Consider the following 72,089-nt stretch of genomic DNA (forward strand, 5'->3'; position numbering starts at 1 on the left):
GCTTTAAAATCGAGCTCTGGCACCTCTACAAATCCCTGCTTCCCTCTACGAAGGGTCTATCTATTTACTTTTATGTTGAGTCATCACCCTCTTATTAAAAAGCACCAGCTGGAGAGCACCGCTGTCATTTGCATCCATTACTATTAATTTATATTGGGTATGACTATGATTGGATCTCTTTTACCATGAATTGCAATGTTTAGTCAGTCCTTGATCTTTAAAGGTGCTCTGCATTTATGTTTTGCGGTCTCAGAAAGGACTAGCGAGATACCATCTTGTTATATCATATCATGATTGTTTTGAGAAAGTGTTGTCATCTGAGATTTATTATTATTGCTCGCTAGTTGTATGTCATTGACATGAGTAAACATGAGACCTAAGTGTTATTGTGAATATGGTTAGTTAATAATCTTTGCTAAAAACTTGAATGCTGGCTTTACATATTTACAACAACAAGAGCAAACAGAGTTTGTAAAAGTTTTTCTTTATCACTTTCAGTTTATCAACTGAATTGCTTGAGGACCAAGCAAAGGTTTAAGCTTGGGGGAGTTGATACGTCTCCGTCGTATCTACTTTTCCAAACACTTTTGCCCTTGTTTTGAACTCTAACTTGCATGATTTGAATGGAACTAACCCGGACTGACGCTGTTTTCAGCAGAATTGCCATGGTGTTATTTTTGTGCAGAAATACAAGTTCTCGGAATGACCTAAAAATCAACGAAGAATTATTTCAGAATTAATAAAAAATATTGGCGAAAGAATGAAGGCCAGGGGGCCCACACCCTGTCCACGAGGGTGGGGGCGCGCCTACCCCCCCCCCCCCCACGGCGCGCCCTGCCTCGTGGGCCCCCTAGAGCTCCACCGACCTCAACTCCAACTCTATATATTCGTGTTCGGGGAGAAAAAAATCAGAGAGAAGGATTCATCGCGTTTTACGATACGGAGCCGCCGCCAAGCCCTAATCTCTCTCGGGAGGGCTGATCTGGAGTCCGTTCGGGGCTCCGGAGAGGGGAATCCGTCGCCGTCGTCATCATCAACCTTCTCCATCACCAATTTCATGATGCTCACTGCCGTGCGTGAGTAATTCCACCGTAGGCTTGCTGGACGGTGATGAGTTGGATGAGATTTATCATGTAATCGAGTTAGTTTTGTTAGGGTTTGATCCCTAGTATCCACTATGTTCTGAGATTGATGTTGTTATGACTTTGCTATGCTTAATGCTTGTCACTAGGGCCCGAGTGCCATGATTTCAGATTTGAACCTATTATGTTTTCATGAATATATGTGAGTTCTTGATCCTATCTTGCAAGTCTATAGTCACCTACTATGTGTTATGATCCGGCAACCCCGAAGTGACAATAATCGGGACCACTCCCGGTGATGACCGTAGTTTGAGGAGTTCATGTATTCACTATGTGTTAATGCTTTGGTCCGGTACTCTATTAAAAGGAGGCCTTAATATCCCCTAGTTTCCAATAGGACCCCGCTGCCACGGGAGGGTAGGACAAAAGATGTCATGCAAGTTCTTTTCCATAAGCATGTATGACTATATTCGGAATACATGCCTACATTACATTGATGAATTGGAGCTAGTTCTGTGTCACCCTATGTTATAACTGTTGCATGAATAATCGCATCCGGCATAACTCTCCATCACCGATCCAATGCCTACGAGCTTTTCACATATTGTTCTTCGCTTATTTACTTTTCTGTTGCTACTGTTACAATCACTACAAAACTATCACTGTTACTTTTGCCACCGTTACCGTTACTTCCATACTACTTTGCTACTAAATATTTTGCTGCAGATGTTAAGTTATCCAGGTGTGGTTGAATTGACAACTCAACTGCTAATACTTGAGAATATTCTTTGGCTACTCTTGTGTCGAATCAATAAATTTGGGTTGAATACTCTACCCTCGAAAACTGTTGCGATCCCTGATCACGTGGGAATGAGTTGTTCGGATCTATCTCTAAAATCGGAACGTTCGGAAGTTAGCGTTGTCCTTTTCTGAAAACTTCAATCAAGTTAAAAACATAATCAATTCCAAATTGCCCAACATATACCTCCACCCAGATTTGGGCCGAAAGCTTTGGGTTTATCCCACAAAACAAAAACCGATGCTCGAAGGTGGTGGTGAGTACAATACAACGTGAATAGTGCATCAAATTCCCCTCAAAAGAAAGAATAGTGCATCAAATAGGGTGTCAAAAGGATATGACAGGAACACGCTCAGGTACTGCTCCACGTACAGAGGCCACGACACGCCATGCCACGGGCACGGGCTCTTCAGCATCGAATTCCATCGGTATGTGAGTATGTCACGAAGCAGCATGTGTACAATGTCATCAAACGCCTCCGAGTCAGTGTTGACGACAACCTTGTCCACACGGCAGGCACAGAGTGAGCAGAAGCAGTGTGGCCATGGACGTTAAGTACCCATACGTCGGCACTGCGAGCTCGCGGGCCGCGTCCATCATGGTGGTAGCAAAGAAGTCTATGATGAGCGCGACGGAGATCCGCCATGCCGGCCCTGATGTGGTTTGTTTTCATAGATGTGCAACGCCCCTTCTTTCCTACAGTTGTTGAGAATTTCCCTCATAAAAATCAGAGTTTGTTTTCACTTAATAGCAGGAAAGGAAGATGAGCCTTTGGATCTGCTTGGACGGTACGAACCACTGCAGAGGAGCCGAACTCCAGAAGGGGTGGCAGCAATGACAAATTAGTGGCAGAACTGAGACCACGAAAAAAATTATGGTTAAAACTTATTTCGACGGGCAGAATATATTGTGCATTTTGAAACGGAGGAAGATAAGAGATGATAGAATAGCACTGGTGGATCTCTATTACTCTCGGATAATCTCTCGCGGTAGTTTGATTTGGTAGCGATTACAGAAGACCTACAAGAATGGGGAAGAACAGGGGGAATCTTGGGAGAGGGGAAAGTAGTTGGTAGCGGCCGGGTTCGCGGTTGATCCACTAGATGTCGTCTCGATGCCGCCTTCGCTGCTCAAGTACTTGGTTCAGCTAGCTGGTTGCTCAACCACTCGGCCCGTAGTAACATTTGAATACCGCCGGTGCTCGTTGTGGACGTGCCGCGGTTCCTTGAAGCTGCCGAGTAGGCCCTCCATGTCAGGGGTGCTGACAAGAGAACACAAGGAAAAACAGTACACGATTACAGCTTCATCAATGTCTTGCTCGCCTAAATTGGACATAACTGGACTTGCACCACAAAATCTGCTTGATTGCATTACAGAAGACGAAACCTTTTTTCTTTTGCGGGGTATAGAAGACGAAATTGATCGAATCAAAAATCTTAAAAAGTTATTATTATTTTATTTTCATAAAATAATCGTTTGAACCAAAGCCTTTGCGAGACTCCGGCTCCGAGACAAACATTGATTTTATTTATTTTTGACGGGGCCGTGGGGTCATATAAGGAGTTTGAGAATTTATAGAGAAACAAATTCCTTACAAAATTTGGCGTCCCAAACTGACGAGTTTTGTTCACCCTGCCCGCCGCGAAAGGCCACAGAATCGTCCCCTCCCTCTAGGGGTCCAGCCCGCTTGCCGCGCCGACTCCGGCTCCGAGTTCCCCTCACGTCCAAATCCCTAGTCCGGCTCGCCGCCTCTTTTTGACCCAACGCGGGGAGACGAGGTAAGGCCGTGAGGGATCCGCCCGCCATCCGCTCGGCACAGGGGCAGGGCAGTCTGCGCATTGGTCATGGGAGATCCTCCGATTCGCCGTCCCTATCGAATCGCGCCACCGCGAGGTTCTTCCCATCCCACCCTGCCTTTGTTCATTGTGTACATTAGCTACATCCAGACTTTATCCGGGGCTCTCAGAAAACTAGGTTAGAGTAGAGTGCTCTAGCGAATTGGTTGAGGGTCTGTTCTGTCCGATTCAGTCTGTAGCATCCGCTAATTTCCAGCGCTCAGGTTGAACTTTCATGCTTAATTCAATTTGAACTGCCAAAAGCGCCTTATATTTAGGAACAGAGGGAGTACTTCGAACTGGACGAGGATCCCCTGACATACGGCAGGGTGCCACTCGACCACTGACATGTGGGCCCACATGTCAGTGGCCCAATGGCACGTGCCGTACGAAGGAGCTGGATCCTGTAGAACAAGCAAGGTGGCCCATGCATTTGCGTGGCTAGACTTATAGCTTAATTAATTAAATGTCTATCTTTATAAAACATGATTAAATTTTGATACAAATCTATGTTTCTGTGTAAAGTTGTTGGTATCAATCCTGATGTGTGGGAACAAAAGTTCTAGAGAACAATGGTCTCTGGTTTCCCCTGTTCCACTCCTTGTGATCCCTCCACATTTACGTTTGCACCAATATATTTTTAGGAATTTTCACAGAGAAAACTGTAAAAAAAATTGATGACTTGTACCGAAACATTTTGATCGGTTCCACATCCACCTCATTACCGGGCTTGTATCGCAATTATGTTTCCTTATTAGTACATGTTATGTTTCTCTGTAAAGTTGAACGGAAGACTGAAAGAACCATGTCTCTAGCTTCACCTATTCCACTCCTTCTGACCCCTCTACATTTATCTTTGCACAGTATAATTTTAGGATTTTCACGAGAAATTCTAAAAATTGATGACTATACATCCAAACCTTTGGATCCCATCATCCACCTAATCACTGGGTGTATTGGAATTATTTTATCTTATTAGTACATGTTATATATACATGATTGCACGTCTTGTTGTCGTAATGTGATTTCCTATATAGCTTTCGGATCTGAACCAACATATCATTGTTGATGATGTTTCAATACTAAATCGAGTTATTATGTAACTGACATGAATGGATGCTTCAGACGTTTTTTCTTAAACACTATCTGTATGTGTACTTCACCTGTGTCTTATATTTCTAATCTGTATTATTTTCTTTGCAAGCGAAGGTGGAGCTACGCTGGGGCGAAAGCCCAGCAGAAAATAGGTAAGGAAGACAGAAAAACTAGGCCTATAGACCAAGCATTATGTGTAATTTCTGAGCCTGGCCCGCCCAAAAATCAGCCGTAGCTCCGCCACTGTTTGCAACTATTTGCCCTTACTGGTAAAATGATGTTTTCAGTTTTGCCTTCATATTAGCATTGATATGGCATTTTAACTATTGGAGAAGTTAGTAGCCAAAATGTGCATCTCAAAGGAACACCATCGGAATTTGGTGAAAATTATGTGTTTAATGCAAAGCCATATAATTCCATGCAATCTTGATATTTCTCCTCTTGACCAGTCTCTATTTTCCGCGGTGGAAACATGTTTTCCAGCTGCCACATTATGATTGATATATTATTTAAAATAAAACAAAAGACTGCAGTGAAACGTGTGTCTTGGAAACATGATCAAACTCTATAAAAAGTTATATTAAAGTTATCATTATTGTAGAAGACATCCGAGTGGGAACAACAGGTCACTATTGGGCACCGAGTCTAGTATCCCTACCATGCAAAACCATATAATTTTGAACTAATCTCCATATTTTCCTCTTTTACTACTTTTCATCCATTGTTGTTTGTGTTTCCACTTATAACTTCTGAGAAACTTTCCAGCAAGGATTAAATCTAAGCATTGATATCTCATACATAAATTTTATGTCTCTCTTTTGCCCGCCTCAATCACTATGAGTGTTTGAATTGTGTTTTCCTGATGAGAAAAATTCACTACAGGTCCATTTACTTGCACTGGCGTTAGCTTTAATCCCTGTAGTTACAAATACCCACAATACGATCGCCAAACTTGCTCTAAGGGGTCATCTACGGTCCATTATACGATTTTGTATACGTACACGCTGAGCTGGCCTTGGTCAACGGCTGCCAACTGTGCGCTGACTGCCACATGGGCTTGCTCGCTTGAATACGCAGGGAACTAGGGGGGTTTTAGCAAAACTGGCAGTTATTAAACTGAATAGCACCTCCCCTCCCGCACCTCGTACCCGTAGTCGTGGCTCTCCACCACCATGTCCCGCTTCGCGCTCGCGCGCCACCGGCGGCTCGATCCGCAGCGCCTCGTACACGGCCGACTTCACCAGCGGCATCTCGGCCAGCGCATGGATCGTCACCTCGCCGCTGTTGGCGCGCACGGCGGCGCGCACCTCCATCGCGAGGCGGCCGGGTGCGCGCGGCCCGGCCACTTCACCAGCGACGGGAACAGGATCCTCATGCCGCCGAAGGAGTTGAAGCACATGGCGAAGAGGATGTTGTGCACCGCCTCCTCCCGCGCGATGCCCAGCCGCTCGCCCTCGTCGATCACCGCCTTGCCGGCGTCGCGGAAGAAGTCGGCGAGGCGGCCGTAGTTGGGCAGGCCGAGGCTGAGCAGGCGGGCTGCTGGAACAGAACCCACTTGGCGATCAGCTTGGGAGTTGGGCCCTTCGTCGCGGAGCGGCGAGTCGACGGGGTCGCGGCAAAGGAGCGCCTGGCAAAGGAAGCCGAAGGCGGCGGCGGCGTTGTAGTTGCCGAAGTCGGAGCCTGGCGGAAAGCTGACAATGATAGCAATGACACCCCGCCCGTCTTGAAAAACCGTTTGTCGAGTCAATTTCAATAACAGCCACAATGCAATCCCTCCAGTGTCCCAAGGTGTTAACAGCTGGTAGATGCTCCAGTGAGACCCAAACAACTCGATAGCACAAAAGAGAAGATAATCTGAATGGATCTCATAGGACTGATATCCAGCTTGATACACATCCACCGTACTGGGCTCGACGCTTGTTCCCCTGCACCAATGAGTATCCGGATTCAAATGTGCAAGGACAGAGAAAGTTTCCAAGTAATCCACCCAAGTAAGTAGTAGGACGTTCTGAAAAGAACAAATGTTGTTGCTATGTCTGAAGGAAGCAATGACAGTAACAACTGAATTATTTGAACTGTGTTTCTCCTTCTTCCACAACAGTGCAAACTTCTCCAAATAAATTTCACAGTGGGCAAGCCATGGGTAAAATATTCATCACGTTCTAGTTGCTGCACCATATAGGATATGTAACACTGTATGCTCTTGTAGTTCACATGCACCCCATGTATTGCTTCTGAACCATCAAAGTGTTGTTGATAAGATTCAGATAGGCCATATAACCTGCATGTGTATGCAGTGTGGCGATATAAGATGTTTCCCGAGTCACTGCCCGGCTGCCACAACAGCAAGCTCCCATCAGATAAGTAACATGAGTCGGTTGCCATGGATGAAAAATCATCAGTAAATTTTGGTCCTGAGGAAAGCGTCGGTCAGTGATGCACTCCCAAATACTTGCTGGTGGACGCTTGAAATGGATAAGCAACTCCCAATCCCAATTGTTTCTATGCGTGAACATGTAAATAACAGCGCCGTCGACTACCTTCAGTTTCAGATATGCTTGAGTAGAGCCAACCTCAAAGTAGCATCTCGGCTGTACACACTGAATCCTTGGTGTTTGCAGCATTGTTGAACCACTTTCTTTATGAACCATGCGACATTTGAGACATCCCTTGTCCATGAATAGATTACAAGCCCCGGTTGGTATAAGATGCTCACAATCACGTCTTTTTAAAGCCTGAAATTTGGCGAATGAGGATTCAGGAATATATGTGTTGCATACACTGAGAATAACATCATGAAACAATCGCCATGATGGTCAGAATTGCATCATCGAGTGAAATGGATACTTCCATTAAATTCCTCTTGGCTCAAATATTTTTGGTGCACTGACAAGCTTATAAGCTGAATATTCCTTTGCAATTTGTCGCTCATAGGAACACTACATACAGTAGCATGATCCAGAATGCGATGCTCGGACAAGTTCCAAATTTTATCACAGGGCTCATTTTTGAGTAGTTCGGACCACACACGTATTGCTCGACAATCGCAGGCAAAATATAGTAGCTTCGGTTGAACATTTTGTGGACTGAATCTGAACATTTGTTCTGCATTTTGAGCATGAAGTTGACAAGAGAACTGCACAAAACAGATAGCTGACTGCCCTTCCACATCACTCAGGTACAGATTGCCCATAAATTGCATTATCGGGTGACTCAGGGTAGGAATATCTCCTGTTAGTACAGTATGAGGCAACAGCAAGCAAACATCTCAGATAAAATTCAGTGGAAGCATAAAGCTGGGCACACCATTCGGCAACTTCCTGTGATTGCACTCTACAACATGGGTAGAACACTGTTTGGCTGTGACCTCCTGAGTCCGCTGGGGCATGTTGAGGCGCACCACCGTGGAGCAGTGCGCGCGGACGCTGGCCCGTGTAAGTACTCGAGCCGGTCCTTGAGCGCGCCCAGCAACGGCGGGCCGTGCTCGCCCGGCACCTTCCGCAGCGGCAGCCGACGCTTCGGCGACAGCACCTCGTGCCGGTCCGTCGCGGACGCGGACGCCCGCGTCTGCCGCACGCGCTCGGCGCGGAGAAGGAGAGCTGGTGGACCGCCGTCGGCATTTGCGTTGATCCGAGCGAGAGCTGCTACAGAGGGAAGTGCTACGGCGCGAGTACTTGAGCCAAGTCCACACGGCGGCTGCTGCTGCTTGTGGTGTGCCGTGTGCTGGAGCGTGGGAGCGAGAGGGGCGTCACGCGGGCCCCTCCCAAACGGCGCAGTCGGCGTCCGACGACGAGCTCATGGCGGCGGTCGCGACACTCGCCCACGCCAGCGACCTCCTCGGCAGCGACGACGAACAGGGAGAAGCAGAGAGGAGGGAGGGAGGCGGGTGGCTTGGTCCGACCAGGTGGGGGAAGCTCTTTTAATAACTGGCAATTTTGCAAAAAAAAAAACCTGCATAGCTGACTATTCAAGCGAGCAAGCGCATGTGGCAGTCAGCACACAGTTGGCAGCCGTTGACCAAGGCCAGCTCAGCGCGTACGTATAGAAAATCGTATAATGGACCAGACCGTAGATGACCCCTAGAACAAGTTTGGTGACCGTAATGCGGGTATTTGTAACCATAGGAACTAAAGCTAACGCCAGTGCAAGTTTGATGACTTGTAGTGATTTTTTCTCTTTCCTGATTGTATAATCATGCCCCATGGTCTACACTGCGCTTTCGCGGCACGGCTTGTTGTCGTGTCATATGTACTTTGAGCTAGAATTTCCATTGCACTAATCGATTGTTACTCACCCACAGAGATCTGGTAAGAAATTGGGTTTCATCATGGAGCAGGATACCCTGCTGGCTTCTTCCCAGCAAGCGAAGCTACCCTTGGCTCTGTTTACTTTTGAAAGCAACAAGAAGAAGCAGCTCCTGTTTGACCCCTCCACCAAGAAGATCCGTCGCATAATCAGCGCAGCGTTCGCAGATGCCACCTGCGTGTTTGAGAATGGCGGGTGGCTGCTCATGCTCCAGCACAAGCAACATGGTTTCCAGGAGCAGCAAGAGCAGACCATCTTCCTTGTGCATGCCAACACCGGCAGGCGGCTGGAGCTGCCGGCGTGCCCTTCTGTCATTGACGGGCTCTTCGTTTTCTACGTCGGCTCCAGTGAGGTGCCTCTGGTCGTCGTGTGCATTGAGACCATCTCCGGGGTTCCGACCGTCCATGTTGCCTGCCCTGGGGACATATACTGGAGCGTCTACAAGAACACTGAGGATGGCTCCCACCTACGGCTGGATCCACACAGACGCATCAAGTGCACGCTTATTATTGATGTCGTCTTGCTCGGGAAGCAGGCCGTCTGCGTCGACTACCATGGGAAGATCCTGATCTTCGATGTCACGGAGATGAGCTGGAGGAGGACCGCTCTTTCTAAGGGGTGAAACGAAAGGGATGCCCACTTCCTGGTGGCATCCGGTGAAAAAGTTGTGCTCATCTCGTGTCGTCGCTTTCGTGGACGCTTCTGTGATTTCAAGTTCTTCAAGCTGGATGTTGAAGCACTGGAGTGGTCACCTCTAGACAGCGGCGAATCCAAGGGGCAGGCTTGGATGGGCTCAAGCCTGCCCTCCAAAATCGAACAATTTTTTTTATTACTACTCATCAGTGCAGCCCAGCCCAGCCCAAAAAACACAGGCCCATATCTCGTCCTGGTCATCAGCTCTCGCCCACCAATTCCAGCGTGCGTGCAACACATCTCGACGCCTCACCCATCCCAGCCGCATCGCAACCCTAGCCGCCGCCGGAGCAGGCCGCGACGCCGCCCACGGGGAGCAGGACGACACGCCGCGACGCCGCCCACGGACGCCGCCGGAGCCAGCTAGGGCGGACTGCCGGAGCCCTGCGTCAGGGGCTCGGCTGCTCGGGGCGTCCAGAAGGCAGAGGAGGCTGGGAGCGCGCCGGCTCATCAGGTCCCCAACCCCAACGCATTTGACTAACGGAGCCCGGAGGTTGTTTTTCCTCTTAAGTCTTAACCAATGCCAGCTCCTACTATTGGCTTTTTTTGCAGAATTCCAGTAGCATATTTAGCTTGCTCAGTTTAGTTCTAGACTCTATTTACAATCATTGAATTTTTTTTTATGTTTGTTTGTAGAAATGAAAAGGAAGGCTTTGCACAGTTGGTTTGCAAGTAGTTCGAACACCCCCCATGTTGTTGTTCCTGAACCTGAAGCAACCCAAATTCCAAACTTGGACCCCCTTATTCGAACAAATCTGAGCAATAATCCCCCAATCGATGAGAATAATACACCCCCCCCCCCTTCAAACGAGAGCAGCAACCCCCCAATTGATGAGAGCATAAACCAACCACAAACAACAAGGCTTCTTATCCAAGAATTTCACCCAAGTCAAATTTTTGGTGATCCGGCAGATCGAATACCAATAGAAGATTATGCCCCTGATATTCAAAGTGAAGTTAGAAGAGCTTATTTGTTGAAAGGAAGAAACAAAGCTCAAGGGCATAATTTTGAAATCACATTGGATGGTACAATCCGGAGATCTTTTCAACAACAATTGCTGATTTCTTCAATTATCTCCCCTTGATAGAGACCCAGGTGGGTTCTTCTTGCAAGAGAAAAGATGCATTACTTGCAAAGCATCATGATGATTTGATGAAATTGATGGAGCATGGTAAGATCTTAGCTGGAACTGGGTTACACTAGTAGAAAACTGGGCTTTGGTTACAGGGCAATATTCACATTAGTCCCGGTTCAGTCACGAACCGGGACTAATGTGAGCATTGGTCCCGGTTCGTGCGGCCAGGGGCCTGCCGGGCCTTGTGGGGGCATTGGTCCCGGTTCGTCCGGCCCCTTTGGTCCCGGTTGGTGGGACAAACCGGGACCAATGGGCCACGCTCCTGGCCCACCACCCTTTAGTCCCGGTTCATACCACAAACCGGGACTAAAGGCTGGTCCTAGTTGCGGCCAGTGTTTAGTCCCACCTCGCCAACCGAAGGGCGCTCACACCAGTTTATAAGCCCGTCCCTCTCTGCCTTGTTGAGCTTCTCTTAAAGTGAAAATAGATGCCCTTATACAGGGAATTTGACCTAAATTCACAGTAAATTTCATAGAAATTTATTATGAATTTAGGTTTAATTTTCTCTATAAGCGCATCTATGTTCATTTTTTTTATATTCATAAAATAAATAAACCTTAATAAAATAAATAAAACTAAATAAACCTTAATAAATAAAATAAAATAAACTATAGTAACTACAATAAATAAACCTTAATAAATTAAGTAAAAATAGCAGCAGTAAAATAAATAAAAATAGCAGCAGTAAAATAAATAAAAATAAAATAATTAAAGTAAAATACATAAGTAATTAGAAATAAAATAAATAAGTTTTTTGTTGTAAGTAGAAACAAAACAAAACAAATAAATCAAAAGAGGAAAAAACAGAGGAAAAAAATTATGCCACCTACTAAGCCACCACGGCCTGAATACGACTAGAAACCCATCCATGGGCCAGGATTCAGGCCCGCAAAAGGCCCAGTAGGCCCCACAGGCAGAGAGAATAGTTAGGCCCGAAAACCTGCAGTTGAGAGGAGTTCGAGAGGGTGGGCGCAGCAGCGCTTATAAACCACTCTCGAGCTCTCTCAACTAGCGAGGTGGGACTAAACTTTTGACGCGGGGCAGCACAAGGCCTTTGGTCCCGGTTGGTACCACCAACCGGGACTAAAGGGGGCATTGGTCCCGGTTCGTGGCACCAACCGGGACCAAAGGCCTTTAGTCCCGGTTGGTGCCACGAACCTGGACCACTGAGTTTCCTATATATACCCCATCGCCACAGCAGAGCACTCCATAGTGCTCTGTTTTTTCTGGCCGGCGAGGGGAGGGCATTTGGGTGCTCTAGCTCAACTCCTATGCACATGAGGTGTTCGATGAAATGTCTGAGCCACACTAGTTAATCTTTGTCCTCTCGAAACTCGACCTCCGAGCTCCATTTTCCCCGAGATTTGTCTAGGTTTAGCGGTCCGTCACGTCCCGTCCACGTCTTCACCGCCGTTGATCGCCCGCGCCGATCTCGTCGCCAGCACCACCGTGGTGAGCCTCTTGTTCTTATCTTCTTTCTGAAAGGAAAAATTCTTACTTTAGATAGTTACTTGTCTAATTTTGTTACTTTTATTATTCCTTCTTATTACATAGTGCGATGGTTTTGGTATCCGCCCCCGTCGGCCCTCGTCCTGTCTATGATTCGGATGTGGTATATATTATCTTTTTATAACTATTTGGTTCATTTATTGTTTATGACAAATATACCGACCAACGTGACATAGATTTTATTTATCTATGAGGTGGTTGAACCGGAAATTCTAACCGACCCTATTGTCGAGAGGTTAAATTTAGTTGAAGAAGAAAACAATTATTTGAAGGAAAAAATAAAACAAATTGAGGAGGAGAAGATGATATTGGAGTTGCATGTTGCGGATGCCGTCGATGATCACAAGATCAAGATGGATGCAATGCGCTTGAAGATTAGAAAGATTAGAAAATATGCCATTCATACCGAGGCTTGGTATCATTATGCCGTTGGACAATTGTTACCTTGGTTGCGATTATGATCGCATTTGTTTTCGCATTGAAATGTTTTACATAGTTTCAATGTATGGTTTAATTAATTAGATGCTCTGGAGAGCTATATATATGTTGTTAGATGAGAACTATGTATGTACTTTGGTTTTAATGTGATGATGAACTTCTATTAATTTGGTCACTTAATTATCTATTCATGATGTTCTGTAATGGTTTTTGACACACTTAATTATATATAATGCACGCAGATGAACCGGCAATGGATGTACGGTGACAGACACACCTCCGAGTACATTAAGGGCGTGCATGATTATCTCGAAGTGGCTGAGGCAAACAAGCAGAATGGTTTTATGTGTTGTCCATGCCCTATATGTGGGAATACGAAGTCTTACTCTGACCGGAAAATCCTTCACACCCACCTGCTTTACAAGGGTTTCATGCCACACTATAATGTTTGGACGAGGCACGGAGAAATAGGGCTTATGATGGAAGACGGCGAAGAAGAAGAGGACGATGACAACTATGTGCCCCCTGAATACGGTGATGCTGCAACGGGGGAAGCTGCTGAAGATCAAGAGGAACCAGACGATGTGCCCAATGATGCTGCAAGGGGGGAAGCTGCTGAAGATCAAGAGGAACCAGTGCCCGATGATGATGATCTCCGCCGGGTCATAGTCGATGCAAGGACGCAATGCGAAAGTCAAAAGGAGAAGCTGAAGTTCGATCGCATGTTAGAGGATCACAAAAAGGGTTGTACCCCAATTGCGAAGATGGCAACACAAAGCTCGGTACCGTACTGGAATTGCTGCAGTGGAAGGCAGAGAATGCTGTGCCTGACAAAGGATTTGAGAAGCTATTGAAAATATTGAAGAAGAAGCTTCCAAAGGATAACGAATTGCCCGACAGTACATACGCAGCAAAGAAGGTCGTATGCCCTCTAGGATTGGAGGTGCAGAAGATACATGCATGCCCTAATGACTGCATCCTCTACCGCGGTGCGTACAAGGATCTGAACGCATGCCCGGTATGCGGTGCATTGCGGTATAAGATCAGACGAGATGACCCTGGTGATGTTGACGGCGAGCCCCCTAGGAAGAGGGTTCCTGCGAAGGTGATGTGGTATGCTCCTATAATACCACGGTTGAAACGTCTGTTCAGAAACGAAGAGCATGCCAAGTTGATGCGATGGCACAGTGAGGACCGTAAGAAAGACGGGAAGTTGAGAGCACCCGCTGACAGGTCGCAGTGGAGAAAAATCGAGAGAAAGTACTGGGCTGAGTTTGCAGCTGACCCAAGGAACGTATGGTTTGGTTTAAGCGCGGATGGCATTAATCCTTTCGGGGAGCAGAGCAGCAATCACAGCACCTGGCCCGTGACTCTATGTATGTATAACCTTCCTCCTTGGATGTGCATGAAGCGGAAGTTCATTATGATGCCAGTTCTCATCCAAGGCCCTAAGCAACCCGGCAACGACATTGATGTGTACCTAAGGCCATTAGTTGAAGAACTTTTACAGCTGTGGAATGGAAACGGTGTACGTACGTGGGATGAGCACAAACAGGAGGAATTTAACCTGCACGTGTTGCTGTTTGTAACCATCAATGATTGGCCCGCTCTCAGTAACCTTTCAGGACAGACAAACAAGGGATACCACGCATGCACGCACTGTTTAGATGACACTGAAAGTATATACCTGGACAAAAGCAGGAAGAATGTGTACCTGGGCCATCGTCGATTTCTTCCGACCAACCATCAATGTCGAAAGAAAGGCAAGCATTTCAAAGGCGAGGCAGATCACCGGAAGAAGCCCGCCATGCGTACCGGTGATCACGTACTTGCTATGGTCAATGATTTACACGTAATCTTTGGAAAGGGTCCCGGCGGACTAGCTGTTCCGAATGACGCTGAGGGACACGCACCCATGTGGAAGAAGAAATCTATATTTTGGGACCTACCCTACTGGAAAGAGCTAGAGGTCCGCTCTTCAATCGACGTGATGCACGTGACGAAGAACCTTTGCGTGAACCTACTAGGCTTCTTGGGCGTGTATGGGAAGACAAAAGATACACCTGATGCACGGGAGGACCTGCAACGTTTGCACGAAAAAGACGGCATGCCTCCGAAGCAGTATGAAGGTCCTGCCAGCTACGCTCTTACGAAAGAAGAGAAAGAAATCTTCTTTGAATGCCTGCTCAGTATGAAGGTCCCGACTGGCTTCTCGTCGAATATAAAGAGAATAATAAATATGCCAGAGAAAAAGTTCCAGAACCTAAAGTCTCATGACTGCCACGTGATTATGACGCAACTGCTTTCGGTTGCATTGAGGGGACTTCTACCGAAAAACGTCTGATTAGCCATTGTGAAGCTATGTGCATTCCTCAATGCAATCTCTCAGAAGGTGATCGATCCAGAAATCATACCAAGGCTAAGGAGTGATGTGGCGCAATGTCTTGTCAGTTTCGAGCTGGTGTTCCCACCATCCTTCTTCAATATCATGACGCACGTCCTAGTTCATCTAGTCGACGAGATTGTCATTCTGGGGCCCGTATTTCTACACAATATGTTCCCCTTTGAGAGGTTCATGGGAGTCCTAAAGAAATATGTCCGTAACTGCGCTAGGCCAGAAGGAAGCATCTCCATGGGCCATCAAACAGAGGATGTCATTGGGTTTTGTGTTGACTTCATTCCTGGCCTTAAGAAGATAGGTCTCCCTAAATCGCGGTATGAGGGGAGACTAACTGGAAAAGGCACGCTTGGAGGGGACTCAATAATATGCAGGGACGGATATTCTTGGTCTCAAGCACACTACACAGTTCTACAGAACTCTACCTTGGTGACCCCGTATGTCAATGAACACAAGAACAGTCTGCGCTCCAAACACCTGGAGCAGTGTGACGACTGGATTACATGTGAACACATCAGGACTTTCAGCAGTTGGTTGGAAACGCGTCTCAGAGGTGACACCACTGTTTGTGATGAGTTGTACTCGTTGTCCAGGGGACCATCTTCGACTGTATGACTTACAAAGGATACGAGATAAATGGGAATACATTTTACACGATCGCCCAAGATCAAAAGAGCACCAACCAAAACAGCGGTGTCCTCTTTGATGCAGCAACCGAGAGGGGAAAGGACACATATTATGGTTACATAATGGACATATGGGAACTTGACTACGGACATGATTTTAAGGTCCCTTTGTTTAAGTGCAAATGGGTCAATCTGTCAGGAGGCGGGGTACAGGTAGACCCACAGTACGGAATGACAACAGTGGATCTGAACAATCTTGGGTACACTGACGAACCGTTCGTCCTAGCCAATGATGTGGCACAGGTTATCTATGCGAAGGACATGTCTACCAGACCGAGGAAAAGATAAGGAAGCGAATACATCATACGATGAGCCAAAGCGCCACATAGTTGTTTCAGGAAAAAGGGACATTGTGGGAGTGGAGGGCAAGACAGACATGTCTGAAGATTATGAAAAGTTTCATGAAATTCCTCCCTTCAAAGTCAAGGCTGACCCAAGCATCCTGATAAACGATGAAGATTATCCATGGTTACGGCGCAATAAGCAAATAACACAAGCGAAGAAAAAGTGAAGACTTTCTCCCGCAACTATTATGATGATACCATGCCAACTTTGTAATAGACGAGTATGATACCATTGTCTGTTTTGTACAAGAAGTGCATCTAGTTTTTGCCGTAACCCTCTCAACTTTCTTGCACATGCTATGTGGACGAAATGATGATACCATGCCAACTTTCAACCTTTTCAGAGTTCATTTGAAATGCTTTTCAAATTTAGGGGCTTATAGCTCAAAATAATTAGTAAATGCATGAAAAATAACAGGCCAAAAATTAAAAATTATGCCACCTACTGGGCCACCACGGCCTGAATACGATTAGAAACCCATCCATGGGCCAGGATTCAGGCCCGCAGAAGGCCCAGTAGGCCCACAGGCATGTACAGAGAGGTTAGGCCCGTAAGCCTGCTTTAGAGAGGAGCTCGACAGCTCAGGCGCACCGCATCTTATAAACAGGTGCGGCTCTCTCTTAGCTAGCGAGGTGGGACTAAACTCACCACCACGCCGTTGTGCAATGCCATTGGTCCCGGTTGGTGGCACGAACCGGGACCAATTCCACCCTTTGGTCCCTGTTGGTGTCACGAACCGGTACTAATGAGGCTGTGGCCCCACGAGCACCTTTAGTACCTGTTCGTGGCACGAACCGGTACTAGAGTTTCTTACTAAGCAGTTTTTTAGTCCCACCTCGCTAGCTGAGAGGCACTAGGAGCGGTTTATAAGCCCTGAGTGCAGAGACGATGAAGAAGAGGCGCAATGCTCACGTTGCTTAGCTTCAAGCCTTGAGGAATAAGGTAGACTGCATCGAGCTATGTGCAGTGCAGTCTACACTATTCCGAAAGGCTTGAAGCAAATCAACGAGCATTGCGCCTCTTTTTTATTTTTAATAACTTATTACAACTCCGGACTTCTTGTGTTCCGGCAAAATAAAATAAACTTTAATAAAATTTATGAAACTAAAATTAACAAAGTATTTTCTGTTCAAAACATTATAAGAAACCTCTATTACTATTGAAACTAAAATCATATAAAATTGATGCAACTAAAATTATCGAAGTATTTTCTGTTCAAAATCATTAAAAGCAAAAAGAATTTTCATAAAGAACTTTTTTTGATAGAAACTTTAATAGCAAAAAGAATTATCATAAAGTAAAATAAATAAGTAATTAGAAACAAAATAAAATAAAATAAATAAGTTTTTTGTTGTAAGTAGAAACAAAACAAAATAAATATAGCAAAAAAGAAAACAAAAAAACTAAATACAGCAAAAAGAATTTTCATAAAGAACTAATGGCACTAATAGAAAGTTTATATTTTTTCTAAAACTAATGGCACTAACAGACAGTTTATAATTTTGCTGACCTAAAAGCAAAAAGATTTAAAAAATAAAGCAAAAAACAAAAGAAAATAAATAATGCAAAAAACAAAACAAAAAAACTGAGGAAAAAAACTATTTTTATAGTAAAGTTAATCACAAACTTGTGATTCACACAAATTTCATAGAATTCAAATTTTAACTATTTAAATTTGAAAACTAATGGCACTAACAGAAAGTTTATAAATTTTCTGACCTAAAAGCACAAAGAATTAAAAAATAAAGCAAAAAACAAAAGAAAATAAATAATGCAAAAAACAGAACCAAAAAACTGGAAAAAAAATTAAAAAAAACTGCCACCTATTGGGCCACCACGGCCTGAATACGACTAGAAACCCAACCTGGGCCAGGATTCAGGCCCACAGAAGGCCCAATAGGCCCACAGACAGCACAGTGTGACATTAGGCCCGTAAGCCTGCATTTGAGAGGAGCTCGAGAGGGCAGCCGCAGTGGGGCTTATAAACCACTCCGAGCCCCTCTCAACTAGCGAGGTGGGACTAAACTTTTGGCCGCGGGCAGCGCAAGGCCTTTGGTCCCGGTTGGTGGCACCAACTGGGACTAAAGGGGGCATTGGTACCGGTTCGTGGCACCAACCGGGACCAATGCCCCCCCTTTAGTCCCGGTTGGTGCCACCAACCAGGACCAAAGGCCGCCGCTTCCCGCCCTTTGCGCTGCTGAAAAGGGACCTTTGGTCCCGGTTGGTGGCACCAACCGGGACTAAAGGGTGGCATTGGTCCCGGTTGGTGCCACGAACCGGGACCAATGCCCTTGCTATATAACCAGGACTTGTGAAAATTTCACATCTCCCTCGCCTCCCTCGCCAGTTGCCCCCGCCGCCAGGCTGCCCAAATCGCTCGCGCGCTCCTCGTCGACGTCGCCGCCGCCGGCCGCCATCCCCGTCTCCCCGTGCCCCTGCCCCGCGCCCGAGCACGCACGGCCGCGCCCCTGCGCCCCGGCCCGCCCCACCATTGTCGTCGTCGCCGGTGCCCGCCTCCACTGCCGCCCCTGCCTCGACGCAGCCCCTCCTCCCCGTTCGGTCCGGCTCCGGCGACCCCCTTTCCTCCCTGTCCCCTCGATCCTCTTAATATAATTTTTTCATATAATTTTTTTCATATGCATATGTTGATTATATGGATGGATGGATGATGTATATGTTCATTATATGGATGGATGGATGATGTATGCTTTTTTTTCATATAATTTTTTTAGGCAGATTTTTAGAATTTTTTGTGTATGTATGTTATGTTTATATGTATGTATGTATGTTTATATTCAAAGCATATGCAAAGAAAATGTATGAATGGTCATATGCAAAGAAAAATGTATGTATGGTCATATGCAAAGAAAATGTATGTATGTATGTTCATATGAAAGAAAAATGTATGTATGTATGTTCATATGCATATGCAAAGAAAATGTATGTTCATATATATGATGATATGTTCATATAAAAAGGAAAATAAGAAGAGGAAGAAAGGAGAAGAAGAGGAGAGGAAGAAGAGGAGAAATAAATAAGAAGAGGAAAAAAGAAGAAAAAGAAGAGGAGAAGAAGAAAGGAATAGAAGACAAGAAGAAAAATAGAAAAAATTCTATTTTTTCTTCTTCTCTCCTCTATTCCTTTCTTCTTCTCCTCTTTTTTTCTTCTTTTTTTTTCTTCGATCTTCTCCTCTATTCCTTTTCTTCTTCTCCTCTTTTTATTTCTTCTTCGTTTTCTTATGTTTTATCGGGTCTATCGTCGTCGATATACCCCTCTCCCGATAACTTCAACACGAGGGGGGGTCGATATACCCCCTCCCCGCCGATAATATTATTTTCCCATGTACGTATGTCGTCGTTGTCGATATAACCCCCTCCCGATAACTTCAACACGTGGGGGGGGTCGATATACCCCCTCCCCGATAGCATTATTTTCCCATGTATGTATGTCGTCGTTGTCGATATATATAACTCCCTCCCAGATAACTTCGACATGATGGACGGTCGATATTTATACCCCCTATCGACCGTGATAACTTATACCACGGGAGCACCCCCCCGGCCCTCTCGCTCGACCAAAACTCTCGAGGACACCCAAACCCTAGAAAAAAACGATGTCGGTATCCTACCCCCTCCCGCCGCGCCCCTACCCTTGAAGCGTTGCCTAGGCCACCCCAAACCCGGAATAAGCTAGGTCTACGTTTGCACTAATATATCCACCTGCTGTCATGTTTGTGTAATAATTGCCATGTTGTAATATTTGCAGAAACAATGGAGCACGGACGAGATGAGCAAGCAGAAGATGTGTTGGGGGACATAATCTTAGCCGGAGGTGATATCTTGTCGTATCTTAACGACAATGATGGTCTGGAAGAACAGGGTGAAGAAGCAGACTACGGTGATTGAAGGGTGGAGGAGGAAAGACATGATTATGATGGCTCCGGTGACCCAATGCTGGTGCAAGAACGAGCCCGTGGTGACGGCTCCGGTGACGAACAGAGTCCGGCCAGGTAAATATATTAGTTAAGCCTGTGCTGACTAGCTAATTGATGCATTCATTGTTTTGGTGTGTACACATATTAATTAACACTCGTCTTTCTTCTTTTTTCTAGCCCTCCGGATCGAGCACAACTGCGGTAAAGAGACGAGGCCCGAAGAGAAAGTTGCGCTCGGATGAAAGGTTTGAGATCACAGCAATCGCGCGCGACGGCCAACCGATTGAACCCATCCGGACAAAGGATGCATTTGCTGCTCAGTGCGGGGTTCTAGTTAGGGACAAGATCGCGATCAGCATCCACCAATGGTATAAGCCTAAGAAGGAAGACCCTGAGGTGTCTTATGTCAATGATATGCAGAAAGATGATCTTTGGACTGAGCTGAAGGCAAATTTCACCCTACCGCCAGAGGAGGATCCGGAGAAGCCAGTTATAGAGCAATTAATCAAGTCTCATGCTCTTAAGAAGATGGCAGACCTATTCAGGAGGTGGAAGAATGAGCTGAAAACGTTTGTCGACAAAGAAGAGACACCAGAATTCATCGGCCGGTATGAGAAGATCAGAGATCACTGGCCCGCATTTGTGGCCCACAAGACATCGGAAAAGAGTAAGAAGATGTCAGCGACAAACAAGAAGAATGCTGCGAAGAAGAAGCTTCACCATCGCACGGGGTCAGGTGGTTACCTCAAAGCCCGACCTAAGTGGTCCAAGGCTGAGAATGATCTGCTTGAAAAAGGGATCGAACCACAGACAATGAACTGGACAGACCGTTGCCGGACTTGGTTCTTCGGGGCTGGCGGAACCTTGGACCCTGTATCAGGGAGGTGCGTTTGGACGAACGAGCTTTTGAGAATACCAGTCAAGAAGATTCAGCAATATATCGATGCAGTGCAGGAAGGGACGTTCGATCCAGACAGAGAGAACGACGAGCTCACAATGGCCCTCGGGAATCCTGAGCACCCTGGACGGACACGAGGCACGCCAGGCTCCGTTCCGTGGAAGGCTGGTTTTTCGGACGCGGGCGGTTACAAAAGCCAGGAGAGGAGGGAAAAAGTGGAGCAGATCCAAATTCAGAAGCTGCACGAAAGGGTTCAAGCGCTAGAGGAACGAGACGGCAATCGACATGCCGAAACTGCCCCCGAAGCTACACCGCCATCTCAGCGGAGAAGCAGTGTGGCTTCCACCGAGCTGCTTCAACTGGAGCATGTGGCTCCTGCTAGCTACCCCATGGATGCTATCACGGAGTCTCAACATTGCCACCTTATGGCGGAATGGCAGAACATCAAAGTCAAGGCGGCTTTTGGCTCTGTTTTACCTCCTGAACCCGGCGCAACCTACCACTGCCGGTCGATTCCAGAAGGATATGCTAGGGTGATGGTGGATGAAATAACGGAGGGATTTGAGGAGCTCCAGCTTGACCACCCTACCGGTGAAGGGGAGACTCGGCTGGGTTCTGCTCTGAAGACTCCATGCCTATGGCGGAAGGAGCTCATCAAGCTTCCGAACTGGACGGCTCCGGCGAGTAAGGGCACTCCGCCTCCTCCTCCGCCTCCTCCTCCGGCGAGTGATCAGGGCACTCAGCCTCCTTCTCCGGCGCGTGACGGCACTCCGCCTCCTTCTCCGCCAGCGCCGGCGCGCCAGAGCAGCCAGCCTCCTCCTTCTCCGCCTCGTCAGCAAGGGCGGAAGAGACCCGCCGCCGCTACGATTGCTCCGGCGCGTCGTAGTCCTTCTCCTCCGCCTCGTAAGCAAGGAAAGAAGATAGCCGCAGCCGCTCCGTCTGCTCTGCCGGCGTCTAGCAGTACAGCTGCCAGAGGCGGGAGGCAATACAGATTCTGTCCTTCTCTGAAGACTCCAGAGAAGTTACCATACGAGAGGACCGAGGAGGAAACCAGGAAGATCGTGCGAGCCGAAGTGACAAACTTCTTTGAAGGGGTGAAAGCAAAGAAACATCCACCTCCGGAGGAGAAGGTAGATCCGGTGAAAGCAAAGCGCTCTCTGGCTGCCCTGTCAAAACCACCAAAGTCTCCGCCGAGAGGCAACTATGAGCGCATTTTTGCAAAGACATATGCCGAAGCGGAGCGGTCGGGAAGTACTGTCAGTGATAAAAGGTTAAAAGAACGACGAGCTGGGAAAAAATTGCCCAGCTCGGCGAACAAGCGAACCAATCGTGCCCCCCGCTCAAGGTGTCAAAAGACATCGTCGCTAATGATCCGAGTATGGTGCCCGGTTATAGCAATCTTGGAGATTACCTGCCTGACGATGTACATTATGAAATCATGGAGGTGGACGAACACAAATACCATTACGGGAAGCCTCTCGTCAAAGATGAAAGATCTCTAACAACGATGATGCGAAGACTACATGATTGGTACATGAAAACCTGCAGAGAGTCTGATGGGATGGATACTTTGACGCTGAGAGTTAAACCGGAGCATGACCTCATTGGAATTGATCTGCTGAATGTTCCATTTGAGGATTTCTTCCAGTTTTACAATCAAAAGGCCCTCGATAAAACAACGATCACTTGCTACTGTCTGTAAGTAGTACTACTTCTGTCATTAAGTCTCTCTATATAGGTCAGCTCTTTCATTGCATGTATTTATACTTATCCTCACTATATTATGCAGATTGAAGATCGCCGAATTGAAGAAAAGACAAATCGGTCATATTGGGTTCATTAACACAAATCTCATAGATGCATATACGGTTGAAAAACATCCCAAAGAAGCCGAGGCCAACTTGCTACAATCGTTGGTATTAAATCAAAACAAAGATATAATACTCTTTCCTTACAACTTCAAGTGAGTGTTACTGTCTTGTGCATATTCGGTTTCCCTTATTAGTCCAGGTTATGGTAATGTAATTGATGACTTATGCATGCATGCGCAGCTTCCACTATATTCTCCTAGAGATTAAGCTTGAGCAGGGAGTAGTAACCGTCTTAGACTCGAGACGAAAAGATCCCCAGGACTATGCGAACATGACTCAAATGCTCGAGAAGTAAGTTAAATCGATCATTATCCACCATATCAGCAACTTTGTTCATTTCCTGATATCAAGTAATTGTTTTCTTTGTCTGGCAGGGTTTGGAGAAAATTCACCTCAAAAGCTCCGGGACTGCCGAAGAAGCTGCAATTTAATCACCCGAAAGTAAGTACTATAGTAGCATGTTCCGCGCATCTCCTAGTGATTCAAGCGCTAGTTTCATCAATACCATTTAGAATGCTTGCTTATCAGTTTGATTGACCTTTATTTCTTGTAAAGTGGTTGTGGCAGGAACCCGGGAATAATTACTGTGGATACTACGTTTGCGAGTCCATCCGCTACACGACCTGTGAGCGGGGCTACACTGAAGAACAATATGAAGTGCGTAAGCAATAATATTCACAATTTTATTTTATTACCATCATTTGTGTTCAGTTTCATTTATTCATATATATATGTATTGACCCCCTTCTTCAAATTAGATGTTTCGGAAGCGGGATGAACTCCTAGCACCAGATCGTATGCGAGGAATTCAAGAGGAATTGGCGCCATTCTTCCTTGACCACGTGATCGCTGAAAACGGAGAATACTATGTGGACCCTGTGTTCCTACAATTTAATTAGGAGATTGTATTGTAAGAGATAATTATTGTATATATGTAGCCGGTAGTGTCGGATAGATATACGAGAACTTGTTGTTCGACCAATATCTCGGAGAAGGAGAGGTGGTCGATATGACTTCTCTCTGTATGCATATGTTCATGACGATCTTTTGTTTCCTTCATTTGATTACTAGCTAGCGTGTCTACTCCCCTCCATACGTATATAGTACGTAGCGTCGACCAAGCACGGAGATAAGAGAGGACACTTCTCTCTATTAATTAGCTAGCTAACACAATACATGAAACACCTAAATTAACCCCCCAAAACCCCTAAACCACCCCCTTTAAAAAAAACAAAAACCTCAGCTCCTGCCAGCTGCTGACGCGTGGATGCCTATTGGTCCCGGTTAGTGACACCAACCGGGACAAAAGACCCTGCCTATTGGTCCCGGTTGGTGGCACCAACTGGGACCAAAGGCCCCCTGCCTGGGTTGGCAGCAGCGGCCACATGGAGGACCTTCTGTCCCGGTTTATGTAAGAACCGGGACTAAAAGGGGGAGCCATTAGTAACGACCCTTTAGTCCCGGTTCTCGAACCGGGACAAAAGGCCCTTACAAACCGGGGTAAAAGCCCCTTTTCCTACTAGTGTTACATCATGAAACTAACCTATGTAGACCAGGAGCTACTCGTTGGGGCTCACATCTTAGAACCTTGCTTCGTATTCACGCAATGTGGAATGCAGTAGTCGATGTGCTAGCGGATTAGGATAAAATTGCCTTTTTTTCTTCTTCTAAAAGGCATGGTAAAGTTTGAGCTTATTCGCACAAACGGATTAGGATAAAATTGCCTTTTTTTTTCTTCTAAAAGGCATTTAATTTACTCGTCTTTAACTTTGAGCCTCCCCTCCATTTTCTTTCTGGATTCGCCGCTGCCTCTAGATGACACAGAGCTTGATGGTTCCAGCTGGTTTCTGTACAGAGGCCGGTCCATCCTTGCGAGGGAGGAAGGCAAGAGGAGAGTCTACACCTTCTATCCAAGCCAGTGGGGTGGCTCGATGCCGATCGGCGCTGACAACTCGAGGAAGAGGAAGGTAGCCCATATGAAGTCATTGCCTTCCAGAGAGAAGTCGGTTACGAATATATTCATGCATGATTTAGAAGACGGCGTCGTCAGGACGTTTCTCCCGGCTTCAATTGTGACAGAGGAACGGCATTGGCTTCGGTCTAGTGTCTTTGGTGGACCATTTCAGTAATCGTATGTAACAAAATATGTTGTCTCAAGTTACATTACGAAACTTGAGTGCCAACACAAACGTGCAAATAGGAAGATTTTATTGTTTTGCTTTGGAAAAGCAGGTTCAACAACATTGATTGATGTACAATTACTCTTGTCACAAGTTCACAAAGTCTTGCAAGCTGCAAAATTAAGCAAGGCTGAGACAACCAACACAACCAAAGATTACATGTGGCACGCATGCTTCACTAATCATGTTGCTAGACCAACCACCATCAAATCCTGTATATCATCTCAAGTGGATGCACCCAAAGGCCAGAGACTCCCCTTTCTCTACACGCTGAAGTGAAGAACCTTGTAGATAACCTACAAAAAAGTTGAAAACTTCAATCATGTTTAAAACAAAAATCATCACTACGGCACTTCCAAATTGGATGCAAATGCCGGAAATGAAATCAAACCTTCTGATAAAAACTGTCATTCTATTGACTATCTTTGTATGCGATTTTCAAAGGTAAAGCGAGAAGGGAGAATACATGAACATCAGCAGAAGGAAAGATGGTCCGGACCTCCACCGGGAATCTTGAAAGTCAACACTGATGGTGCCTTCCGATCCTGAAGGAATCAAATTCTGAAGTTTGGGGCTTTGTTATCAGGAACAATTTTAGTGTGGTAATAGCAGCTGGAGCAGGAAATTTGGAACAAGTCTCATACGCCCTTCATTCGGAGGCGTTGGCAATGTTGCATGCCGTTAACACAGCCATCCAGATGGGTTGCCACTGAGTGATTGTGAAAACTAACTTTGTGCAACTGAAGACAGCGGTGATCAATGAAGACTATGATCTTTCTGCATTAGGGGCTATCTTCAAAGATATTAAGTTTCAACTAAGAGTGGATTTCAATGATGTAATTGTTGTATCTTATCCTCGGACTTGTAATTTAGTTGCACATTGTTTAGCTGCGTATGATGCTAAACTAGGAGCTGGCAAATGCGAGATTTGGCTCGGCCAGTATCCAGACCTTGTAAATGACGCTGTTGTTGGCGACTTGTCCAGCCCTTGTACTTAATGGAATGCATCGTGTTCCCTTAAAAAAATGGATGCACATATAGCGCACACATCCACCCGGATTTGCCCTAATCTTTCGGTTTAGCCTAGCTAACTAATTACTGATGAACATCCTTTATAACACTAAACTCCCTAATTTTAAAGAGCCCACAATCAATTGAGATTACCAATTAGAATTGGTTCACCCGATTTTGACCGAGCCACCAATTTCTCAAAGCTCCGTCATTCAATTTCTTTATACTATACAGTGTGCTTCCTAATTTTTAAGGCCTCGCAATTAATGAGTTATTCAATTTAGAATTGGATCATCCGATTTGACCGGGTCAACAATTTATCAAGCTCTTCCATTCAAATCTATTTAGTCACTATGGTCCCAAAATTTGAAGCTCTATCATTCAATTGAGACATTCAATTTTGATTTGGTTTATGATTTTGACTGGGCCAACGATTTTTCAAATCAATAAGCAACAACCGACTTATAAAAACATATCAATCCCACGCACCCTTGCATCACCTAGAAAAAAAAGTGTCACCGTATGATATTATAGTATCAATATAGTACATGCAACCACCAATACAGAAAATTCCCCACATAAATATAGGTTAGTTAGCGGATAACAAAGAATCACATCACGGAAGACACACCTAATCACCTCATTATATAAATAAAAATAAAACACACTCTATCATCTTCCAAACCCGCCAAACTAAATATTCCATTAGTTATAAAATATAAGTGGTATTAGCTTTTTAGAAAATCAAATTTCTTTAACTTTGATCAAGTTCAGAGCAAAAATATCGACATCCACAATATTAAACAAAAATGGTATGGAAATTCATTTTGTGATGAATCAAAAAAATCGATTTGATATTATGGATTTTGATATATTTGTCTACAAAGTTGATCAAACTTAAATGTTTTACTTTTAAAAAAAGTAATAGACCTTATGTTTTGAAAGAGAGTGGTTAGTATTTTAAGAAACCCAACAACACGAACGGCGCAGCAACGCGCGCACAACCCTTCTAGTATTTGTGATGCTCGAAGTTGGCCGTGAGTTAAACGCAACATGAGTAGTGCGCCAAATTAGCAAGACGACATGACCGGAACAAGTGGTGTATTGTTTCATCTTTGTCACAACACTTGTTGCCCGGCCATCTCTGCGTGGTCATGTTGTTTTTCGTTAACACAACTTCCATACACATATACCACACCAAATTTATTTTTTTGGCATCAAACCACTTCGTACGTCTGTCTCCCGGGTCGCCGCCGCACACCAAAGACCTCGTCAATGCAGTCAATCCCCTCGCCACCATCAGAGGAGGCCGTCCAGCCGCAGATGGCGGCCGTGGGGCGTCCTTTTCCTCTTCTCATGCATCTTCTTCCCCACCTCCAACCCCAGTCTTAAATCACCGTCATGGCCGCCGCCTCCCCCTTGCCTTCCCGATCCACAACGTTGTCGGGGCCTCAATGTTGCCTCAGGTGCGGCGCCATCACGGCCAAGGGCAGCGGGCCTAAGCGAGGTTCATGGGAACCTTCAACCGCACAATACAACGACACAATTGGCTACGTCCGGTAAGCGATTACTAGGGTGCCATGGTTGATGTTCTTGGCGGTTGTGGTTGAAGAGATCGACAAGGCTAGGAGGAGAAAGAACCCCAACGGATGGGGAGAAGGTGATGCTTCACTGCTAGTTCCGCGAACGCGGTTTCATTTGCATATATCTATGTCAAAATTACTCAAAAGCGTGCGCGTGGCGACCATAAGCTAGACAATCGGTGTATTGCAGCAGCGTTCTTGGCAAGTGGGGACAGCAACACACGGAGATTTTGTTTTTCGTGGTGTTCTTTTAGGTACCAAGTCTCGATTTCTGAAGTGAAAACTCGGGTTTGACTTTCAATGGTTGTACCTGGCAATGGCTGATCTCTATTGGTTTCCTCGCTCAAGTCATTGTTTGAAGATTAATCGGACTTTCTCTAGGGTGAAAACCCATTATCTGAACTTGATGGTTGATCGGGCGACGACGGCTAAGGTTCCTCAAACCGGTCTTTGATTCCCTCCACACCTTAATAATTGAAGAGCCAGCGATAATGGATAGGAATGATGAGGTGAGTGTTCCAGCTTCTGAACCAAATAGTTCTTATATTGGTCCTCGACTACTTTACCTGTCTGAAGTAGAAAATTTCACTCTTATGAAAGTCGATCTTTAGGCCAAACTCAAGTATGGCGCGGCGACGGCAGCTCTCCCGACGAAATCGGAACGAGCCGTCGGACGCCCCCGGCGTCCCCCCGCCTCTCTTACCCTAAACGCGTGACGATGGACGACTCGCCCAAAATAAACGATGCACCCCTGTGTGTGCATTGTGTCCGTCGTGCATGAGAAAATAACAAACTTATAGAAAAATGTAAGTGGCCTTGGGAAAAGACCCGAATGCCAACAGATCTCGGGTTGGCACACAGCGGCTCGCGTCGGAGCAGCCAGGCCCGCCTGCCAACATATTCGTACCTGGCCGAGCGGTTCGGCCACACCAACCGGGTATGCCCTCCGTGGGCCCTGTTCAACTCATCGGGCGCGCGGTCGGTGCGTCATCACGGGGCCAACGAAGCAACCCAAAAATACATAGCATAGTGCAAATGGTACTGACAGCCGAGTACCACATGTGAGACAGCTCCGCGGGAGTAACACAAACCCGGCTGGCACGAGCCACCGCCCTCCCGTGCCCGGGTGGGGCCAAGAAAGCAGCCCAAGACAAAACCGCACGAGGCGACGGTGCTGACAGCTAGCCCCACGCGCGCGTGAACCGGTGTTGCACATGCCATGCAGGCACTCGGTTAGCGCGCCTGTCGCGACCGACCCAGCCCAGGGCGAGGACGTCGCCAGGTGAGTCCGGCTGGCCCGTCGCGCGCAAGGTAGCTCACGGGCGCACCCAACGTCGCCCAATGGTGGTGGCCTTGGCACGCATCCGTAGTCCACCCATGATGGACTACAGAGCGGGCCGCTCGGGCGCGCGCTGTCCAGGCAGATCGGATGTCATGTAGAGTCCTGAGGACCTCGCGGCACACTACCACGGAACGGACGACATGGAGGCTCATCGCCCTCGAAGAGCCGTAGGAGGCAGGGTAGTCTAGCATCCTTTATAGGAGTAACAGGCAAGACATAAGAATGCAACTTTAAAACGTCCATCATAAAGAGAGGTGATTTAGTAGCACGGAGATGTCTATAACCACAAAATATAGTCTTTTGGCCTCCTAAGGGCATCCCTAGCAGATCCCTTACAAGTTATGTATGAGGAGAAAAAGAGTTAGGGTTTAAGGGGTATCTAGCAAATCCCTTATATGCATTTTCCCCTAAAAATGATTTGCTTCCACCAAACCTCTTCCCACTTGCTCATTTTTAGTTCAGTTGCGGACCTTTATTCCATCTTCATGGTGCCGTCGCTGTCTCGCCTTCCTGAGCAGAACACAAACCCTAACAAAAATCAAAGAAACGACAAACAACAGAGCACTCCCGCCGGCCCTTGCCAGGATCCACCGCGCCCCCATGGCCCTAAGGCCACAGGAGTCGAGGCGGACCTGCGGCAGCGTCGGCGAGAGGCACGAGCCCTAGCTTGTTTTAGGAGGAGTAGGCGGCGGCGGCTGCGTTATATACCCAGACTCTGACTTCAATGGTGGGAACAACCTCAGCACTCTTGCGTGAACACCAACAATCATTCTATGCAAAATTTCATGTATGATAGTGGTCGATCCCTCGGGAGTGACATACGTTACTTTGGATTTTGTTCACGCGGTGATCTTCTCTCTCTCCAAAAGTATAAACCACCATTAATACTTTTTTTAGATTGTATGCTTTAAAAATCTCTATCATGATATTTAATGATATTAATATATGTCCACACGCATGCAAATATATATTTAAGCACTATATATAGTTAACGAATTTAAAAAAAATGAAAGAGAAATTTTGTTATATCATGATTTAAATTTTGAAGAAACAAAATTTTATTGACATACATTAAAACTACATAACAAACCGAGAAAACTATAAATATTATTTGGCAAGATTCTTATGTTGTTAACTAGTATGATAGCTAAGTAATAGAAAAAAACTAATTTAAACTATAGTATTATATAACTAGTTTAAATAAGTATAAAAGTTTATTATAATAATATATTGCAGATAATTCTTTTATCAAACATTATACACACATTCGATGTGGTTAAGCATATCCTATTTAATAGGGAGTCAAGTAAATCAAGTCGACGTACCATGCACAAGAACGGCAGCGGCGGAATGAACCCCATTCCCAATCCCATGTGCGAGGGGTCCGGAGCTTACCGCGCGGTGGAGACAGAGCCGGAGAAGTGCTCCCCATGTAGCAGCGTTGAAGCTTCCTGAAGGCGGAGACGACAGCGGCGGCCGAGGGCTTCCTGCGCAGTGGACGCGGAAGCAGGGGAGAACACACCGCGCCGTGAGATTTCCTCAACACGGACGCCGAGACAGCGATGGCAATGGCGGGGCCTAGCGCGGTGGATGCCGCGGAAGCAGAGTGCGCGGCGAAGAGGCGCCTGATCCATCGAGGTGGAGAGGGCGGGCCTGAAGAGTGCGCCGTGCGGAGAGCCGCCTGCGCGATGGATGCGAAAGCAGGGGAGCGTGCCACGCGCTGTGGAGACAGAGGCGAGGAAGGGAAATGGGGTCCGAGGAAGTCGAGCAACTCCGGCGTGGCGCAGGCGGGGGAGAGCGACTCGGTCCCTCGAGGCGCAGACGGCGGCGGTGAAGCCTGTGCCGCGTGGCGGAGGCGGAGGCAGTGAAGGAGGGCATCCCGAAGGTCGGAGACGGAGGACGAGGCGGGGAGAGCGCGCGGCGCCGAGCAGATCTGGGCGAGGGAGAAACCTCGTCCCGGCGCAGTCGAGGCTCATGGTGCCGGAGGAGGAGGCTAGCCTCCTGCGCGGCGGCGGCTGAGCCACACGCGGACGCCGGGCGGCCCATCATTCCCCCGCGGGTGAGTTCGATCAGAAGAAAAGAGAGGGAAGCCGGAAATCATCCTTCAAACCTCAAATGAGTTGTTGCTGCGGGCGGGTGGACCCCTAACCACATTCCCCCACCCCCCTCCCTGTGGGACTCACCCCCGCAACGGACACCAGATTGTTCGACCCTGCTTATGCAATACCACGAAACACAAACTGTATTTTTCGGAGAAAAAAATTGTGAGTTGCACAGTTTTAGATTGTTCAACCCTGCTTATGCAATACCACGAAACACAAACTGTATTTTGCAGGGAAATTTTTTGTAAATTGCACAGTTTTACTTTTATTCTTTGAGAGCTAGAAACTTAGTTGCCCGTTTTTGTCATGGGTGATGTTTAAAATTGTTGGATTTTGATTCAACGGTAAATCCATCTTTTTATTTTGTGCTTTCTCTCACCATCATAGCTTAGTTTGCCTCCGCCGCACACGGCATCTGCCTCATCATCCAGTCAAATCTTTCCGAAGCAAAAGCAAGAAGCCAAGAAGAGTGATGATATAGGGAAAGCGTATGCGGCGGCTTAACATGTGGTTTACAGTCTCATGGTTTTTGTTGCCACCGTCGATTAGTGGCATCTGATGTCGTGTGTCGAGGTGTTTTCGATGGGCGTAACTTTTGCGATGGTCTGATCTATGTGTCAGGAATTTGAAGTTGTAGTGTGTTGGGAGAGTTTGGTGGTTTGTGTACACGGGATGGAGAGTCATACTCCGTGAGTAGTCCGCATGTGGTCAAATTTGCATTGTTTCTCATCAACTTTCTCTCTTAGTTAATCGATGAAGCAAATCTTTTGCCTCTTATTTGAAAACAGAGGCACTGGTACCCGCGAACACGATATTTTGATATTGCTCCATTTTCTTGGTCATCACATCCTCTCCCATGACCCTGAACTTCTCCTGCTCAATGGCAACCTTGCGCTCCTCAAGCTCCATCCATCCAGGTGCCCTTTCTTGTTTTCTCTTAGCCTCCATTTCCTTGTTGTGATCATCTTCATCTTCTCCTTTCTTTTAGTCTCCTCTTCTCTTGCTTCTTGCCCGGAGGCCTCATCTGCATTCGCGCCGCCGATATTGGAGTGGAGAAATGCCTTAGGGGATGAGAAATGACTTGACTCCCAAGTTAAGATAACAAAGGGATCACATAATTAGGGCCTGCTCCAACATTACTCAGTCAAGGCACACCTAGTCCCACCATACCATACCATACCATAGGAGCATACATATATATGCAGTACAAGCAACACGTCCTAACAAGTCTCAAACCAGCTACCGAACCTATATCTGGGGGATACTACGGCCTAAGCCATTGCCTTGGGCATCATATTCACAACACCAAAACTCGATGCTTCGGGCATCCGATCCGATCTGATCAACCACGTCCATCGTGACTCCTCGATTCGACGTTCGCCGAGGACAAAATGAAACCAAACCCACAGGAAGACCCGGAGGAAGCCGCCGCCTCCGGGCTCACAGCAGCACGTGCTCGACGTCGCTGGGGAACCGCTGAGGCTGGCCGCGGCGTGGCCAGCTGGGTGGAGACGGTGGACGGATCGACGCCGAAGCTTGCTGCATGGTTCTCTTCTTGGGCTCTTCAGACGACGCCGCTCTCTTCTTGCGCCCGTTCCATGACGGCACTGCTTGATTCAGATTTCTCCTGTTGGTGTGCACAGGTGCTGCTTCAAACACCTCAGGCTCGTTGTCGAGGTCGACGGGGTTCGAAGCTGAAGCCCCCATCTGAAGCAGCTCTCTGCGAGTAGGAGGTGCTGCCCAGCACAGTGGATTCACTGAAACAAAGAATAGCCACACATACAGAATTATGTCAGGAAACAGCAAGCATGATTGGGAAAAGAATATGTATGCATCACATTGCCAAGTCAGCAACAAACATTATAGATGGTACGAAGACCAAGAATGACGTATGTAGAACAAAATAAGTGCAACTCATGCACTCGTTCATTGCTCCATGCTCATTTAACAATTTTCCTTGGAAGACGCATATTAGTAACACACATGTTTCCAAAAGGCATTTGTCACGGTTACCATTTCCACAATCATACTTGATTTGAAGTATGCACTATCTGGCAGCTGAAGGGACTGGTAAGAAAATATTACTGAAAATGTATAGCAGAAAGGACTAACAGTACAGCAAATCTTAGACTGAATTCACACACCTTCAACTGGCTCAAGAATGTCCGGTAATTCACGAGTTGTTGCTGAATATTTACGCTTCCTGACATAATCTTCTTGCAGAGGCTTTGGGGTAGCAAACGAGAACTGGCCTAAATAAACCCCTTGTCGAACATAGAATGGATTCTCTGCCAAGTACCTGAAACATCAAAACGGTGATTGTGTCGCTTCTGGGAAGAACTTTCCATAATTTGGGTATGTCGTGCTAGATCCATTGGGTGCCGTAAGTAACAAACGGTAGGTAAAACAGAATATGAATTCATCAGCTAACCTCTCAATTTCAACCATTGACCTCAACGTTGTCCCAGCCGGAGAAGTGTAATACCTGAGAGAAGCAAAATAACTCAAATATTGCTATGATAAAGTATGTTGCGTGTTGGAATACCACAAGCAAACAACTTTGGAGAACAGATTTCATGATTACTAGAGATTTAAATTGGCATCACCAAAACTAATAAAACATATAAATGGTTGCTCAACAGCAGCCAGGGTTATCCTCCTTTTCGGGGAAACAATGGCTGTCAAACTGACATATTATAAGAGGCAAATGTTTTATGCTATTAAGAAGCATGAAGTATTCCTTGAAACGAGGCGTGGAGTACAGTAGCTGTGTAGTTTCATGAACCAAGTTAACAGGAATAAACCACAAAAGGGCATGCTAGTCTTTACCAGTTGTAGCTAAGCTAAGAGACTAATCAAGAACCAGATAAAACATTCCATGAACGATACGGTGCAAAAGCTATCAAGTACAGTAGAAGGACTAGTTTCTCAAAAAACAAAATACAAAAAAAAACAGTGGAAGGACTGAACATGGAAATGACCAAAAGACTTATTAATAACAAATCACAGGTATTAGTGCAAATGCAGGAAAAGGAACAGTGGCATACACATCTGCAAACTTGCTGCAACCCTCCCCCCTGATTCTGACCTCCCTATTCCAGCCAACAGGAGTTTGGGCAATGTTTGGCTTGTCAATTGCCCACACCCTACTTCCATCTTGTGACATATCTTCTGGGTCATCACATGATAAAACACGGTTCCATTCACGAGCCCTTGCACACACAAAAAGTTCCTCGGAAATAGTCTCACGCAGCTCTTCATATTTCTCCTTTGTTGGAACGACCCTCCATTTGAAGCACTGAGCGCACTGTACAGTATAGTGCCCAATAGATGGTAAAACTCTGGAGTGTCCACCATACTTTGTCTTCGGGGGTATTTGCTGCAGTGGAGTAGAGTCATATATGGGCTCATCTAACTGGAATTCCCTCTGCTGGCGACGTGTGGTCTGCGGATCATAAAGGACAAGCTGCTTTGATGTGTCTTCTTCAATTGAGTAATCCTTGTCAGTATAGTCATCATCATCATCACTGTCACTGGTAATAAGCCTCTTTCTTGAACGCTTGCGAGGATGAACCATCCCTTTCTCAGGGTTATGACCTCAAAAATTCCTCATGGGATAACTCTCTTTTCCTGTAACAATGGCCAAAAGGTTCAATAAACAAAAACATGGTTTGAGTACAGTTATCACACATTGTTCCAGGTAAAAAAAAACATGCAGCACAATCAATTATATCATATCGTAGTTGCAAGAAATCAGTACATTTCACAACTCCACTATTTACCGCCGTCAAAAACATAAGACAGAAACGCGACCAATTCTATCATATTAAATATACCTGTAAGGCTGTACTAACTACAACTACAAGTATGCCTTTGGTAGGACTACATTACCTCATAATCATCGCTGCACTCAATAAGTGAATTCAACAAAATTAGAATGACTATTATCCAAAGACTATCTGTAAGATGCAGTTATGCAGTGGCATGCAAGATATTGCACATTTATATTGACGGAGAACACCACATTACACTAAAAAAATTCTGAGGCACAGTATCAGGCGAAGCAAATGTAGTATCAAAACACAATGAGTTCCCTGGATGCTTTTCATAGGTTAGCATCACACAACCTAACCGTTTGGACGGCTCGGTAATAATGCCATATTATGTGTAAATCAAGCAAGTAAACAATGGTGCTGACATATCACAAATATATTTCTGCAGGAGGTAAGAAACCAAACTCACAGAAATAACGGCAGCAGTCAATTAATTGATACCCCATCATCCATATAAGGCAAATTACAAGCGTTAGATATTGACTAGCGAAGGCATGTACACTGCATGTTTATCAATAAATGCCCATACCATACGTCCATGTTCCAAAGCACATAATTTCCCACACAGTGATGTGAACAAGCAGAATCAAGGGAAATACTAAAGAGAAGTGGTTACACTAATACGTAAGTGTTTCAAGACCCAAGCTGCATCGGTAAAGTACTGAAGTCCAACCAACCTAAAGCCTTGCCTTTTCTGAATAAACTAGTGCTGCCAATTTTAAGCACACCAAGTTTAATCATATGAGGCACAAAATAGTGCTGCCCCTAAATCGCTAACGTGGGCAACAAAATGGCCAAAAATAAGCCACCACATGTCACCCAATCAGGCTCCCTGAATCCCAAGCCATGCATCAGGTACGGTGGACCTCCGACTAGCACGCGCGGTCACGGACGGAGAGAGAGAGAGGAAGGAGGGAGGGAGGGAGGGAGGGGGAGGCGCCGACGTACGCTGGGCCGGCGGGGGAATGCGGCGGGCGGCCGGAGAATCCGAGGCGGAGGGAGCGAGGAGGCGGGTTGCCGGCCCGCGAGGAGTGGGAGGAGTGGGTGCGCGTTCTTTCTGTTGCGCTCCTCTCTCTCTCCACTGCCACTCTGCAGGCAGGGAGGAAGGAAGGAAGGAAGGCAGCAACAGCAAGCGAACTCCCTCTCCACGCGATGAAAAAGGCAGGTAGGTGGGCGAGGCCTCTTCAATGCGGACCGGGCTGCAGAGTGTTCATCAATGCGCTACAGTGCGGCCGTCAAGGAGTGTGCGTGCCGCCGTGTGGGGCGTGTGGGTGAACCGAAGGTGGGGAAACGTGCCGCATGGCCTGTGCTGCTGTGCGGTGCGCCGGGCGCCACTCACCCCACCCGCGCCTTTTTTTTTACGTAAATAACTTTATTTCTCAAATGATAGCGAGGTGGTTTACAACAAGTTGAGAAATAAAGTCCGGGATTGAGCTATCCCAAAACTCCGAGAGTCTACTTGAGAGGGAGTATTTAGCTATACAATCAGCTACTTCATTTGCTTCCCGTAGGCAAGCAATGATTTCATAATGAGCAACATCTAATCCCAACTCTTTTCCTTCAAATACAGTAGCTGAATCTTGTCCCAAGTATTCTTCTATACTAAACGCTTGGACCGCATTATAGCAATCAGATTCTATCTGGAAAGTATTGCAACCGATCTTAGAGGCAAGATAGAAGCCATTACGGATGGCCATTATCTCCGCAGATTCTGCTGTTGTCACATGCGGTATAAACCAGCTAGCTGCAGCAATGAACTCACCGCGCTCATCCCGCGCAATAGCCCCCGTTCCTCCATTCATATTCTCATAACAAAAGGACGCATCCACGTTTATCTTCACTACTCCCCTTCCCGGTTTCTGCCACATGTGATCACGCTTTCTTATGGGCTGATTCACTGCGAGTGAACGGTAAAAGTTCGTGGCCAGGACTCGGATTGAAACAGCTGTCCGATCTGGTGGTGGGATGTGTATCTCCTTTACTTTCTGTCTCCTCTGCCACCATATGTACCAGCTAGCCACTGCCATTAGCTCTGCCATCGGTACGCCCTCTGTGCTTTCATCTTTATACATTAGAGTGCTCATCGTGAATGAACCCGATCTGTCCTGTAGAGCTGCGTTTTGAATCTCAGTTTTTAAGCCGAGTTTCTCCCAGATCTCCAAGGCTCGAGGACATTGGAATAAACAATGTTGCGTGTCTTCATAACCAATCCGGCAGACCAGACACCGCCCGGATACTGGTATATGACGCCCTGCAAGGGTTCCAAAACATGGTAGCACTCCTCGGATAACTTTCCACACAAAGTGCTTGATCTTCCCAGGTACTCGAAGAGCCCAAACATGCTTCCATATATCCTGTTCTCCGTTGTGGATAAGACAGATCCATCTGACGCCCAAATTGATGTTTAAATTCTGTGTGATAAGCCGATCTAACTGTGAAGTTTCCATTCCGGTTATAATGCCATGAAACAAATTCATCCATGATATGCACTCTCAGTGGGATTTGTAGGATTCTGTACACATCGACCGGCCAAAAGACATCGCGAACCAACACCTCATCCCACTGACCTGTATGTGGATCAATTAACTCTTCCATTGTTGTCAACATAGTGGATCCCCGCGGTGTTATTATTTTCCGGGACTCACTTGTTGGAACCCAAGGATCTTGCGAAATGTTTATATGTGATCCCGTACCCACTCTCCAAATACATCCTTGTTTGAACGTTTGAATCCCAGCAACGATACTCTGCCACGTAAAGGAGGATCCCTTCTTCGGCCCTGCATTCAATATGTTTCCATCTGGATAGTATTTAGCACTGAGAACTCGAGCACACAAAGATTCTGGATTCTGGATCAGACGCCAACACTGTTTTGCTAATAAAGCAAGATTAAAACTGTGAAGGTCTCTAAACCCCAGTCCTCCTTTCCTCTTTGGCATGCACAATTTCCACCATGCAAACCAATGCATCCGTTTCTTCTCCTCACTATCTCCCCACCAAAACCCTGCCATTTCATCTGTTATTGCCTTACAAATTCCTTTTGGCAATTTAAAAACTGACATAGCATATGAGGGGATTGATTGGGCCACTGCTTTCAACAAAATTTCCTTTCCTTGTGCAGAAAGTATTTTCTCCTTCCACCCTTTAATTCTGTGACAAATCCGGTCAATCAAGTGCTGAAAACAATCACTTCTGTCCACACCTACAATTGTAGGAAGACCAAGGTATTTGTCAGATAGTGCTTCTGTTAAAATGTCAAGGGTCCTGCATACATCTTCCCTGATGGCAACATTTGTATTGGGGCTGGAAAAAAACACTTGATTTTGCCATACTGACAAGCTGTCCAGAGCTTGCACAATATACATCTAAAACCCTCCTCAAAGCATTTGCATTCTGTGTATTGGCCTTCATAAGAATGAGAGAATCGTCTGTGAAAAGCAAGTGGGAGATGGATGGTGCATTACGACATACTTTGATACCTTCCAAGCCACCCACCTCTTCCTCATGGGCCAACATGCTCGATAATCCTTCAGAACAAAGCAGAAATAAATAAGGGGACAAGGGGTCGCCTTGCCTTAATCCTCTAGTAGGTATTATCTCATCCGTTTCTGCACCATTAAACCTTATCTTATAGCTTACTGAGGAAACACACTCCATTATCATCTCAATCCAACCCGGATCAAAGCCGAGTTTTAACATCATTTGCTCCAAGAAACTCCACTCCACAAGATCATATGCTTTCATCATGTCTAACTTGACTGCACAATACCCATTAGAGCCATGAGTTTTTTTCTTTATTGCATGAAAGCATTCATACGCAATAAGCACATTATCTGTTATGAGTCTACCAGGCACAAACGCACTCTGTGTGGGGGATATGATCTCGGGAAGAACTTTCTTTAACCTGTTCGCATGCATTTTAGAGATGATTTTATATACCACATTGCATAAACTGATTGGCCTGAACTGTGTTATTACCTCTGGGCTATCTACCTTTGGTATTAACACAATATTTGTGTGATTCCACCCTACTGGTACTTTCCTCATCTGTACTGCTTCGAGAACCTCATCAGTGAGCTCCTCCCCCAAAATGTGCCAAAACCTCTTGTAAAAGACTGCATGTAAACTGTCCGGCCCCGGTGCCTTCATGTCTCCAATTTGAAATAGTGCTTTTTTGACCTCATCTCGGGTGTATGGAGCTGTTAACATGCTGTTCATCTCAGGCGTTACACGTGTTTTAACAGTCTGCATCAATTGTTGATCACAAACCACACCATCAGAATGAAAGAGACCATCAAAATAATCACGAATCAGTGGACTGAGGTTATCATTCCCCTCGGTCCACCCATTATTATTATTACAGAGTTTTTTTTATCATATTCCTTCTCCTCCTTGCTGAAGCAAATTGGTTAAAATAATTTGTATTACGATTGCCTTTCCAAAGTCATCGAACCCTACCACGCTGGGCCCAGAAGATTTCTTCCTGGTCCAGTAGATTTTCAATGAGGACCGAGAGTTCTTTCTGCTTCGCCCTACCCTCCTCCGTATATGGTGCCTGCATGAGTGCCTCCAACTCCTTCTGAGCTTTGTTAAGTCGGGCTCTAGGCCCTTTCAAAGTCTTTCTATCCCAATCATGCAAGTCACAATGGACTGAGTCAATTTTTCCTTTCACAGATGGGTGCAAGCCTTGCTGCACAGCCTTTTGCCAAGCTGTCCTTACAACTTCTTCGACAGTTTCCTCTTCTAGCCATCTGGCCTCAAACTGGTGCTTGAACTTGGGCCTGTTCTCCACGACTCCAGAGAGATATTCAGTGTCTAGCAAGATGGGTCTATGGTCAGATTTCCCCATCTCCAAGTTACACAAACCTGCATACTGATGCATACCCATCCATTCAACGTTTGTAACAACCCTGTCCAAGCGTTCCTTCAGTCCACCCCTAAACCAAGTGAACTTATCTCCAACATACCCCATGTCCTCCAAGGAGCAGTCGCAAAGAGCATCTTGGAATGCAACTAGTCGGGAGTGGTGTCATGGTACCCCTCCCTCCTTTTCAGAAGACAGTAAAATTTCATTAGTCACCAATGGTAACCCATGGGAGCCTTGAGTGTGTGTGTAGGTCTCGTATGTACCTATAGGTACGATCCTTGTGCTCCCAGCTAGGTTCTCCATAAATTCCTATTAGCCCCCATATGTTCCCATTTGTCTCATGGACATTCACATCAATTCCTGTAAGAGTGTGGTTTGGGAGTAGATCCTAACCTCCTTCTTCCAAACCATCAAGAGCCCACCCCTTCTTCCATCCGGACTTGGTACAACTATTTTTTTGTCCATACCAAGCCTCCTCCTTAACGCTTCTGCCTTTTCATCATCCAAGTGTGTTTCAGATAGAAAAAACACATCGGGTTTATGCCGCCTGTGGATATCCAGAAGCGACAGAACTGTCGGGGCGCCTAATATGCCCCGACAGTTCCAGCTAATGATCCTCATTGCTCCCGGCGATCACCCACAAGGGGTGTCGCCGATGCATCAACCTGCGGGTTAGCAGCGCTTGAGTTCGCCCTCAGTCTCTTTGGATCATGGATCTTCTCTGGTGTACTCATCTGACTCTTGTCCACCCTGTCACTTCTTCCAGATTCCAGCAGACCAACTCTCTCGTTTACAAAGCCTGGCGGTGGAGTTAAAACCTCCCTCCCTCCATTACTTGTCACTGAACCATCATCTCCAATAAGTCTCTTTTTTGCCATCGGAACAACAGCCCCCTGGTTATTCATCCTCCTGTCTAGCTCCATGTCATTCTGGCCTTTGGGATTTGGGTCCTCCGGATCAACTTGTTCTCTGTCGAGCCCCCCATCTCTTCCCCTAGGCCTTCCCATGTTCGTCCTTCCCCTACCACTTCCAGATCCACCAGAGGGATCATCATAATTCACCAGGAGCCAGTCCCCCCACTGGCAGTCCTTTGGGTGGTGGAGACCATCCCCACACTCAGTAACCAGGTGTCCAATCAGACCACAAAAGTCGCAGAAGTCAGGAAGCTTTTCATATTCAACAGGATACCTTTTGCTTTCCTTCAATGTCAACGGAACAAACCGAACAATGGGGGTATCCAGCATTATATGGACTCGAGCCCTCAAATACTTTGCTGGGTTTATACGCCCCTCATTGACTATGACTTTGATCGGGGGGATTCCCACTTTTTTAGCTATTTTCTCAGCAATCTCCGTTTTCTTCATGAGACCATCCGGTATGCCAATAATGCGTGCCCACACAGCGGTACGATCGAATTTATACTCCTCGACGTTTGACAGTCCATCATATTCTTCCAACACCACAGCGGCGTTTCGAAACAACCATGGGCCACCATTCATGACGCGATTCCAGTCACCTATGCAAAGGAATTGGGCGAGGAAGATGTTTGGTTTCTTATCCTTGAAGATCACTCCCTGCGCCGGCGCCCAGGCGTTCCGCATCACCTTATACAAAGCAACATGACTAAAGGGTTTGGTTGTATGAACCCTAAAAATGGCGATCCAATGAGTTTCTTCTATTAATCCTTCAATCTCTCCCTACAGGTCCAACTCCTCTTCCTCCTCCCCATGGAGGTTCAGCCCTGAAAACCTGTCTTCCAGATTTGCTTCTGATCCGGTCGTACCTCGCCCACCCCCACTTCCCGACGCGACGTCCTCCGGCGCCTTTCCACTCCTCCTCTCCGCCATGCAAGCCGTCAATAGCAGTCAAGAACTATCTGGGATCGCGCACAGGTCAACACAATCAACCCTACGCGAGATTTTTTCGGTGTAGATGTGATATATGCGGAACCATAGCGGCGCGCCGCAAGGGGATATGTGGAACCCTAGTCACCTAGGGGAAGTTATCCGCACCCCACCCGCTCCTGTTATCTCGCCCACGATGACACGATCTAGACTGTTGGGGGGTTTCCCAGGCCAACTCCACCGCACGACCCCAAATCGTCCGGGGCTGTCCGTTTGAGATAAAATGGACATATGAGACGTCCCAACGCACGACCCCATCCTAAAAAAAGTCTGTTTCTTGTCCGCCTCGACCCATTCTCGGAGCAAAGTTGGTCTGGGTTTGGGTATGAAACGGACACGCCCGGACGTTTTCTGCGTGGTCCTCGTCCGCCCCTGTCCCTTTGCATGTGACACCCGGCCCACCTGTCATTGGAACCAGATGGGCCCGGCTGCCCACCCACCTCGTCCTTTTCTCTCTCCTTTTTCTCTCTCTCCCTCTCTCTTCTTTTGCAGCCGGCGGCCACCTCCACGCGGCCACGGCGGGGCGGCGGGGCGCGGCTGCGAGCGTGGTGGTGGGCGATGGGCGGCGGGGCGAGGTGGGCACGGGCTTGGTGGTGCGAGGCGTGGCCGGCGGCGAGGAGGGGTTTGGCGCGGGCAGCTGGCGGCGAGCTGGGCGCGCGCGAGCCGTGCGCGGGCGGCGGCGGGGCATGGCACGGGTGGGTGGCAGTGCAAGGCGGTGCATGCGTGGGCGCGTGGGCAGAGCGCGCAGGCGCGGCCGAGTTCGCGGCTGGGCGCGAGCGGGGCCACAGGGCGCGAGCGCGGCGTGGTGGAGGGTGCGGGCGGGGGCGCGGCGCGCGGGCGCAGCCAGCAGGCGAGGCGGGGCGGGGCACGGCGCGCGGGCGTGTTGCGCGAGCGCGGCCAGCAGGCGCGGCGCGGCACGCGGGCGTGCGCGCGGGGAGCGAGTCGGGCGGGGCAGGACGGGTGCGCTGCGGGCGGGCTCGCGCGCGGGCGTGCACGGGGTGAGGCGGCGCGGTCGCGGACGAGGCGGCGAGCGACGCGGCGGCAGGCGGCGGCGAGGAGTTGGCGGCGGATGGGGCGCGAGGGCGAGCTCGGCACCGGCGGTTGCACCGGCGGAGCGAGAGCGCGTGTGTGGTGTGGGCGGGGGGGCGCGGCTGAGGCGGACGTTTTGGGGTCGGTCTACGCGTTGGGCGCCTCCAACTAAACCCGGACATGCATGTCCGTTTTATCACCCATTTCCATCCCAAACGGACCGAATCCGGACAAAGCGGACGTCCGTTTGGGGTCGTGCGGTGGAGTTGGCCTCAAGTCCAAAATCAGGCGGTTGTGCGAACCAACCTGTGGTTGGATGGTTAGAGGGACTGTGGTATCCCCAGCCTATCAGGGTTCTAATCCTGGTGCTCGCATTTATTCCTGGATTTATTTCAGGATTTCCGGTGATGCGCATTCAGTGGGAGGAGACGTTCTCGTCGACGCGAGGTGCCTATGGTGACTTCGTAAATTTCAAGATGATATGCCGGCTCAGTCTTTCGGAGGTGATCATAGGGGTAGGGTGTGCGTGTGTGCGTTCATAGGGATGAGTGTATGCGCGTGTATATGAGCGCTTGTGTCTGTACTTATGTTCAAAAAAATCAGGCGGTTGTTTCACCGGCTGTTTGGAGAGATAAATACACCCATGGTCACCATAGTTTCGATGGAAGCATGATACGGTCACTGAACTTTGGATATGCTTAATACGGTCATTGCATACAATGTGACGTGAAAATACGGCCATTGTAGCACGTACACGGTGGGTACAGCGCGATTGACCACGTGTTGACCAGTCGTCCAGGCCAGGTGGCGACCCCGCGGAGGCGTCGCCATCGATATTTTGCGTTGAGCCCCCTGGCCATCACGGAATCCGCCCATTCAACCCTCCTACACTCACGTCGCCTCTTCGTCTTTGATTGGGAACAGGGGAGCGGCTGCATAGGCGACGCCGCCCCCGGCGATCGTCGACAGTGCAGGCAAGTTGAAGCGCGGAGCTCCTCAATGGTTGCATAGGCGGCGGCGCCGTGCGTGTTCTTCTCGTGGGAGGCATCGGGGATGGCCCCTGTTCGTCGCGCAGAAGGGGCGCCACCCCTGTGTACAGTAAGTATCCGCCCCCCCCCATGGAACCCAAGCCTTTGTGCATTTTGATCGTCAAAAGACCTCCTTTTAGGGCCGCATTTCCATCTAAGATGTGTTCTAGTTGCAAGGTAGGACCGAGTGTTTTAGGGTTTTCACTCAGGATTTGGGGGTTAAGGGAATTGGGGCTTAGGGTTTTTGAGAGTTAACCAAATTGAAGCTCTCATCCATTGTGATGCATGTAGTACTGTTGTTGTTGTGTCAGGTCGTCGAAGCAGCAATTTTTCGGTGCAGATCAAACATGGTGGATTTTTTATTGGCGAAGGCAGGAACCGTTCTTATGTGAAAAGGGTCACCTGGTCTCCTATTATGATTGAAAATCTTGTGGAAGAAATAGGTTATGAGATGGTAGGGAGGCTTAAGGTTTTCTACTGTGTCCCCGTCCTTACACTTAGCACAAATGGTTTCAGGGCAATTACTGTTGATGAACAGGCTGGCAGAATGCTCGTGTTTCTTAATATTGGTCACCACTTTTTCAGCCTATATTTGAATCATGATGATAGCTTCTGTGTTACCCTTAGTGAGGATAATGTTGTGAATCATCCAAGAGCTAGTGTGCCTCCAGTTTTCAGCCCAACAAGGAGAGTGCATAGCAATGCAGAGAATGCAGAAGCTGAGGTGGAGCAGAGCGACGGGAGGGAGAGGGTTAGCACTACAAAAAAAGACACTTCCGTGATGATACGTGTTTGTCACAGTAGGTCGCGTTTTTTGTCATGCATGTACATCCATGACAAATTTATGACAGAATCAAGATAGTCATACCTGTGCTGTCGTAGAAGTGTTCCATGACATTACCAAAATTATCATCACGGAAGTGTCCACTTCCATGACGATAAATCGTGCGTCACAGAAGTGCTTTCGTCAAGGGTGACCGACACGTGGCATCCACCGTAACGGAACACCGTTAAGCTATCGGGTCGGGTTTTGGATCCGATAACCCGTTAACAGCCCCGACCAATGGGGATTTTCCACATGTAAAATCATCATTGGCTCGAGGAGACACGTGTCAGGTCCGCGTTGGCACAGTGTCACTCATCCAATGGGCGAGACGCGCCTATGATATGTTGACACGTGGACGGGCCCATCAAGTTTAAATGGGCCGGCCCAACTGAAGCCCCACAAGATTTTGCGGACCATAATGGGCCGGCCCAGCTAAAGGCCCACGAGATTTTGCTGACCATAATGGGCTGGCCCAGCTAAAGGCCCACAAGATTTTGCGGGCCATAATGGGCCGGCCCAGGTAAAGGCCCACAAGATTTTTGTGTGCCATAATGGGCCGGCCCAGGTAAAGGCCCACAAGATTCTTGCGGATCATAATGGGCCGGCCCAGCTAAAGGCCCACGAGATTTCGCCGACATTAATGGGCCGGCCCAGCTGTAGGCCCACAAGATTTTGAGGACCCTAGTAGGCCGGCCCATTAACTGGCTGCCATGTTTTGGGCCAAATGTCGGCCCATATTTAATCCGGTCCATTAATGGCCTGCCACGCTCCGGGCCTAATAGTGGCCCATATGAGATCCGGCCCGTTAAAAGCCTACCATGTTCTGGGCCAAATTACGGCCCAGATCAGGTCCGACCCTTTAAGAGGCTTTGGGCTCAATTATGGCCCATATCAGATTCGGCCCGTCAACTGGACACTATGCTTTTGGGCCCACTTGCTAAAGGCCCACTTAGTAATTCGGCCTGATATTAGTTTTGGCCTATTAAGGGCCCGTTTAACATTTCAGGCCTATATTAATTTCGGCCTGTTAAAAGCCCGTCATATAGTTGGGCCTAACTACGGCCCGGTTTGCATCCGGCCTGCTCGCAGCCGATATCTGATTGGGCCAAACAAGGACCGAGACAATTTTGGCCTGTTAAAAGCTCGTGATTTGATTCGCACAATCATGGGCCGGGGTTCATTTCGGGCTGCTGCCGGCCCGTGAGCTGTTCGGCATGTTTCAGGCCCAACCTACATCATGATTGCATGACGGCCCGATTATGTACCGTAATTTTACGGTTTGGCCAGTTTACTGCGAAGACAGGATATATATACAGTAAAATAACTGCAGCATCGTGAATAAGAAAAAACCTAGACTATACAATAAAGAAATTACGGCATATTACATCCACTGGGCATCAAAGTTCGCCACTATGATAATAAAGCACAAGCAGACAGCAGATTACATACACTGGGCATCAAAGATCGCCACCAGTGCAAATAAACACGCCGACAAAATAATATACAAAACCGACAGCACTTCAATAGAGTTCAAGATAGGTTAGCCCTGCTGGGGAGCTGCAGCGCAAGCAGCTGAGCAAGATGATGAGACTGCGCTTGTTCAACACTTATATCTTCCTCACTCTGAAAGATAAACAAGCAGACAGATGACAGGTTTTGCACATAAAAGTATCAGTGCTGACAATTCATCACATTTCTTACTGACGAATAAAGTGACACAGTTTAAAATTGCATTAACACAATATGGTATTGTTCAGGTCAAGACATGGCAGGAAATGGCATTGTGAAGGAGTTGGCAGCTTCACGACACCACTGGATTACAGATCAAGAACTCATAAGTATCAATGGTTAGTGTACTGTCAATTTATACCATTTCAGATTGGCAAATAAAGAGACGGTTTAAATAATAGTAGAATGATATGACATTGTTCATAGTTAAGACATTGCAGAATATGACATTGTGCTGTAGTGGGTAGGTTCACCACACCACTGGATTACAGATGAAGAACAGAAGCATACATGCAGTGCAAAAGAAGATCACTTGCTCTGTATAGTTTAATTTACATGGTATGAAGAAGGAACTTGGTTGTACAACTGAAAACTTAAATTGAGAAAGGACAAACTTTTGTTTATGAACTACATAATAAACTTTAAACAAGCAATTTGATGCAAACACCAAAAATAAACAGCTGTTGCAGTCATGCCTAACCAAATATATACAACAAAGTTTGAAGGCTTGAGATGGACAAACTTACATTATTGGTGAAGACAGGCTCTATAAAGGCCTTGTCCATGCTGATTGGGGGGGCAATTCAAGAAGTTTACCTCAGAATCTTCTTCAAAAGCATTGCCTTATTCTACATTTTGTTAAGAGTAAATATAGATGTGATAATATACGAAAAAATGGAGAATATTTAAGATAAGATGAAGAGTGATGCTACATAACCAAGTAGCTATAAATGTAAGTGCAGCGATACAGGCAAAAGGTACATCCAAGAGCAATGCACAGCTAAACTTCTTCAGTACCAACCTTATGGTAAGAGTAAATATAGATCTGATGTGTAGAAAATGGAGGGCAAAGGAAAATAAGCTGCAGAGTGATGGTACATGAACAACTACCTGTCATTATAAGTACACTGATAAAGGACAGCATGTACTTACAAGAACAATGCAGAGCTAAAAAACATTGGCATTGGATATATTCTACACTAATGTAACCATTCATACAGATCAGATAATTTGGAGCGAACAATTGATAAGCAAGCTATCATGCATACTGCTGTCACATAATGAACCAGGTATGTATGCAAGTACAGTGATACAGGACAACAGGTACTAACAAGAGAAAGCAGCGGGCAGCATATTTGCGATATCCTGTCGTTCTTGTCAAACCGGAATTCTTCTTCGAGCAGATTTCCTGCAAAAAAGATCCGTAAGGCACATGCGGAAAAGTAGAAGTTCAAATTCTCATGTGATTTCATAGACAGTACCTCATCCTGGGAACGAGAGCAGTGCATAACAAGGTTTTTCCATTCAATATCTTCTAAATTTAGCACAGGAGACTTCACCGGAAATTCGTTTATAGACTTGCCATCAAAGTGTGATTTCCTCAGGTAACACCGATACTGCTGCAATGCTTCCTTGAAAAGCACAAGCAAGCTTTGCTCGTCATGACTATCCAGATTGACCCTCACCTAGTTACAACAATGTAATGTAAATCATTGATGTGTTCAATCAGCAGAAAATAGGAAAATAATAACCATGAATAATAGCACTTACACGTAAGTTGGACAGGAAGATGTGAAAATGGTGTTTGTCTTCACAATAATCTTCCCATGATGGGAATATATGCACGTAGTTCCTAACAACATTGAAAGCATTGTCTTTTAAACTGGGAATAAATGGAATGGGGTTCCAATCTGCAGGAATTGGCCGTCTCTGCAGTTGGGATAGGTCTTCGGCCGGTGGACTTGATGTACTTTTTGCTGGAGTGGGATTTTTCTGTGGTACAGCTGGTGCTATGGCAAATGAAATCGGTATACCTTTTGCTGGAGTGCGGGTCCTGTGTGGTGGGGCTAGTGGTGTGGCCAGTGAAGTATTGGTACAGTCTGCTGGAGTCGGTCCTACGTTTTGTGTCACTGGTTGTACAGCCAATATAAGTGGGCTGTTGTCTGATTTCTCCGGCACCACCACATTTTTCAAGGACTTTGCTGGTGCTCCTTCAGGTTCGGCAATCACCCTCTTCCTTTTTGATGTTTGATGCACAAGAACAGCATTTGAGTGGAAAAACATGGTATGATGACAGATGGAATATGTATTGATAATGGATAGGCATGGCATCTCGACATATATGATGAGTAAACTAAGCAGATCGCGGTGCAACAAAGTAGAAGAAATGCAAGACAACATATGCAAGATACCCGCAATCAATAAAACATTGCCAAATTAGAACAGGCACCTTGATGGGTGAACAGGACAGGCCATCTGCCTTTGACTCCTCGAGGTTAGAATAGTCATTAGGATCATATTCTGAACAAGAATCAACAGGTGGGGAGCGTATGAGTTTCATTGCATCCAGAATGGCACTCAATGCCTTGGTGCCAATTTTGTAAGTCATTGCAGTGTTTAGCTTCAAGAGTGGACTGCTGCTAGTGCGACACAAAGCAGCTACATAGATCATAGTGTAGATATAACGGGAAAACCTTAAGCATCAGAGTAAAATCAGCAAAGTGGAACTTGCTGGAATATATGTGCTAGTATTGCCGGTATGGCTAGAAAGGCTTCGGATACCAGCTCTCTTCAAGTGAAGGTGCGGTACTGTTAATATCAGTGTAACTCTCAAAGGCGACACAGCTCCCCGCATTTCCTTGCTATTCTTATAGGATTCAAGTGGGCAGGCCACTACAAATCCTATTCCTATCTTTACAAGATCCTATGAATCAAAGAGGCTCAAAGTGTCCATCACAACCCACCGTATAGACCTCTACACTGCAAATGTCCCTGCTCATCTTCAGTACAAGGAACATACTGTACTATTATCATACTCCCTCCATTCCAAAATATAAGTCTTGGTAGAGATTTCCACTATGGATCACATACAGATGTATCCAGATACATTTTAGAGTGTAGATTCACTCATTTTGCTCCATATGTAGTCCATGGTGGAATCTATAAAAGGACTTGTATTTAGGAACGGAGAGAGTACATATTAAAGAAGAACGGAAGAGGAACATGGTAAAGAAGAGCAAGCAGATTTTGGATAATAAAATGTTGGTTGCGCAGTGCCCACACATGATGAACCAGAGCGCATTAAGAATGCAACTCCCAGCTGTCTCTCGACCATTTCAGGCGGTTGGATGAAGATCCTACGTCTCCTAACCCTTGTTCTTCCTTGTCTCTGATTCTTCCCATACAGAACACCGCACGGGCCGCCGGCCGGACCACCGGCCCCCACCGCCTGTGTTCCTCCGCCACCCCCACCCCCACCCCCGCCCCAACCCCCAACCGCGTCGAGTTTTCTTCATTCGGCGAGGCCCCACAACCACCCGAGCCCCTTCGATCGCACCGGCGAACTCCGGCGAGCTCTGAAAAATCGACTGACCCAATTTTGAAATTTAGTCTACTTTGATTTAACTAGTGTGGAATATAAAAGGGGAAAACCATAAGCATTGGGAGTATAGTGTTGACCGTGCCATGGCGGATCTGAAGGTGCAAACCGGACAAAGGCAACTTCGCAACCAAGACAAGAAATCGGAGTAAAGCAGTGGCGATCTATTTTCTTGTTGCGATAAATAAGTTGAGCAGATACGAAAGAGTACCGCCTCTGGTGCGGCGCCGTGTACGCATCTGCTGAGAATTTGACGGTGCTGCGGTAGCGATGGCTGTCGGCGGCGTGGAAGCAGATCTAGGAGGGTAGACGGTGGCGGCAGGGCGCGGTGGACGAGACGGTCGTAGGAGCGGCGCCGGCAAGGTGGACGACGGCGGGGATGAAGCGAGAGGATGGGATGCAAGGATCCCGTTCCGAAGCCGTGGATGAGAGAGGTCGATCTCTTGTAATGGACAGCGGCGTCGGGGTATCAGCTCCGGCATGGTGGAGGAGGACGGCGGTGGATGGGGTGGCGGACGGAGGAGGGTGGGGTGGAGAGGGTGTTTTGGCGGCCACGGAGTACGAATGGGGAAAAGGGAGGTAGAGAGGAAGGGGGGAACCATGTATTCAGGGCGCGCTTGTCTCAAATGCGAGGAAATTTACAAACTTAGCCCCCCTTTCGAATTTCTACTACATCACAGGAACATTAGTCGGTTGGGGATAGGACGGTAATCTCGCATACACCGAATATTTGCCGACGAGAGTTTGTTTTTGGCACCCACCGTGTATGAATATGAATCGGGGAGGGAGTCGATTTCGGCCGAGGACACACTGTGTTTTGGGGCCCACCGTGTATGAATCCGGGTAAGAGGCGGTTACGTCGCATTTGGGTGAAATTACAAACCTACCCCTATCGAAACCTATAGAAATCCAGCAGATAGGCTTTGCGTGGCAGGGATAGGCAGTAGTGATTTCCATCTCGCAGATTTTGGTTTCGGGTGGTTACTGCGACTTTCCCCGCTTCGTTCAAATTTTGCAGAGTGCACGTTTACCGTGCCAACTCAATTCGAATCCCGTTTGTATTATATATTTTTTCGGGCGGGATCCATTTTCAATTGGAATTACATTCTATATACATCATTTTTTATATATTTTTTCAAAAGCACAACAAAGAATTCTACTCCTTTATATGTATAATATGATTTAGAAATACAACGATCTCGAAATCTTAAGGTTGAATTCGAAATTTTTTAACCAAACTATGTTCTACTAAAATGTATGGATCAGTAATATCTACATATTAAATAACATAGATGTGCGTGAATTCATATGAGTATGCATGTTTGATAGATCAATTTTGGTTCGAGTATGGATTACATGTATCATCATCTCGAATTCAAATATTTGAATCCCTTTTTTGTTCACTCCTTTCACGCCCATCTCTCTCGCATGCATGCTCCTTCAAGTAGCTATCACTCTCTTTTCTCCAGCTCACCCGCACGCTCACTTCATGTTTCTCCTATCCTCGCAAACATGGTCTCTCGACGTCTCCCTTGAGAAGTGTCACACTCTCCCTATCATTATACGTTACACGGTTTTCATTATCTCTCACGTCTCTACTGTTCTCTGGTATCACTCGGTACCTAGCTTTGTTTTTCACCGCCACACACACAGTCTCCACTCATCTTTCACTTTGTCTTTCTCTCTATGGGATTCTCTCTCACACCCTATATGTCTCTACATATGACTCATACCACTAAAATTACTCTCTCTCTCTCCTGTAGACACAACATTTGTTGCGGTCTCCTTTTCGTCTCCATCCCAGACTGACATTATTCATTTGTTTACCGATCAGACAACCCCGACTACCGTCTCCTCTCTCTCTCACACAGACATACACACAACTCCTGCTTCCACTCCCCTTCCCGACTACCGTCTCTCTCTCACACACATAAAACTCTCGCTTTCGCACCCCGACTCGTATTTCTCTCACAACATTTATCGACTATCTAGCCTCTAGATAGGTTTATACACCCGCACACTCGTGCTTCCACCATCGCATACATGTCTCTCTCCTGCTCCTTGTATCTATGTAGATTTTTCTTCCCTTCTTGAGACACGCCCTCTCGATCGTGCACACACACACTATCGCCTCATTTTAAGCTGATACCTATCGCGCACACACTCCTTGTGTCTTTGTCACACATGCACTCCGTCCTCCTCCACTCTCCCTCTCTCACACACACACATGGGCTTTTTGCAACAACTAGCAAGATGCCCATGCGTTGCACGAAACATCAAGATGCATTTGTATGAGTAGTTTATCTTGTGGGGGGAAAAGGATGAACGAGCGAAGGCCTTATTAGCAAATGTGGAGAGGGGTGTGGGTATCTTTTTGCAAAATTGCCATAGTTTCCTTCCTATCCGTCAGATATAGATCAGACGGCCTATATTGCAGGATGGCAGGCACACGATCATCACCGACAATGCTTTTTATAAGAGTAGGGATAAAAAATAGAGTTGGTGATGATGGTGGGCCTGCCATCCTGCAATGTAGGTCGTCCGATTTATATCTGACGGATAGGAAGGAAAATATGGCAATTTACCCGCACTCTTCACCACATTTGCAGATAAGGCCTTCCCTCGTTCATCCTTTTCTCCCACAAGATCTTGATGTTCCGTGCAACGCACGGGCATCTTGCTAGTAAGAGTAGAAATTAGACATATAACCCTTCTCGAATCTTGAAACCAACAACATTCCTCCCTTATCTCATCAAAACCGCCAAAGGAATATATTTTGAGTGAAACATAACATATTTTTAGTGATATACGTATTTCAAAACTAGACTTTTTTTCTATCAAATCGGTGAATATGTATTAATCTACTTTGATCGTGTGGCAATGCATTGGCACATTGCTAGTAGTTATTATAATTTTTTGGACACCAGACAAACGACAGAGTACATATACGAAGAGAAGAGGCGCACGCACCCAGTCGGCCTCTCGCTGTCTCGCACACATGAGTGTTACGTAAAGGCGACATTAACAAATAAACCCTAAAACCCTAGGTGCACGATTGCTGCATTCGAGGGTACCGGGTACGTGGTAGAGCACCTTTGTAGGAATAGTCAGCTCGCGTGATAATTTGATCCGTAGGAGTTGATGGTCGGGACCACGGGTGAATGACTTGGAGTGCGGTGGCTCGCCAGTTGCCACAGATCGAGTAGCCACGTTTAAAATATCGTTTTTTTAGCGGGGTTAAGAGTTCCGATTTTCAATGGCGCGTTATAAGTAGTAAGTAGTTTTTAGAACGATTGGTATGGAGCGAAAATGGAATTCATAGTACTACGTACCTCCTTGGCGTATGGTTGTATGGTTTTTTTTTGCGATGGAGGTTGTATGGGTTTATGTTGCGAGATGTTGAACCTGGTAGTTCTAGGGCAAATACTATGGTTTAGATTTAGATGCTGGTTTTCAGTAATGAAAATCGGAAGGGGAAATCCTTCTTTGATTAAAAAAAACTACTACCTCCATTCTGGTTTACTAGTCCCCATCGTAGTTTGGGTCAAAGTTTGTCCACGAATTTTACTTGTAAAATGTGAATGGAAAACGAGATTTTGTTATACCCAACCAAAAAAGGACTGGAGGGAGTGATTGCTCTGATATAGACACGACCTCTCATAGCACAGGCATTGAACCGGCGCGCCGGCCAAGAGGGCCGCACTCGCTGCAGGCCCGGCTGAGCACGCCTCCTCGCCGCATGCAACCAGCTTAAGACTGCCCCGCCTGTCTTCATTGAATCCGCGCGTGTGCCGGCAACATGTCCTTCCGCGAGCCGGCAGGCATTTTAGAACACAAAAAATGACTAAAATATAATTAATTTACGCATGGTCTTGACTTGTTGTGCTCGCACTGGTAGCAGGAACTAGTAGAGGATTTTCTTTATTTATAACTCCCCTCACATTTTTTTTGGCTTTGAAGTGAATCATGGTTGTGGACATTATGGATGAATGTGCAGATATCTGTGAACATGAGTTTGATGTGGAAGTTGAACTTGGAATGTCGGGCTTGCGCGTGAACTATACCATGTCCAATGCTTCGTCTGTTATTGTTTGGAAAGTAACTTCTGTTATTACATGACCCGAAAAAAAAAACATTTTGTGCCACATCAGTAGATGCACGAACATCACAACAGGCATGCTGACTGGATAAACATTTGAACCTAGCTATTATGAAGGAAATTTTGTATTGACAACAGTTTTAGATAGCAGGAGACGCCTAGCCTGCTCTGCCTCTGCTAGCTTATTTCTGGCTTCTTCCATCTCTTCTTTGGCTTGGGTGAAGAGAGCATCTGATTGCTCTTTTCGCTTCTTCAGGAACTTAGCTGCATTCTCAAGGGCTGCTGCACGCTTTCTTTCAGCCTTTACTAATGCCACGAGGACACGAACAACTGACGACTCCACCTGGCTTGTGTGTAATCCAGCATCATCTGGGAATTTGCACCTTGTGTCTAATCCAGCATCATTAGGGAACTGGCACCTTGTGTGTAATCCAGCCTCATTTTGGAAACATGATCTCGAGGTTGACCATACTTCCCTCCTCGCAGGAATTGCATCCTGACATGAAGTTACTTCTTTTTTAGATCAATACTCAGAGCAACCTAGATCCATTTAGTAGAAGCCAGATAAACAGAACTCGGAGAAGTGAATTCAAAAGGAAAACAAAACAGACTACAAGGTGAGAACACCCACTTCCTACATCAAGCTAAAAACGAAAGCATTAGGACGATTAAGACTCTTCTTATTACACATCGAAGAACACCACGCTTAAGAGAAACAGAAACTACAACATATACACATCGAAGAACACGAGGCTACACGAAAGTAATTGAAAGGGTGTTACTTACCAAAGCTCGTTTTACAGGTTCGGTGCAGCTCCTCTTTAACTTGCCATGCTCCTTGAAGATGTCCCGAATATCCCGTGTTTGGTCTTCATTGCTCCTCTGCATGTTCGCACTCGTGGTTTTAAAATCTCAACATGGCAAGAAAAATATACTACTAGTAATACTCGCGCATCTTGTGGGCAACATTAAAGCACTCGTCTGCCATGTTAGAGCATCTCCAACAGAATCGCAACGCGGGCGCTTTAAAAAAGCGTTTACAGTGCTGAGATCGAGAAGTAGATACTAGAGAGTAGAGGATAGTTCTCAACATAGATAGATAAAAAAAGATAATTCAACTACTCCTCGTCGTCCGACTCCTCCTCGGTGATGTCCTCCTCCGACGTCTGACTGTAGGCGTGAAGATACCGATCATCGCCGGATTCCCAGAGCGACGCTGCTCCTAGCCTCATGTTGAATTGAGCGTCCGCTTTTCGCCTATGCTTGTCCTCGCGATAGGCGGCTCGCTCCGCCCTCCTCTTATCCCTCTCCGCCCTCCTTTGCGCGTAGAACTCGCGCTCTTTGATGATGTCCTGCGGGAAGTGTTGGCACCACAGCGCCATGGCTTCCTCGTCCATCTCGGCGATGCCGAGACGGTGCTCCCGCCTCCGGTTGTCGCGACGATCCTCGTCGGTGCTAAGCCGTGGCAGAGGCGCGAGCTCCTGCGCCCGCTCCCGCGTTGGCACGTTGGGGAAGTTCAATGTTCTATGAGGCCACCGGAGGCGCCACACCGCCGCGTCATACGCGCGGGCGGCCTCGTTGGCGGTGTCGAAATTGCCGAGGCCGAGGCGCATCCCGCGGAACCGGATCTCGGCGGAGAAGCCGCCAGAGGGGCGCGCGCGGACGTCGCGGTATCCCCAAGTTTCCCGGCGACGCGGCGGCATGGTGGCGCGGCGGCGGCGAAGCGAAAAAGAGCGGGGAGAGAGCGGTGGCGAGGCACAGAGCGGGGAGAGAGCGGTGGCAAGGCACAGAGCGGTGGGAGGGCGTTGGATTTTATAAAGCGCGCCGGACGCCGCGCGCCAAAACTAGCGCACGCCCGGCCGCTTTTTCCCGCGCGCGCGTGATCCTTTCCCGACGTCTCTGCTATCTCTACTCTCTTCTCTACTGTTATATTTATTTTATATTTAATATTTAATATTTATCTCTACTTCCTTTACTGTCTACTTTTTTCTCTATACTTTTTTTTCTTGCAATATAGGCCGTCCGATTTATATCTAACAGATAGGAAGGAAACAAATGGGAATTTTGCAAAAAGATACCCATACCCCTCTCCAGATTTGCAAATAAGGCCTTCCCTCGTTCATCCTTTTCTCCCACAAGATAAACTACTCATACAAATGCATCTTGATGCGTGCAACGCATGGGCATCTTGCTAGTTCTAAAAACCTTTCCATCATTTGCCACACTACTGGTTGCAGATGAAAAACCTACCCAAGCACAGCGCGATACAGGAGCGACGCACAATTACAAGCTGATATTCTGTTGGACAATGTAGGCTATAACCAATTACTTTTACGGGAACAATAGCACCCAGGAAATTTGAAGGGTGGGTATGAACAAAATTGGAACTGCACATGTACTGCTAAATGATTCAATACACACATTACCAATCGAGGAGGAGAACGATGGTCGCGGCGGCCTCTGTGAGTCATGGTCGGCAACGGGAGTCAGTTCATTGTCCACGATGGTGGTACTTCTACGCTTGGCATCGGCTTCCGGGAAGCAGATCCGAGACCGTGGAAGACGATGCCGGGGAAGAGGCTCCGTGTACGACGACAGCGATGGACCGGCTCCAGTGCGGCGTACGAGGTCGTCGATGAGGCAGATGCGCTGCGGTGGACGAGTGCACCGATGTAAAGGGTAGGAGCACGAAGGCTGCGGTGCCGTGGAGAAGTCTATTTTGCGGTGGGGATAGAAAATGGGGAGTATTCAGGTGTACTACTCTGGGTGCCGGGATGGGGTTGGCTGGGTAGGGTGAACCTGAAGTTACGAAAACAGCCCCCTACCAAGCGTCATCCGTAGGCCTGTTCCGAAGGCTATGATGGTAACTTCCCACTGCTCGAATCAGGGTCGCGGGAGATTTTCTTGCCGACCTCAAAATTTTGTGACACTAGACTCCCCGTGTGGCGTGTTGAGTGATTCGGCTAAGCAACTAGCGAGTAGTAGTAGTAAACTCTGCATATTAGGTTTGACCGAAGTCAAACTTCCTAAAGTTGACCAAGTTTATAGAAAAATATAAACATTTACCATAACAAATATGTATGATGTGAAAGTACATTCAATAATGAATCTAATGGTATTTATTTGTTATTGTATATGTTAATAATTTTTGTTATAAGCTTTCTGAGAGTTTACAAAACTTCACTTTGACCAATGCTAATACGCGGACTTAAATAAAAATGGAAGGAGTACACATTTCTTTTCTTAGTTTGTAGTGAACTAATCATTTGTTGAAATTGTGAAATAAATATATTAGGCTATTGACTTCGAATATAATGGTCTATACAATTCAATAGTTACAATCATTGTCGAATCCCAAGATGTATACAAGGTCTATAGTACTTCACAACATGATCAAACTCACATAATCCCAGTCAAATGAGAATCTAAATGCATTTCATAGTTATTACTTTGTAGGATGCAACAAAAACAACCATAACTCTACATCAGCCATTATAGAAGCAACATTTTGACATATCCCAATGTGTGAATGAAACGTGCAGAGAGAGCTTTTGAAGATGGAGCAGATAGGGCAGGAAAGATTGTATGTATGTGGACGAGAGAGTAGGAGACAAACCTAACGAGACAGAGAGAGAGAGAGATAGAGAGAGAAAGAGAGAGGAAGAAGTTAGGTCTGTGAGAAAGATGGATACATGTAATATACATGAGATGCGTGTGCATCTGGATTCTGTATACGTGGAACGAGAAGAGACAACATGTTTGATGAGAGAGCTGGAAAAACATGGACGAGAGGGGAAGGATCTCGTGGGTTGAGGGATTGACAATTTTGTGCGGGGGAGAGAGGGATTGGTAATTTTGTGCAAGAGAGAGAGAGAGAGGGTGGGGGAGGAGTCAGTCAGCCGTCGTCACATCACCCTGCTTCCAAATGACCCCGCATTCTCTAGCGCGGTGTGGTCGCCGTCTTCGATCTGCTTGATGCCCTCTTTGAAGATTGAGGTGTTGTGCATGTTGGGGTGCAAAGAAGCACAAGCGAGAGTGGTCGCCGTGTAACCTTAGATGGGGATGAATTGTGTGCTCGGGGGAGTGTGTGTGTGTGTGTGTGTTGTACTGCGTGTGTCTGTGTGTGTGTGTGTTAGATATTGAGAGAAAACAAACCTAAGGAGAGAAATGGGTATTCACGAAGAGATTGTGCGGGCCTTGAGGTGGGTAGGGGCCGGGTGAGGGTGTCAAAATGTGCGCGTTGATGCATGTGTTGCATGCGACCGTGCGAGGGACGGACGAATCGAGAGAGATGGTTGTTGTGTTACGGATGCTCCTCTCTCTGTCTCTCTCTCTCTATCCCTCTCTCTCACACACACACACACACACACACAAGTAAACTAGAAGACCGTTCTCTCATGTATACACAACGTATCGGCATCTGTCTATGTCTCACTCATGCATGATCATTTGCACATTCACACCTCTCTATGTCTGTATCACATGCACACCGTCTCCACATTGCCCTTCCGCCACAACACACATATGGACACATACACACGTTCTCTCTCAGCACACACACAAAATCAGTATTAAAAAAACTAGGGCGCACCTAAAACGTCCAAATCCAAATAAACACGAACTGGAGCTAAATTCAAATATATGGAAATATTGCAGCGTCAAGGACTTTCACAGGAAAAAAAAGTTGAGTAATATTCGAGGATTGTTTTCACACACACAAAAAGGTTCGGTGGATGTCCTTCGAGCGCGACACGGTGACACACCGTTCGATCGACCGCGCGGCCGCGGTTCACGCGCTTGCACAGGATTCCGTATCGTGGCTGTGGTACTAACTAATAAAAGCGCTGCCTCAGTCTAATGTTTACGTGTACTAGTACGGTTTTCTTTTAAGTTTGACCAACCTTATATATAAAACTAAAGTAAGCTCCCACACGCGCACTCATCAATATGCCGCCGCCGTTGCACATGCCGGCGGCCGCCTGCTCCGGCCAACAATTTCTCGCCCATCACCGCCGTGTCGCCGCCATCCCTGTGCCATGAAGCCGAAGGCTCACCCGCTCACGTCGTCTGCAGTCCCTCCTCGCGATGCTGCCGCGCTGCCAAGCAGGCACGCAGCTGGTGGAGCCGCGTCTATGCACGCAGCGTACGAAGAGGAGGACGAGCGCGTGCTCCAGCACGCCGGCGAGGAGGAACTAGCGTGTCATTGTCATCTCCGCCCGCGCGGAGGAGGCGCGCATGGTGGCTGTCGCGGCGGAAGCCGGTCGCGCGCGTCGAGCCCGCAAACCGGGTGCGGACGCAGAATCTACCTTCGAGACCTTGAATGCCACGTGGATCCTGCAATCTGAAGGAGCAATTTGGGTCAGTCGACTCATGTGAGCCGTTTGATGCAACATGGATGGCTAGAAGGGCTTCTTCCACCTCTTTTGTCGTCTTCTTCCTTCGCTCCGTCGAGAACTATGCGGGACCCACTAGATGTCATGTCTACTCGACCCATATCGTAGGCTTGACGGTATAGCTTCTGCCTGTTCGCACGCCATGCCGGCGCGTGGATGTAACTTCACTTAATTCCGTCAAACGTCGCGCCTCCCACGACCTTCACCTCCCTCGCGCGGTCGCGCCCTTTGAGACTTCGACCGGCTATAAATGAGCAATTTTTTTTGCCTTTTTTTAGACAGGCATTTTTTTGCCTACTCCGCATGCATGATACTCCCTCTGGTCCTTTTTACTCCCGTTAACCGTTTGCAAAGTGTTTGACCAAATTTATACTTTTTTTGAACACCACCTTATATTAATTAACCAGCCACACCAGTACACTCATTCGATACAATATTCACCACACAGGGCGGTACATTATTTACAAGAATACCATCTAATCTATTGTCAAAGCTATACTTAGCGATTAAGTGTGCCACCTTATTGGCCGAACGACTAATCTTTGACAATTGAAGATTGTTGATCAACTTCGAGATGCTCAACGCTTTCATCTTCAGGTCACGCATAGCAGACCTGTCATAGTCCCCCGATGCAAGAGACGCTACCACAAAAGCGCAATCAGTCTCTAAAATTACAGGATTATGAAGAGAAATACCTATGTAGAGACCGGCAATGCAAGCCCTAAGCTCCGCTTCCTCCACGCTATACCTAGCCCGACATGCAAGATGACTTATTATGCACCGTTCCCCATACCTGCAGGAAGCCCGTTCGTCTCCAAATCTTTTCCTCTCCATGTGTGGAAACAATATGCCTGCCAAACTCTCCTTCTCCCTCCGGCGGACCCACCACTCCACCCCGTGTGAAAAACTCTGCATGCATGACTCTCCTCCCCCCACGCTCGTCCAATCCGTTGTGACCAGCAATATTTCCACCCCTTCGCTCCCCCGTAATTTACTCAAACAAATATGCCCACGTAGTTGTTACTTAACTGCAGGTGCATTGGGTCACTGACATATGGGCCCAACAGGGGTCTGGCCCACATGTCAGTGACGCAACTGGACCTGCAGTTAAGTCAGTGCAGCTCAGTCTATATCTTACGTAGGTGTGCCCTTGCTCGCTATCAATACTGCGCCTCCCACGACATCGCTATCTCCTCCCCCTCACGTTCACGTTCATCGCTATCTCCTCCCCCTCCCTCTCACGTTGACCACCATGGCATCGCCCCTCCCAAGCCCTAGAAGCCCCTCGCTGCACCGCGCGGACGGTCACGCGTCGCCGTTCCGTTCCTCGCCGCCACTAGTCGAGGAGGACGCGTCGGTGTTCCGCTACGCGACGCGTCGCTGTTCCGTTCCTCGCCGCCACTAGTCGAGGAGGACGCGTCGGCGTTCCGCTCCTCGCCGCGACGCGACGCGTCGCCGTTCCGTTCCTTGCCGCCACTAGTCGAGGAGGACGCGTGGGGTTCCGCTCCTCGCCGCGACGCGTCGAGGTGGACGCGTCGGCGTTCCCAATCTCGCCAGCACGCGCGCCGGAGGACGCGTCGGCTCCCCGCTACGAGGAGAACGCCGCGCCGCCCGCCGAGCCCCCCAGCCTTGAGGAGCTTTGGAAAGAAATGGATGTCGCCTTGTGGGAGGCTTTGCCTCCAGCAGAGCGCGCCGAAATAGAGGCGGAGAAGAAGGCCGAGGAAGAGAAGCGGACCACGGAACAAGCGGCCTGGGAGGCCTATGTCGCGTCCGAGAGAGTCAGGCAATTGGCGCTTTGGCAGAAGGCTCGTGCGAGGGCCGTGAGGGTGGCGGAGGACGCCCGTGCCGGCGCCCTGAGTGCAATCGGGCCCAAGCGCCTCATCTACGCTTGGCGGTACGTGGACCGGGTGCACGCTTCCAGCGAGGAGGAGTACCTGTTGGCGCCGGATCAGCACACCGGTGAGATCGCGCTCGCCCGCCGGCAAGCCGCCAATCAGCACCTCGCGAGTTGCGAGGCTGAGGAAGAGGCGTTGTGTCGGCGCGCTGGGAAACGGCCGCGCACCAGGGCACTCGTGGCGCGCCGCAAGCGCTCCTGCGAGCGCCGTGGCTTTTAGGAGGAGTATAATTTTTGTTTCGTAAGGCGATCTCATTAATTTTGGGACGCAAATGATAAATCCCGAACGTTCAGGAATTTTTAGCATACTTAATTAATATGTAAAAGGGAAAGTTTGGAAACCTTGTGTATTTGTACGCATTTTGCAAGTACGTGCATATAGCACAAACTTTACTATATACTATCGCACTACACGTCTCTCTCGATATATGCTTGCAGACTGTGCTACTCCCTCCGTCCAGGTCAATAAGTCATCTTTGGTTGTGCACCGTGACCAAGAAGGAGGGAAGACTTATACACCTAGACAGAGGGAGTACTACTATTACTTATGTACGTGCAAATGCACGTTTTAACATTACGATGCGGTTTTTGTAAAACTAGAAAAACAGCACTAGTCAAGCTTGTGAAACGATTCAATGCAAAACAAATGCAAAAATGCTCGTTTGATTGTTTACTTTTAGCTTCCTTCCCTGTGGTTATTTCTCTGTCGTACTTTGTACGGAGTATCTCACTGGTTGGAAAGGCATGCAAATTCCCAAACCGCTTCCTACACCCTGTATCGAATTTTTTGCCTAACAAGTTGTGCCGTGCAATTGGAATTCCAACTTGAGTACTACTACTAGTAGGAGTACCAGGGGCCTGTTCTTTTAGGCTTCTAGATTAGTAATCCCATAACTACTACCTCCGTCCTAGTTTATTGGTCCCCATTGTAATCTGTGTCAAATTTTGATCATAAATTTAACTAATGAAATGTTAGTGCATGTCACATGCACTAATATTTTATCAGTTAAATCTTTGGTCAAAATTTAGCACAAATTACAATGGTGAGGAATAAACCAGGACGGAGGTACTACTAGTAGTAGTTTAGAAGCCCAAATAAATGAGTGAGGCGACTTAATGTTACTCTCCACTGTGACTAGTCTTATGGGAAAAGTTGGGGAAGCCGCCAAAAGAACTGGCCGTAGGAGTAGTAGCTAGGGATACTAGGAGTAGTAGCTAGGGATCGAGTGTGCGAGATGAACCGGAGAAAGTAAATGCAGACAGTTGAAATGCAAAAAAGATGGAGGGATGTGATGGTTGCTTGTCCGTTTATTTTACCAGGCCACTTATTACTGGGAGTGGTTGGGTTTTGTGATATGACGGCTTTACCGCCGCGCCACGAGCGGGGCGAGACTCCCATGCAGTGTCGCCCTCTACACTAGTACTACATCGGTCGTGGTTTATCCCCCATTGAATTTGACTGAAGATTTAACTGACAAAATGTTAGTGCATGTCAACAAAAGCAATATCGTTGGATTCGTATTTGAACATAGTTTTCAATGATATAATTTTAGGTGACATGCATCATCATTTATCGTACTATATATAATGTTAGTTCAATTTTTGGTCGTACTAATCTATAGTAAGGTGCCCGTGCATTGCACGGAAGAGTGAAATGCATTGATCGGGGAGTTGTTTATTTTGACAAAGGATGTGGGGGTCATCTCATGTGTAACGGGTATCGATAGGTTTGTTCGGATATTATTTCATCTCTAGAGCTCACAAACATCCGGGTGAAATAGATAAAAAAGTATCTTTTGCAAACAAAAGCATTCAACTGTTCAACCTGCATCCAAAACTTGTGAAGAAATAACTCTTATTGTGCTTTGCAAGAAATGATCTTCAAGAATTAGTTTTTGAGTATCCATTGTTATACATGTTGGCTACAGATGACATGGCACTTTCTTATAGTCAACAGTTGGCCATACTATTTAAGTATTAACCATGCCCTTATACACCTAGACTGAGGGATTAAATCAGGATGACTTGGAAGGGGGCAGAGGATATGTAAGAAATGGTTCATCATAAGTCTTTCACCAGTGCTGTAGTAAAAATTCATACATGGAAGATTCTAGACTAAACCATAAATGGATACACTTTTATTCATGCGTGATACTCCAATAGAGCAAGATCGTGTATGGAAGTCTCCACATGCTTAGACAGCGGATTACATTGAGCGAAGACTAATGATCAACATTTAACTTGATAATGCAGATGTCCAGGTGAACCTCCTTGGAGTCCCCGTGCACATTGTTGGGGGTCAAATAATACCATGCGTCTTCCATGTCCACATCGGCAGGAAGGTCCCAGCTCGGCAGAGTCCAAGTCAGCTTGACGTAGCCAGTGTCGCCGCCCACGTACCTCCGAGGGGTAGTAATAGTGAGCACGCACCCGTACATCGGCCTCGTGTCAGTGTCAGCGTCAGCGCCCCTGACGCACACTACAGAGATGGGGCGGCGGCCTGGGCGGGCCTTGCCGGTGCCCACGATCAAGAGGAAGACGCTGCCGTCCTCCTCCGAGACTAGCAGGCGGCGGTGATCCTCCAGCGACTCCGGCACGGTGAACGGGTAGCACGTCTCGTACTTGATGTTCTTCGCCAAGGGCCAGCAGTGACCGCTGCACGCATCCGTGAGGTGATGCACCATGTCCGCCGGCGAGCCACAAAACGGCATCGGGCACTCATAGCAGTGGACGAAGGGCTCCTTGGAGGCATCGACCAGGCCGTCCATGAAACGGGAGTGGCTGTAGGGGACGTTGCGCCAGTTGAATATATGAGCAAGTTACTACGAGATTTAATCCGAATAAGCACAAAATAAATCATGACGGCTATAACAGAGATTAAACTAATCATGCGGACTAGCATAGTAGATGAACAGATCGAATCTAGGACACAGACTAGAAATATGAATTCTACCACGATTTCGAACAGGAAGGACAGAAACACATACGGTGCAATGGGAGCAGCACCATTGGCGTTGAGGTTGTCGCCCATGTCAATGAGGAAGAGGTTGCCGAGGTCGGGGAAGAAGTCGTTGTCCGTGAAGTCGTCGCTGCTAGCAGTCGCGAGAGTGCGCTCCCCAAATTTCAACAGCGCCCGCCGAATGGAGCGCAGGAGTATCCCACGAAGCAGTAGATGGTGCTCCTCCCTAGTCTCTATTCTTATCTCTATCTCTACTACTCTTCTTTGTTTTTTATAATATACTAGTTGTAGTTGTCAAATCGAATAGTACTGCGCCGTCCACTGCACGCCCGGCTGAACACGCCTCCTCGCCTCCATCAAACCCCTCCGTTAAACTCGCATGCAAACCGAGAAACCTACTCTGGCCCGCGGGAGGAAATTTGTCGGTTGCAGTTGGAGAATAATAGAGTCACGTCCAATCCATTTGAGTTAATTGCGTGTATGATTCTCCCTCTATAAAAAGTTAATTGCATCCTTAATCTTGTATTCTAAGTACTCTGTGGGTTCCACTGTCAGTACAGTGTACATGACTTGCAGGCTCGCTACAGATTCGTACATAAAGTTAAAAAGAAACAAATCCATCCTTAATCCTGTATTCTAAGTACTGTGTGGGTTCCACTGGCAGTACAGTAGCAAAAGAAGTAGTATATATTACAAAAATATAAAAAGCTACAGTTTAGGACAGAATTCGAACTCAGGTCATCGGGCTGCGAGCATCCGGCCCGGACCAGTACACTAGGTGTTGGTTGCGGAGAATGCAAGAGATAAACCTTTATAACTATGAGCCCGTCCGTTGCAACAGATCCAAAGTAGAATAATACGTATTCACAAATTTGAAAGAAAACAGTTTACTTTTGATATACATATCATTAAAAAAATCTTATGTTTCACTCCAAATATATTCTTTGGGCTGTTTTGATGAAGTAAGGGAGGAATGTGGTTGGTTTCAAGATACTAAGGGGTTTTGTGTAAACTGGAGCAGAGAAGTGGGAATTGTTGCAAAAGTCCACAACTTACATCACAGCCGTTAGATGCAGATCTAATGGTCAGAAATGGCGGATGGCAGACACACCATCATCACCAACTGAGTCTTTTATAGGAGTAGGAGTAGAGAAAAAATCGAGTTGGTGATGATGGTGCGCCTGCCATCTTATAATACAGATTGTCCGATCTATATCTGACGGATAGAAAGCAAACTATGACAAATTTACAAAAGATACCCGCTCCTCTCTCCACATTTACAGATAAGGCCTTGCCCCGTTCATCCTTATCTCCCACAACCTCATTGCTGAGCAATTACAAAAGGAAGTCTCTGGAACAATCTGGCATGGTGGCCGCTGCCGGCGCCGTCCATCCCCATGCCTCCGCCCAGTCCGACCACCAGTCACCACCACGCCCCACTCCTCCTCACCTCTATCATCTTTCTCGACATATCATTTTTTCGATGAAATGGTCGACATACTATTTTCCGATAAAATTCTCAAGATATCATTAGTTTTTACACATGGGATTACTCCTGCCCACGATCAAGAGGAAGACGCTACCGTCCTCCTCCGAGACTAGCAGGCGGCGGTGATCCTCCAGCGACTCCGGCATGGTGAACGGGTAGCACGTCTCGTACTTGATGTTCTCCGCCAAGGGCCAGCGGTGACCGCTGCACGCATCCGTGAGGTGATGCACCATGTCCGCCGGCGAGCCACAAAATGGCATTGGGCACTCATAGCAGTGGACGAAGGGCTCCTTGGAGGCATCGACCAGGCCGTCCATGAAACGGGAGTGGCTGTAGGGGACGTTGTGCTAGTTGAATATATGAGCAAGTTACTACGAGATTTAATCCGAATAAGCACAAAATAAATCATGACGGCTATAACAGAGATGAAACTAATCATGTGGACTAGCATAGTAGTAGGATACAGAGTAGAAACATGAATTCTACCACGATTTCGAACAGGAAGGACAGAAACACATACGATGCAACGGGAGCAGCACCGTTGGCGTTGAGATTGTCGCCCATGTCCAAACACCACGTAGATATGGTCTCTGAGCATGGTTCGTAGTCGTTCCACGCTCGGGCATTGAAGTTTGTAACTATTTTAGATTAGAATATACTACTCCTCAGGTGCTAGTAGTAGAGCAGAGTCCTACTCTACTACTCTACTCAAGCAAGTTAGGGCATAGCACTGTAGGGAGTACCAGTACTGTGATCACTCAGGCAAGTTGTCTGGCATCGACATGACCCTACGCTGCTGGTATGTGTCTCGTAAGTCAAGCGGCGTGCTGCAGTCATCATCACCTATCCACTTCCCGCAGCACATATTCGCTTCTCCATCTTTTTCCGCACATAATCTCGTCCAATCTTCCATCCCCGCTAAGGCGCCTCCCCCCTCGTCCAAAACCCAAGCACTAACAATGGCAGAACCGAGCAGCGTCCGCCAAAAGAGTGGCTGGAATTCGCTCCCCATAGAGGTAATCAAGCTCATTGTTTCGCGTGTGGACAATCTCAGTACCATGCCGCTCGCCACATGCTCGTCGGGGCTGTACCATTTACTCAAAGCCCTCAGGCCGGAGCTTTTTAAGCCAGCTCCTTGCTTGCTGATGCCGCCTGATCTTCAGAAACGGCGTGTCACGCAGCATAACGATCGTAGGGTGGTGAGCATCAACCCCCTTGACTGCGATCCGATCCCCGTCAGCCTCAACTACATTAACAGTATGTACTGGGTCGGCATGAACACGTCTTGGATGGTGCTCGTCGACGGTCGTGGCAGCTGGATACTCGTGGAGGTCTACACCCGGTGATTGATCCCCCTTCCTTCGATTAACACTGCACTGCTTTGGCACCGCGGCCCAGAATACTCGGAATCTTACAGTAGCCAACATGATACCAAGTTTGATTTGCTCAAGGTTGTAATCTGCCAAGTGCCCACAAGATCTGTGAATTATAAAGACTTCAGGCTAATTGCGTTCTTCAACCGCGGTCTCGCCTATCTGACAGGTCACTGCGGTAAGTGGATAAATCTGCACGTCCATCGCAGGATCATACATCCTCCATGGTTCTCTGATGCCATTGAACACAAGGGCTTCATTTACGCTGTCGACTCCTTCTATGGCTGGACGTATTGCTGGCCTACTCCAGTCATCGCTACAAACGGCTGTTACAGCAGTATGTTACTTTCCTATGATATCATGATGGCTTGCTTATATACTGTCAACATTTGCTGAAAAAATATTCATGCTCATAATATGTTGTTCTTAAGATTGACTAAATCAAGAGCCCTTTTTTATTTGACTCCATCTTGATATGATGTTGTAGGCCGCCTGGTGTCCCTACCCTTCCTAATCCCAGAACCTTTCAAAGAAAAGCGGCATGGCAGTTGCAGGTGGTTCCTGGCTCGATCAGACGACGGCGAAAGATTGATGATCGTTCGCACGTACCAGACGTGTTGTTTCACGGAATACAATCACAGTCACTGCAAGGTCTTTGAGCAGGATCCCAGCTTCTCTGGGCCTTCAGGAATTTTGACTGGAGGCTGGTAAGTAGCCTTGGTACATGCTCTCTGTTTGTCGGACTGAATTATCCGATTAACCAGGAGATAACCGACGGCAAGGATCATGATGGCAGCGCGGTTTCGTTCATCAGGCAAAACTATGTGTACACAGCGTACCATGCGTCTCTGCATGCACCATACCCTGATATGTGCCGCCACGCTCTGCAGCCCAAAGTAGGAGAGAGGGTCGCAAGTATCAGACTTCAACCTGCTGGCTGGAGTTTCCCCTGTCAGGCACCCATCTGGTTCAAGCCGTCAACCAATCTCCACAGCTTAATAAATAGTAAAGTCTAACTGAGCCAGTTAGTTAGATGCGTACACTTGGTGTAGTAGGATCTTTATTTAGTTTGATGCATACACTTGTTCTTTTTTGGTAGCCCTTTTGTAATGATGGCTGATGTTTGGTTTGGAAGAGAGAGCTGCGTCTTCACTCTTCTGGCCTGCTTACTGCTTCTATTGCACCCCCAGCCCTGGTTGCTGCTGCTGCTGTTTTCAATGTACAATCCGTAGTATATTTCGTTTATTGGTTGAATAAATGTGTTGTTAGAACGACAAACACAATATTTTGGAAGTCGTTGCACGGTTTGATCCTTTAGTGCCCCGTATCGTACGTAGCGCATACTATTTTTCGTACGGAACACATTTTCCACTTGTTGATAACATGCAGCCCACTGATGAAGGCCCAATAGAGAAGCCCATAATTAACTGGAAGGGAGGCTCTCACATGAATCCGGCCCAGGTACATGCTCATGGTCCCCTAAACATAAATAAGTAAATAAATAAATAAAGCTAAATGCTCATGCACCAGTTCTTTGGGAAAATAGGTAGCCCAGTATTTCTTTTTGAAGAATACCCAAGCTAGGCCTATTTGTTTTCTCCAATTACTGGGCTGCAAATCTTTCAAGACGAGGAGGGATGCATTCCGGCCTGGCTTAAGAGTATGGTCAATCTCTGTTAAAAGTAATATCAAAAGGGGTTGAAAATTCTAAAAAATTTATAGCAAATGGGATATAAGTTTCTTTTTTCGTTTTTGTTCTTCACTGATATCTTATACGTATTTCATTGGATTTAACATGACATAATACTAATTTATTTTTAAATTTGTTTTAGTATGCCTATTAATTTTTGGATTAAGAATATTTCGTTCCCTAGCAAAAATTTGCGAATTTTCAAAATTTCCCACATATTTAGTTTTTTTGACCCTGGTACTGACCAGAAAATGGCCAGCAATTCTAAAAATGGAAAATGGGCTGCAATAAATTCCATATGAATTAGAAAATGAGTAAAAATTATAAAAATATTAGCAAATGGGCTGTACACGCCACAGATTTCGAGGCTGACTTGTTTACGCAAGGCATTGTCAGTGAACACACAATTCTAGCAGCAGTGACTGTTGGATGTCCATCCAACGGCCGACGTGCTTCTTCAATCTCTGATCTTCCTGCTCCAGCCGCCTAAACTAGCGCCGGCCGGACTGCCTGCTCCCTCCTCTTGTGGCCCGCTGTGATGCCGTGCAGGCTTCCCCGGCCCACCCTACTCCCTCCGCTGGCCTGGCCGCACGCAATCAACTGCCTCCTTATTACGTGAAAAAAAATGATTCCTCCCACTGACATCTGGGGCGCACCGGTTGGGAGGCTGACCTATGGGCCTACTAAGTTGACGCGTACGCAGGGCTTGTCAACTTAGTCAACAAACGATTCTAGCAGCAGTAACCGTTGGGTTTGAATTGAACGGTCCTGGTGCTTCTTCAATCGCTGCTCTTCTTGCACCAGCCGCCCAAACCAGCGCCGGGGAGACCGCCTGCTCCTGCCTCCAGTGGTCGGCTGTGCTGCAGTTGAGGCCTCATCGCCCCCTACTACTCCCACCGCTAGCCAGGCCCTGCGGCGACGGCAGCCTCACACCGCAGCAGAACTAGTGAACCCTCGTACTCCTCTCCGCGTGGGCATCCACTGCCGTGTCTTCCCCGACTCCGCGTCGTCCCCTTTCTAGGCCTCGCCATCGTCCACCGCCTTGGTGCTCTCGGCGTGGCGTGGTCAACATGGTCAACGACATTCCATCGGAAGAGTACTGTACGTGGAGAGGCTGACAGCTGGGTCCACGGCCATAGCCCAGTTTTTTTGTGATTTGCCAAGTAAGTCGCTTTGAAGGCCTGTTGGGCTGCAAATATTTCAAGATGAGGAGAGCTTTCATTCGGCTGGCCGAGAAAATGGCCCATCAGTAATGAGAAATGGGCTGTACATTTTTAAAACACATCAAACTGGCAATTAGTTTCAAATATCTTTTTTTTCATTTCGAGATTTTAAATCACATTAATTTTTATGCGTGGAGAATTTGTTGGATTTTATTTTGATATACATTTATTTTTAAAATCAGTTTGAATGTGAGTCGAAATTTCGGGATTAAAAACAGTTCGGACCGCACCAAAATATGCAAAATTTCGTATAATTTTTTAACCGTGGCCACAATATGGGCTGTAATGCTAACAAAAAGAATATGGGCTCCAAAAAAACCTTAATAATTAGCAAATGGGCTGTAAATTATTAGAAATAATGGCAGATGGGATGTATGCTGTTTTTCACAGATTTGAGGCTTTCCTAAAAAAAGGTTGACGCACAAGCACTGACTGTTGGATGTCCATCCAACGGCCGTCGTGCTTCTTCAATCTCTGCTCTTCCTGCTCCAGCCGCTCAAACAAGCGCCGGCGGGACTGCCTGCTCCCTCCTCCCCGCGGCCGGCTCTGCTGCCGCGCAGGCCTCACCGCCCCACCGTACTCCCATCGCTGGCCTAGCCATCCCTCTACTCACCCACACCTGCTGTTATTCTCCGGCGACGGCAGACGAACCAGTAAACCCTCGTATAGTCGTACTCCCCTCCGCGTGGGAAACAAATGCCGAGTCTTCCCTGCCTCCGTGTCGTTCCCTTCCTAGGCCTCGCCGTCGTCCACCGCCCTGGTGCTCTCGGCGCGGCCTGGTCAACGTGGTCAACGACCGACATGCATCTGAAGTGGACTATACGTGGAGAGGCCGACAGCTGGGTCCACGGCCGCACGCAAGGAAATGCCTCCTTATTACGCGCAAAATAATGATTCCTCCACCTGACATCAGGGACCCACCGAAAGGGCCTCTGTATTTCGCAAAAAAACGTTACCGCCGCTGACAGCTCGGACCCACCAGCTATATCTTCGCACGTAAGGAAGTGCCTCCTTATTACGCACAAAAAAATGAATACTCCCCCTGTTAGCTGGGACCCAGTATAGTGGCAGGCTGACTTGTGGGCCTACTAAGTTGACGGGGACGGAGGGCTTTGTCAACTTAGTCAATATGCACGATTCTAGCTCCAGTGACCGTACGATGTCCATCCAACGACCGTAGTGCTTCTTCAACCTCTGGTCTTCTTGCTCCAGCCGCCCAAACCAGTGCTGGTCGTGCCTCGTGCTCCTGCCTCCCATGGCCGGCTACGATGCGGCGGAGGCCTCATCGCCCCCACTACTCCCACCGCTGGCCAGGCCATCCCTCTACTCACCCACACCCCTATTATTCTGCGGCGACGGCAGCCTCACACCACAGCGAACCAGTGAACCCTCGTACTCCTCTACGCGTGGGCATCCACTACCGCGTCTTCCCCGGCTCCGCGTCGTCCCCTTCCTAGGCCTCGCCGTCGTCCACCGCCCTGGTGCTCTCGGCGCGGCGTGGTCAATGTGGTCAAGCAACGGCTTCCATCGGACGTGGACTGTACGTGGAGAGGCTGACAGCTGGGTCCACGGCCGCAGCAAGGAAGTGCCTCCTTATTACGTGCAAAATAATTATTCCTCCACCTGACAGCGGGGACCCACCGGACGGGCCACCGTATTTCGCAAAAAAAACGTTTGCCCCTGACTGCTGGGACCCACCAGCTACATCTTCGCACGCAAGTGCGTCCGGGCAAAAAAACGATTCGCCCCCCTGACTGCTGGGACCCACCAGCTACATCTTTGCAGGCAAGGAAGTGCCTGACAGTCGGGACCCACCTGGTCGAAGCGTACGTAGCATTGTCATTCTGGTCGCGAACGTGTACGTACATATATACTGGTGGATGTAGAGGCGCGCACGTGTCGTAGTAGAGGCGCGCACGTAGCATGTACACGTATGTACAGCGGCCAGGGTGCAAGAAAGAAAATACGGCCACGTATGTGTACATACGGGCGGGGTCTCGAACGCCTACTCGCGCATACGTACGGCCAGGGCTCCTGTACATGGCTGGGTCGGAACGGAGAAACAGCGTCGTCGTCGTGTTCATGGGGAGGCAACGGAATGCGTCGTGTTCATCGGAAGGCAACGAAGCGCGTGG

At 47.3% G+C, this 72,089-nt stretch overlaps 2 protein-coding genes and 1 pseudogene across 2 annotated transcripts; 1 reads left to right on the top strand and 2 right to left on the bottom strand.

Annotated features, from left to right (window-relative positions):
- Window positions 1–9,138: 9,138 nt before the first annotated feature.
- Window positions 9,139–25,153, top strand: LOC109774740 (uncharacterized; annotated as a pseudogene).
- Window positions 25,154–32,335: 7,182 nt separating this feature from the next.
- On the bottom strand, window positions 32,336–36,218 carry LOC109774741 (methyl-CpG-binding domain-containing protein 2). Its single transcript, XM_020333504.4, has 5 exons — window positions 36,024–36,218; window positions 34,290–34,872; window positions 33,674–33,727; window positions 33,387–33,541; window positions 32,336–32,999 (listed from the first exon to the last, which is right to left on the bottom strand). The coding sequence occupies exons 2-5, from the start codon at window positions 34,817–34,819 to the stop codon at window positions 32,683–32,685; spliced, it is 1,056 nt and encodes a 351-aa protein (XP_020189093.1). The 5' UTR covers window positions 34,820–34,872; window positions 36,024–36,218; the 3' UTR covers window positions 32,336–32,682.
- A 3,299-nt stretch (window positions 36,219–39,517) lies between these two features.
- LOC120969043 (uncharacterized) lies at window positions 39,518–40,045 on the bottom strand. The gene has a single exon (XM_040396107.1). It carries the CDS (start codon window positions 40,043–40,045, stop codon window positions 39,518–39,520), a length of 528 nt encoding a protein of 175 aa, XP_040252041.1.
- Window positions 40,046–72,089: the final 32,044 nt, after the last annotated feature.

The sequence above is a fragment of the Aegilops tauschii genome, chromosome 7 (genome assembly GCF_002575655.3).
Source record: "Aegilops tauschii subsp. strangulata cultivar AL8/78 chromosome 7, Aet v6.0, whole genome shotgun sequence".
Taxonomy (NCBI): Eukaryota; Viridiplantae; Streptophyta; class Magnoliopsida; order Poales; family Poaceae; genus Aegilops; species Aegilops tauschii.

Excerpts from the sequence above, each read along its gene's own strand:
- LOC109774741 (XM_020333504.4), bottom strand. The coding sequence starts at position 34,819 with ATGGTTCATCCTCGCAAGCGTTCAAGAAAGAGGCTTATTACCAGTGAC. Across the intron at positions 33,728-34,289 it reads TGCAGCAAGTTTGCAGATGT|GTATTACACTTCTCCGGCTG; the intron begins GTATGCCACTGT and ends TGCTTCTCTCAG. Across the intron at positions 33,542-33,673 it reads TCAATGGTTGAAATTGAGAG|GTACTTGGCAGAGAATCCAT; the intron begins GTTAGCTGATGA and ends TTGATGTTTCAG.
- LOC120969043 (XM_040396107.1), bottom strand. The coding sequence starts at position 40,045 with ATGGGGTATGTTGGAGATAAGTTCACTTGGTTTAGGGGTGGACTGAAG.